Source organism: Amblyomma mixtum, chromosome 5 (genome assembly GCF_055824585.1).
Source record: "Amblyomma mixtum isolate Tamu chromosome 5, ASM5582458v1, whole genome shotgun sequence".
In the NCBI taxonomy this organism is placed as follows: Eukaryota; Metazoa; Arthropoda; class Arachnida; order Ixodida; family Ixodidae; genus Amblyomma; species Amblyomma mixtum.
This window is the reverse complement of record NC_143016.1, coordinates 149,702,020-149,774,108: the sequence shown is the minus strand read 5'-3', so window position 1 is coordinate 149,774,108 and position 72,089 is coordinate 149,702,020. Positions and strand designations below refer to the sequence as shown.

The 72,089-nt window shown below is 43.7% G+C and overlaps 1 protein-coding gene across 1 annotated transcript; it reads right to left on the bottom strand.

The window, feature by feature from the left end:
* Positions 1-13,797: 13,797 nt before the first annotated feature.
* LOC149344134 (male-specific histamine-binding salivary protein-like) lies at positions 13,798-36,326 on the bottom strand. Its single transcript, XM_089547155.1, has 5 exons — positions 36,228-36,326; positions 27,165-27,331; positions 22,884-22,966; positions 14,032-14,115; positions 13,798-13,937 (listed from the first exon to the last, which is right to left on the bottom strand). Exons 1-5 carry the CDS (start codon positions 36,324-36,326, stop codon positions 13,798-13,800), a joined length of 573 nt encoding a protein of 190 aa, XP_089403281.1.
* Between the last annotated feature and the right edge of the window lie 35,763 nt (positions 36,327-72,089).

The following is a 72,089-nucleotide window of genomic DNA, read 5'->3' as shown; positions in this document are numbered from 1 at the left end:
CAACTTGTCTATTTTCAGAATTTTGAGATTTGTAAAGCACGTAGATGTGTGTACATGATAGGGCAGCTTTGCGATCCCTCGTAGAGTAATTATTTGTTAGAACAAGCTTATCTTATATCTTTTATTAGCACTTCTTTCCCATACTAGACGCGAGTCGCGAAAATTCGATGCAAACAAGGTGGACCTGTTTTAGCTGACTGGCAGTGAAAGCATTTACTTCCTCAACATACCTATACCCTTCGAACGTTCTGTGTACAAGTACTAATTGTGTTTCCAGGTAGGCCTAAAAGAGAGAAAAGGTCTTCTGACTAGGTCCTGACAACGCAGGGCACAACAGCAGAGATGTACCAGTAAAAACGATGTATTACATCCGAAGAGAAGAATGAACAATCTTAAGAAGCATTCAGAAACACTCGCAATTCGCTCGCGGAAAACACTCGCAAGCACTCGTGGAAAATTATTGCCGGGATTTAGCTGCCTGAAAGATTTGAGGAAACAGTCATATAAGTGTATGACAGAACCGAGATTACGGAGGGATGCATACCTGATGTTCTCGGAATAAAATTTTGAATATTGTAAATTGCTAAGGTCATCGTTGATGGTACTAACGATGTGCATAATATATTACCTGATCTGCGTTACTTATTGGTTTCAGTGCGCTGCCGCTTAAGGCTTCCATTTCTTGCATATACTGTTATGAGAATGTATTTTGTGCATCTCTCTGCCTGTCTTTCTGTCTGCCTGCCTTTAGCCTGTTTTCTGGCAGGCTGCAACCTCCCAAGTGTGTGTGTGTATATATATATATATATATATGTGTGTGTGTGTGAGTGCTTTGGTTTGGTTTGGTTTGGTTTATGGGGTTTAACGTCCCAAAGCGACTAAGGCTATGAGAGACGCCGTAGTGGAGGGCTCCGGAAATTTCGACCACCTGGGGTTCTTTAACGTGCACTGACATCGCACAGTACACGGACCTCTAGAATTTCTCCTCCAAAGAAATTCTAGCCGCCGCGGCCGGGATCGAACCCACGTCTTTCGGGTCAGCAACCGAGCACCATAACCACTGAGCCACCGCGGCAGCATATATATATATATATATATATATATATATATACATATAGGTTGCGAAAGCGTGAGGTACTAGACTGCTTATAAGAATATATAGCGAAGTATACGCTTCGTTAAAGGAAACATATTTATTAAACTCGACGTTTCGATCGGAAGACCGATCTTCTTCAGGAGTGATTTTACATCGTGAATGCATCCCCTTTTATAGGGGCGGGCACAGAACAGGTAAGTGGGAAACACAAAGCACATAGCAGAAAAATACGCATAAAAAATTATTAGAGGCAGTGCGACCCACACACACATACACCAAAAAAAAAAAAAGAGTGCGAGGCACAGGTACTCAGTCAGAAAATACAACGTCCAGATGCGGCCTCTGCTTTGTTAAGCACCACAGGCTTGCTTATTGACAGTCGTGTCCAGCTGGGAGGTGCTCGACAGGTGCGTGGCCGTCCAAACAACTTTCGTAGAAAAATGCGAAAACTTGTTCCTTCTCCTGGCCGCGAGAGCAAAAAAATAAAATATGACCCTCCAACAGAGGGAGCAGACAACAGAAAAAAAGAAGAAAAAAAAGGGAAATGAACAGAGCAAGGAAGAAACCTCGAAAAAAAAGTGAAATAGGTAAAAGAAAACCTTTAAAGTAGTGCTTTTTCTTCGCACCCAGCTATAGTGCACCCACCCCTGGTTGAGGGGAAGTATTGGAAGGAATGTAAAAAAAGAAAAAATATAAGGAAAAAAATGTGAGCTTACATAGTAAAATTAAAAAGGAAAAAATAAAAAAATAAAAAGAAATTGTGCGGCATTCGCGTGACCACAAGGTGAGCACACCCGGGGGGGAAACGGCACACGTGTGGCACAGGTGTGGCATGCAGAAAGGGGTATGACCTCAGACGACTTAGTCAGTGTTGCTTTGTTTAATTTCGTAGGCCCCTGACCTCGGAAGAGAGGTGAGGGTGCCGTAAGTTTCATTAATGCCATTTTGCACTGTGTTACATTTAAAAATAAAATATGATTCTCGTTGCTCGCGCTCACGAGTGTTTTTGAAGCCACTCTGTAGTATTGTTACTTTAAGTTTGTCAAACTCGTAACTTTTCTCGCGGAGGTGTTTCGAAAGAGGGAGGTTGGGGAGGGATTGGGTATGTAAGCGGTGGTTATTAAATCTGAAACGGAAGGAATTGTTTGTTTGGCCTATGTATTGCATTCGACAGTCGCCACACTCGAGCATGTAAACCACGTTGCTGGAATCGCAATTCAGGTCTTCCCGGTTAGAATGCTTGAAATTTGAATGGGTGCTTTTAGCCAGTGCCGTGGTTTCCATGTGTTTGCAGACTTGACATCGGCTTTTTTTGCATTGTGTGCAACCTACAGCTCTCGGTCTATTGACTGCCGAATGGACAACATGGTTTTGCAGATTTTTTGGTCTCCTATATGTTACTTTGGGGACCGTTGTGAAAATATTTGAAAGGCGGTCACTCTGTTCTATGATATTAAAGTGTTTTTTTAGGATGTTGTTAATATTCGGGAGAAAGGCTAAGCGGGCGGCCGAGTCGCCCGAAGAAACACCGCCAACCTGCTGAACGACAACGACGGCGTGTCGCTACTGAAATGTCAGTGGACGAAACAGCTTTCGCTACGTATATCCTAGCCGAGCTGAGCTAAGCCACTACCAATATTTTGCTGTTCTTAACGGTAGTAGGAATAACAGTCGAATGAAATCACATATATGTTTAAAAGGTGAAATGTGAATTCAGGTGCGACTGATAATAATTTTGAATTCCACTGTGTTTCCATTCAGATTTCAATCATAAAAGTAGGAACTAGGCCGAGTAACGATGGTGTGAACAAAAGGGACATAATTATCACTGTAGTGCATTAATTATAAACTGCAGAGTTATTTGAAATGCTTCCTAGGGGTAATAGTAACTTAAATTCTAACCGCAGCTGTTTTCTTGCAGCTGTGACTGCCCGTATTATAGTCGTGGGGAGGAGAGAGCGGAAATGACTTACGCTCTTTCGAAAAAATCATGACGCTGGCCCTCACATTTCTTCATTGGTATCAAGCGTGTCAATGATCTTTACCATGCAGCATTAGTGTGCCAGACACTGTTAACTTAGGTTTTCTAGGTCAAGAAATCATGCCGAAAGATATCAGTTTTGGAAACGACGCCGACTACTTTTAACTCATTGCTGTTTATTCCCGCACCCTTCTGCCAGGAAGAATTTTGAAACCTGAGGAATAGTTTTTCCAAGCAAAGTTTCTTTTTCAAGTTTTGGACGACATATTGATCGCCACGGGAAGCAGCATTAATAGCTGGAACCTGCATTCGTGACAATATGCACTGTTCTAGGAGAGTGCAGTGGGGAGCATCAAATAACCGTTCACAACCTGAGTCTACCTATGAGAAAGCCGGCAAAAAGCCTCAACGGATCTCAAGAACAAACAAGAAGGTGTTACTGAGTGAGAACATATTGCAACAAAGGGCTTACTTTAATAAGCAAATACATTTTGTTCACTCTAGGTGCGGTTATATCCAACTTATTTAACAGGAAGGCATAACAGTTTCGAAGCACGGATAGGTGTTTTAAAATAAGGAATACTTAAGTCATGAAACCTCAGCAGTCAAGCAGTGTTAAAAGCATACTGTACGCACAAGAAAGAAGACCAAAAAATTTAGACATGCACTTTTGAAACATTAAAAAGAATGCACCGGTTCATAAAACACACATAACACCACTCGGCAGTCTACTCCATTAACTAATTGTCCCTTATGAAATCTTCAGGTACTAGCAACCTAGCGTGGAAATGAAATTCTTGTTTTCAAGAAGCCGCAGATGCATAACAAAAATAAAATATAAGGACCTTCATACCATGGTATCGACCACTTGTTCATTGAGAAAGCACCGCTAATCCTTACTATGGACGCCAGCAGAAAGAAGTGATACTTGCACAAAAATCTGTTCATCACTAAACTGTTTTACCTTAGTCCAAGCTTTGAAGCATGACAACGCATTGCGAGTATATTTTACCAGAAAGGTGATAAGCTGTGGTGCTTACCAGCTCAGGAAATCTTGCAAACATTGCACACATTTAATGGTTAACTAGGACTAAAGTTTCCTTCTTTCCGCCTTTTTTTCTTTCTTTGTCTGTTTTTCTTCTTTCTCTTTCTTTCCTCCTTTCTTTCTTTCTTTCTTTCTTTCTTTCTTCCTTTCTATTTCTTCCCTCCATTCTTTATTTCCCTTTCTTTTCTCCCTCCTTTACATCCTTCCTTCTTTCATTATTTCATTTTTTTCCTTCCTTCCTTCCTTCCTTCCTTCCTTCCTTCCTTCCTTCCTTCCTTCCTTCCTTCCTTTACTCGAGAAAGTTGCCTAGGATTGCCTCCAGACGCGCACCATAAGCCCTGAAAAGAGTCCGACGTGGCCGCGCCCCCCTCACTGCACTGGCCGCAAAACGCGATCTCTAAAATATGCTTTCACATTATTTAGGCAGAATACATGCATGAAACCCAATAAACCCAATGAAACCCAAATAAACCCAGCCACATCATCAGTGTCTATCTACAGTGTCCAGTTTTCAGGAGGGTAGGGCAGACTCCGATTCAGATGTTATTTGTTACTAGACACTTGATGGGTATTGGTGCATGGTGAGAAAGCTTCATTTCTGTTGAGAGTTGAAATGATTTTAGCAAGGTTTCATTTTATTTGTGGATCGGTTTGGTTACACTGACGGCGGCGCGTGGCTCAACCTCAACAAACTCTCAACAAAGAGGAGGGGGTAAAAGAATATTTAAAGGCATTAATGGCATTAATTAAGGTGTTAGTTATCGAGCGCTGGGTTCAATGCTTTGCAAGTTGTATGATGTCGAAAAAAGAGCTTTCTTTACTCCAAATTGATCCTGCAGCTTTTTTACCGCCTTTTTTGAAAGATTTGAACGTGATGTAGTTTAATAATGTCAGTTGCACTTGTATGACCATTGCAGAACAAATAGCGCATGGCTTTACGCGGTAATATTCCAACTATTTAAAAGTTACCTTTAGCTCATGAATTCTAGAAGTTGTATCAAAAACTAGTACTGATCTCATGACGAAAGAGTTAGCTAACTTTCGTTTAGTTCTCGCGGCTTGTTTTAGTTTTGCTTTTGAAGTTTAGGTGCCGGAATACTAACAAGCAAGTGCTATATAGTTGTTCGTTGTGGGTTAAGGTGTGTTTATAGCGACACCAAGGTATCGCGCTGAAGAAACAGCTTCAATATGTTCGAACATGAGCCTCTTTTCGCTTGTTTCAACACTGACAGTCCAGCCGGTCAATGGTCGCGCGATACTGTTAAATAAAGGGTGGGTGTATTTACATACGGTGAACGAACTGCGAACGATAACCTTGATATGGCGGCTGCATAAGGCCATAAAAGCTTTCGGTATCTCGTCAGGTCTATAAGACGTGTTACATTTAGACCTCAGTCTTAGAAATTACTTCTCGCAAGGGCTAGAGTACGCATTATTAAGTCGTGATGCTAACAATTCAACACGAAACCAGGTTGGAACACATCGGAGCAAATATGTTTCTTTTATTAATTCGGCTGTTTTTTTCTTAAATGACATCCTCTTAAGGGACAGTCCTGCTATGCTCGGGCAATTATGTCTTTTATTATTCTGAAACCGTATTACTTCACTTCTCTGGGAAATCTAGAAAAACATGTGTTTGCGTGAAGTGAAAAGAAAGTCGCTCAGCAAGATTAAGAGCGCCAGTAAGATTAACTTCTTTTTATTAAAGGATGTTCAGGAGCCCAAAGTCACAGAATTGTCTCCTGCCAGCCGCACCCGCATATAAATGAAAGCGAAAAATAAAAACGCCCCCGCGTTCCGCGATGTCTCTACTCTTTAGTGAAACCAAGATGGTTGAAATTATTCAGGAGCTGTTCTTTTCTGCGTCTTTTATAGCCCGGTGCATTAAATGATGTTTTCCCTGTCTCGCCAACAACTCAGTTGCCATGCCCAAAAGTTTGTCATGTTTCGCCATGTCTCGCCAGCCCGCCATTTCACGTACTACATGAAAAAAATGTTTACACTAAAACTGATCTAAATATAAATTTCTATAAAAAATGTCAGATTTGCAAAAAATACCATCCTGCTGCGTGTTTAGGTAAAAATATTGTGCTGAGGTGCTCACTGTAGAAATGCTAATACATACAACTGATAGCCCGAATTGTTCCAATTTTCCTCAGAATTTTTATGGCGCTCTTTTGAGTTTCCGTCAAGGAAAAAATTTTTGAACTTAAGCGTCGCAGCCCCGGTCATGGTTGCCCCCTACTGTCGCTTCAGTGCAGACCACAACCTTGGCGCTGTTCAGACTGCCATCTTTCAGTGTACTCACGTGCTCAGGAGTTGCAAGGCCGCTTTGAGCGATGCCGTCATCCCGTTTCTAGCGTGATGTGTTTAGAAAAGCCGCATTCTGCGACGTGCTAGGACAGAATCAAGTGACTCAAGGGGGCGTCTACAAAAGCGAATAAGGTCGCCTTGTAAGACCAGAGTCTCGCCTCCGCATCCCTCAGGTTTTTCTATTTTCAACTAAGCTCTGCACCGGACTCAACGCATTTTGCCGGGTTCCCGACATCTCTAATGTTAACAGAGCTTATCATAAATATAGAATAAGGCATTTTTCTCAAACACGGATGCATCCAGCACATTGAGGTGCGTTTTCCTTGTGAAAGTGCTACGCAACAATGTTAATCTTTTGATCAACTTGATCCGCAGGTTTGATTCCGTGGTGGCACCAGTAAATAGTGTGAACGATATAATGCGAAGAGTAACATGAGCCCAAATAATAGCTTCCCGAGCATTTACTGTGAGCATTCATTTACGTTTTACAAAACAATAATTCGAAATAACTGCAGCCGCGCCCTCTGTCGCTCTTGCTTAGTGCTTTATACAATATACTCTTCAAGGACTTCGAAACAGAAACTGTGCTTTTGATTTGACATGGCTCAAAGTGGGTGGTGCTGAATCCCTGGGTCGTGGAACGAAAGCTGATGTGCGTATAACTGCTTTCATGTTTGAAACTCCTCCGCTTCTGAGAAGGACGTGACTCCAGCGAGAACAGCACTGAGAGAGGCGGGTTTAAGACAGGAGTGTCCGTGTGCCTTTCACCGGAACAGCCATTCCAAACCTTTCATCAAGTAGGAACTTTCTTTTCTTGAACTGCGTTTTATGAGACCGAAGGGATCTAACTGTTTGTTAGCATATGCTCACTTCAAAAGTGGACGAGGTGCCATGATGTGGCTTTCGTAAAGTCTTTGTATTCTTGCACTTGATGCAAGCCTCTTTATCGTGCCGCCAACGCCACCGCAAGCGCTCTTGCGATGAGTAGTTGCGAAAAAGTTCTACTCAGCAAATATGCCAAAATCATCTTCGCGGTAACAAAGGTTAAGAAACTATTCTTTGCTCTTATATTGGGAGGTGGCCCAGTCCGCAAAATCATAAATGTTCCGCACTTGCGGAGTATTTTGACGGCCACAGCTTGAAACATTGCCAGAGCACACGTGTTGGGTTCGAGGGATTTTCAAAACTACAAAATCCTTCACAACAATTGCAGCTGCGGTTTCTGGCCGAACATATACTACACCTGGGTGCAACGTGGCCTGCGTGTTCGCCCAGTGGTAAGACTGCGGAGCAACTTGAACCGTGAAACAGTACTTCTTCTCAAAGTCCATAAGTACGATTGCTTCATCTTTTCCAAGGTTCCTCTTTACGTCCCTGAGATATTTTACTGTTTCATTTTTTTACTAACGAATGTTCTGCTGAAATGTTCTGCTCCTTGAACATTTAAGAAAAATTTTCGCGCAACTCTTCGGGCGTACAGATAGTTGTTTCGAGCCGATAGCATACTTTGAGAATCCACTGCTGAGCTTTATGATTCAACATTCTCATTGTCTAAAGCTGGTACGTCCCGCAGGATAGCCTCAGCGGTGTCTGTAGAAGGGCATGTGCCGCACCTGGTAGACATGGAGCGTTCATCGCCTAATTAACGTGCTATCGGCGGCACTAAATCCTCCATTGTTTCCTTAAGGGCAGCAGCATGGAGCATGAGTGTGAAGTATTCGTGCTGTAAGTATACGCAGGCTATATCACTGCCGCTTCCTGTAGCTAAGACGCAGCACGGAGGGCGTAGGCTTGCAAATTATGAAAATCCGCATTTCAAATCAGACGTTTTCTTCCACTCTTCATACAGTTCTTTTAAACTAAGCAATAAGAGACGCTTCTTCTGACCATGAAAGACGTCCTTCTTGCCTGGAAGGGAGTACGAAAACGCATCGTCTTCATATAATTTTTTCAGTGCACTTTGAACTTCTTGCCTGACATGGCGGCCCATCTTTCTTGAAGGTGTTTTAGGCACTCCCGTTGTTGATCTTATTGCCGTCGCAGCGCGCACCTGTCGTTGGGAGGCTCGACAAACTTCGTGAATTTTTCTCGTGACCATGACTTTGTCGCCAATGTGAATTTTTGTATTTTTGTTTCTGTTTGCTTTTCTTGCTCATACTTTTCTTTTAAATCTTTCATTAGTGATGCATAATCGCTCAAGGTGAGGCCATCACAAATATCAATCGCAGGTTCTGATGGACCTGAGAGCCCGGAGTACGATTACACCATTTTGTGGCGCTGTTCCGATCACTTCTAGTTTTCTTTTTTGTTGTAGGTCTCCCGAAGCCTTTGTGCGCTTTTCTCTTCAGAGGGCTTTCGCCGGCGGCTGCAAGATCCTTATTGACATTCTCAGCGATCACTTCAGGGTCACTACAATCTGCGTGTTCTCCACTCTCAAGGCCGAGGCTTCACCAGTTGTATTATCTTGTATTGTGTAGCACTGTCTGTGGCACGACTGGCGCAGTCGGTTTCGGGGAATAAGGCCGGGCGAAGGACAAATATTGGCAAGTACTGTTGTGATTAGCCTGCATCCGCGGCGCTTCGTGACAAGCTTGAAGAATGGGTCACAACACGACTTCGACGCCAGGAGCGTTGCGTACTTCTTCACATGCACTTGGTAGTGGTGACCGCACACAGTTGTAATACCCTCAGTTTTCTTAGACCTGCGCTTCAACAGAGGATGGTCTCCATCGGTTAGCTCTTCGAAATTAATTATCTATTTGCGCTTTGTCTGCGTGTTCTCGTGAAATTATCGTCGTCCAAGTAAGCAGGGACGTAGTTAACTCTCTTAAATGATGCACAAGTAGCAGTGAAAGATGTGAGCATGGTGCTTTTACACAACATAGAAAAATGGCGCTAACGGTTCAACGAAGTTCATCTGCATGCACAATATCTATTACCTATTGAGCACTAGCATATGTATTGTGCCGCGTAAGTTTATTTGAACTTAAGTCAACGACCACAGATGGGTTGGAATAAACAATTCTGCACGAACACATCGAAAGGGCTTATTAGCGCAATGACTTCCAAAGTATGCAAACTAAACTTTCTTGATGGTCTGAATTACGCCGTCGTATAAGTCAGGTAGGTGTGCTATCCTCCATGAGAGGAGAAAAAGGTTGCACGAGTACTTGGATGTGTTGTCGCCATCACCGTTGCCAAAGTAATGAAGGAGCTGGTTTCTTGCGTACTACACGCAATGTATCACAGCCGCTTTGCTTCCACTATCCGAGGGCTGCTCCTGAGCAGTAGCCGCGTGAGCCGTTGCCGGCCAGCTTCAGAGAGGAAGATGGGATGATACCATAACACAGGATGACTCTTACGTTGCACCGAAGCACCGAAATTGAAGGATCTGCCCTTCACTCTTGGGGAGTCAGCCAATTTCGCGAGAGGAACAATTACCGAAGCAGACATAGGCGTGCGTCACCAAATGAGAACGAAACAAGTCGCCGTTAAAGATTTTTGTCCAGATGGAGAATGGCACAAAACGTGATTTTATATTGTAAGCACAACATGCGACTTTCGGCTTCATCTCTGCATATTCATCATCATTGTTCATCTTCTTCGGAGGGTTGGTCGCCATATTTGCGGGTGGCATTAAAGCTCGCTCCATCCTGCGCTGTTTCCCGTCTCACAATATTACAAATACCTCGAATGAAATGTTTGTCCACAACTGATATTGATTCTCCTCGCTTGCTCCAGTCTTAGTGAACTAGCATAGGTTCATTGCGCTAAAGAAACTACTGGGCATGACCATAGGAACAAATACTGGAAAAAGAGTGGTGTTTCGCGTGTACAAAATATCAGAAAATTTTCGCGCTCAAAGCCTGGATTTATTGCGAAGCTACCCTTCCCTTGAGGTTTGGTTCTTTCCTTGCCTTGTTTTCCACATTTTCTGAGCCACTGAGCACAAGAGTAAGGCCGGGTACCCAGAACTGAGAAGCCTCTGCGCTTGGTTAAGGAAACTAGAATCGATACTGTGCTCGCAAGACTTGAGTAATTCCTTATTGAAGGTGGCCTGGAATATGTATCGTTTTACCAATTTCGAATGCGCTGACTCATACAGTAAAAGTGGCTTATAGGCCCTTGGCTCGAAGATCCAGCAGACGTGTTCGGGTGAGAAGTGCAGCTTAAGTTCAAGAAAGCGAAGACAGCCATTTTCCGGCACTTCATGCGTTAATACAAGGGGATTAAAAGACTCTCTAAAAATGGCTAGTACCTTGAAAATTTCGGCCATGAAAGCATTGTCTGGACAGTAGAGAAAAATTTGATAATCATCGACATATCTAAATATATTAAGCACTGGCGAATTTGCAATCTTTTTGCTTACTTCCCTGTTAGCCATGGCCAAGAAGAGGTCCCTCTGGATAGGGGCGATGGAAGATCCAATACATATGCCATATCCTATTGTATAAAAAAAGAAACATTCCACTCAGCATAAGTAGACCTGAGATAGACAATAATTCTAAAAAGCCACTAGCAGGAACGCTACAGGCATTTAGAGAGGCCACAACTCCGTGCTTGTCGATACAATCATTTACACAATGGAGCAGATCGTCATGCGGAATGGAATAATAGAGGTCTTTCACGTCAACGGAGAAACCTAGGTAGTCCCTGCTTCTATGTTCTTGCAAGAAGTGAATGGTTTCATTTGAGTTTTTTACTAGGAACGGGTCTTCTACTGCGAGGACGCTGTTTGGCTTGAAGAAAACTAAGAACCAATTTTTGCCATGTGTCATTCTCTGAAACGATTACACGGAGCGGGCACTGGGGATTACGTGTTTTTGAAGTAAAAAATTAGGCTGAGGGACATTTTACAGCTATCCGTTATCGAGAGGGAAAGTTTATCGAGGTTCAACCGTTGACACAACTTTCTTGCTGTGCTCTTAACTTTTGTCAAGGCTACGTTATTACATTTGTCAAAGCAGGAATTGAGTGCGGACGACGCTTTTTCACAATCTACATCTTTCGGCAGTTATAGAGAACACCCTTCCTTATAAGCGGTTTACAGGGACAAGTTGTTGTTTTTCATGTAAGCGACAGTCTTTCCAAGAGGGGCTCAATGCTGGTACGACTGCGGCGGTTAAACATGTCAACGCCTTCAGATACACAATGATCTATTTCAGCTGAAGAAGCTGACCTTGAGACTTGCCTGACCATTGTCAGTAATTCCGGGGCTGAGGGGCTTGGTTCGGTGGCGAACTTGGGCCCACATTGGAGCAACCGCTGGATTTCTTTGCGAATGTCGTTATCGCCTCCTAAAAGATGAACACGATTGCTGGCCGGTGCTTGCTTCTTTGGAACTTGCTTCTTTGGAAAAAGCTGTACAGACTAAAGCATAAAAGGTGTAGGATCGCCCTCACGTTTTTATTATTCATTGATTCTTTTTTAGGGATCTGTTGTCTGTTAAATTTCATTTTCGTGACCACCTTCCCTTCTTGTTTTCATTCTGACCGGCTTCTCAGGTTTCTGCCTTTATCAGTTTTAACGCTTTTCATTCCGCCATTTTTTAGCCGTGCCGATTTTTTACATCTTCCGCAGGCTTTCCTGCACCTTTTATGCTTCAGTCTGTTCAGCTTTTAGCGCCTTTATCCTTTTCACCTTTCATCGTCATTCGTTTAGCCATGTTGGTTGCTGGCTTCTTCGGGAGATTTTAGAATTTTTTTGGAATTCTCTTTTTACGCTCTCTGCCTTTCTTTCTCCCCTTTATTCACTTCATCCCCCCCCCCTCTTTCTTTTTTTCTCGCATGTTTGGGCTGCGTTATTGGTTATCAGTGACGATAAGAACTCGGGGACAAAGGAGAGACGAGGCACACAAAGATTTCCAGTCGTTGTGTGTGCCTGGTCTCTCCTTTGTCCCCGTCTTTTGGCTGGTTTTTCCATAAGTATGTACCAAATAACCCAGAGTTCAACTCTCCTACGATAAAAATAGTTGGCCTATCTGTTGGCTCTTTCCGTGCCTCTACTTTGCTGATCTTTGTGCGGGCGCATTACTCCCTCCAGTTCTGTATAAAAGGTGCGGATCGGCTGCCTTCCGAAATAAAGTTGTTAGCTGGCGCAGTTGGGCGTCCTTCTCGTTCTGGTCCTTTGTTTGCAAGCGCTGTTTTTCACAAGATGTACCTCAACCAACTCGCCTAGCAACACACCTTGCTCTTTCGATTAATTCGTTTTTGTCTCGTGTCGTCCGAGATGGTCACAGCTGCCTCCCACCCCTCCTGCGTTGGCTGGTTATTGACAGTGACCGCCTGATTTCGTTTGTAGGCCCATACCATACGGTACAGGTCCACCTTCTCCCCGAAGAATTTGAATTATGAGTCAAATGACCCCGGGTAGTCTTCATGGGTTGTGCTGACACCTTACCTGTTCTCGACTTATTCGTGCGGAGGGTCCACCCTTCTTTTCAACATTTCAGTTTCCGGTGAGCGTACCAGAAATGTGAAGAAATTTGTGCATTTGCTTGGATTTCAATGCGCTATTCAAATGACTATACAAATATGATACAAGAAACTACGTGACGGTTTACTAGTGCCTAGATGTAACTTTCTCCATAGACTGCCGTAGAAAAGTTGCGGAGTTGTATTGACTTTCACGAAACTGCGGCATACATATTCCAGCCCTTAAGGAAAACTACGCCTTTAAAAACTCGTCGAGTCATATGAACATCTACTATCATTCCTATACAAGATAAATTCAGATGCCTTTTTAAACTCTATTATAGCTGACTGTCTCCGTCAAGGACGAGCCTCTTATATCAAAATCCAAAAGCTGGCTGCGATTTCGCGCTCACGGCGGACTAGCAGAAGACGGTTACTGGGCAATGAGAGGGAAAGGCTTTGGTGGTGTGGCTAATGGGCGGTTGGGGGTTGCCCAAGAATTTCCATACCTTGAGCTACAGGGTAGGAGACCCTGCTCAAAAGCTACATGCTGAAGGAGTGTCGATGCTCCAAGTAGAAACTGTACGAACAAAACCATCGTTGTCGAAGTCCCAGATGCCAGCACGCACCGCTCATTGGGTATTTCGCCCAAGCTAAACAACTTGCCGGGCATCCCTCTGACACTTTCTATTACAAATATCATTGCTGAACTATAAAGACCTTTGCAGGATTGGTGCATGCATGCTTGGCATTCCAACCACAGCCTCAGAAAAAAACGAAAAAAGTCACGCTTTTCCCGCCTTTAGGGCAGGGCAAACCTGTGGCTTCAAAAGCGCTGAATATTGACGCTCTTTGCCTTTATGGGAGCTCCAATTGCAGAGAGCTCAAATTAACTGCTTCGTTGCCGAGCACCGGCAATGCACGAAGCGGGCTCAAGAAAAGTTTGTTTTTATTTGGTATAAAGTCTCAATTTCTTGTTGCATAACTTTCTGTCGTAAACGATGTACTTGTCTGGGCCGCAGAGGAGATCATATATGAAGAAACACAGCGATGTAATCTTTTCGACTTCTTTTACCCACAGTTCGCATCCTGGAAAGAAAAAGGCCTTGATCAAATCAAAGTTATGTACTCCAGAGGAATACAGCGCTGCTCAGCTCAGCATAGGAATCCACCAATTACTCACCATTTCTGCGATGCGGGACTCTCAATATTTCACAGTTATCGTAATCAACGAAAGCCATGGCGTATGTCACGGTGAAGTCTTTTTCTGCCAGAGAGAAAAGAGGGAAAGTTTATTTAGTGCTATTCAGACAAGAGTCTGTTTCAGTGCTGCCGCCACCGTATTTGTTTTATTCAAATTCATTTGGCCGCCGCGGTGGCTCAGTGGCTATGGTGCTCGGCTGCTGACCCAAAAGACGCGGGTTCGATCGCGGCCGCGGCGGCTAGAATTTCTTTGGAGGAGAAATTCTAGAGGCCCGTGTACTGTGCGATGTCAGTGCACGTTAAAGAACCCCAGGTGGTCGAAATTTGCGGAGCCCTCCACTACGGCGTCTCTCATAGCCTTAGTCGCTTTGGGACGTTAAACCCCATAAACCAAACCATAAACCAAATCAAATTCATTTGAAGCACCTTCTTAATAGTAACCACTGCCCATAGATCTTGAAAGGACTGGGACATATCAGAGCAAAATGAGCACACATCAGCACTGAGGCTCAACGGATTGGTGCGGCAGGTGACATTAACGGCTTAGAGATGCCAACTTCAAAGCTTGAGGGTCGTCTAGTTGATATAGCGTCCCCTGTGGACTCCAGGTCTACGGCAGCATCGAGGGGAGACAAGCACAACACGAGCAAGCGCTGACGCACAGCAGGTCTACATATAAATTGCCAAGCCCACAGTGTTGTTTAGTGATTGATTATGACTGTACCAGTGTCATCCATCAATTACTAATGTTGGCAGGTGACGTCGAGGAAATTCCCGGACCTAACACGCGCTCTACTGATGCATCAGATGAAATAATGGGCGCCTTGAACGAAATACGTACTCGGCAAGCAGCTTTGTTAGGCGAAATGAAAAGCATTCGTCCAAATTATCCCAGAATGATAAAACATTCGAAGAAATAAAAACAAGACTCGTCCAAATTGAAGAAGACTGTGCATCCTTTGCCGCCATGCGGGAAGATATTAGCGATGTGCGAACGCTTGCGGAGCAAAATTCAGGTGAAGTTGCCAATCCATCTCCCAAACTGGCTGATTTTGAAGATAGATCACGCAGATACTATTATTTTTCGGCTTGTCAGACGCTGACAACGAACCATGGGCCGAGTTTGAAAAGTTGGTTACTGAGTTATATAGGGAAAATCAGCCCCGTAGACGTTGAAAGCGCGCACAGGCTTGGAAAGTTTCAAAGTGACAAGAAACGGCCGATCATAGTTAAATTCGGTCACTTTAAAACTAGAGAGAAAGTTCTTTCTTGCGCTAAGAAACTAAAAAAAACAGTGTCTACAGAATCTCGGAAGACTACTCAAAACCTACCCTCTTTGTCGGGAAACAGTTATTACAGTTTCTGAAACTCCAACCAGAAACAAACTCCTTCATAATAAATTAATCATTGATACCACTGTCTATATTTTCGACCATTCCTCACAGAAAGTCGTTCCCCGCCACTCCTCGCCCCGTTCCGTCCGCACGCTCTATCCCGTCCGCACGCCATGGCTACTGCTTAAACCTCCCGTCAGTCCGAAGCTCTGCTCGTTGTCCTTCTTTTACACTAATATCCGAGGCCTCCTGCCCAAACTTGACGCCCTTGAACGTCTTACGCGCACAATAGATAGCAACATAATCATACTCACCAAAACTTGGCTAACATCACCCATACATGACTCTGAAATACTTTCCATTTTTCCTAACTACACTATGTTCCGTCGCGACAGATCTAATAGACGGGGAGGAGGCGTACTAATAGGAACCCATGATCCGCTTCGTTGTTCTGAAATTAAAACTTCATGTCCTCTAGAAATATTGTTCATTCAGTGCCACGCTCCATTTCCTCACGTAATCATTGATGTTTGCTATCGCCCATCTGACTTAACCGATTCTTTTGTTGCTAATTTTCACGAAGGACTTCGCGCGATAACCGCGGCTCACCAACATACTCCCATTGTTCATTTCGGCGACTTCAACTTTCCTGGAATAAACTGGTCCGACCTTTCCACCCCTACATGTAAAGATAATATCGAAAGCGATTTTGTCAACACGTGTCTAACCTTTGGTCTGTCCCAGCTCGTATCAAATCCGACAAGACAAAGCAGTCATTCCTCCAACATACTCGACCTCGTATTGACTTCTCACCCTGATAACATCCCGCCACTTCATTTACCAGGACTCAGTGATCATTCCGTAATACAATCCACGTACTCCTGCCAGTTGTCACGCACAAAAAAAAATATGAAAAACATTAACTCTATACGACAAAGGCCACTATGAAGCAATTAATTCTAAACTCGCTGATTTCTGCATGTGGTTTCTGCGAGATTTTTCAGAGCGATCAATCGAAGGTAACTGGTCCCTTTTCAGAAACAAGATGCATCAAGTTATAGACAAACACGACCCTACTCTCACCATCACCGAAAAACCATCGCCACCATGGTTCAACAAAGAGCTGAAACGCCTCAGAAGCAAGAAGAAAAGATTTCTTTGATCCGCAAAACGCTTTGACACCACATCTGCATGGGAAAGATATTATTGTGCTAAAAACAAAAAACATACTTATCTTTATCAGGCAAAACTAAACGTACATTTTTCTCGTCTGTCCTACCTTCCATGTTGCACACCAACCCCCGCAAGTTCTGGAAAACTATAAACCCATCACAATCTAAGCCTCTAACATTACATGACGACGACAACAACCTTATCCCGGAACACGAATCTACCCACGCTCTTAATAACTTTTATTCCAGTTTTTTACAAAAGAACCTGACGTTGACTTACCGGATTTCCCACCTCTCGGCCACCCAGCTGAGCCACAGATTACATTTGATGCTAACGGAATCATGAAACTCATTGAAGCATTGAAACTTACATCTTCACCTGGTGTTGACGGCATAAATTCTAAAATCCTAAAAATTCTCAAAAACACTCTAAGTGTAATATTGTGCCACCTCTTTCAGCAGTCCATATCAACAGGTGTCCCTCCACAAGATTGGAAACTTGGTAAGATCATTCCAGTCCCCAAAAAGGGCTCACCTGTTTCATGGAAAAATTACCGCCCCATTTCCCTTACAAGCGACTGTTCGAAACTAATGGAACATATTTATTCGCACATAACCAAATTCCTTGTTTCCGTAAAATTCTGCCATACTAACCAGCATGGATTTTTGAAAGGACGCTCATGTGACTCCCAATTGGCTCTCTTTATTAATGACGTAAGCTCCAACCCTGACCTAAACGTTCCTACTAACAGTCTCTTCCTTGATTTCGAAAAAAGCTTTCGATAAAGTACTGCAGAAAAGACTGCTACTAAAGATATCGCGTCTAAATCTTAATTCGTTAGTATTGGAATGACTTTGTAACTTTTTGACTAACAAAGAGCAATTTGTCTATGCTAACAATCATTCTTCTCCACGTAGCCCGGTCCTTTTAGGTGTTCCCCAAGGTACAGTCCTAGGACCTTTGCTTTTCCTCATATATATTAACGATCTTCCTTCCAGTATTTTCTCTACCATCCGCTTATTTGCTGACGATTGTGTAATTTACCACCCAATCACTAACAGTGCTGACGCTGGCATTCTTCAACAAGATCTTAACCGAATCCAAACTTGGTGCGAACGTTGATTAATGTCTCTCAATATTTCCAAAACGCGTTTAATTTCGTTCCATCGTCGGCAGATGCATACTCCTTCTAAAAACACTCTTTTCGGTTCAGAAGTGTCGTCCGCTTCTTCCTGTAAGTACTTGGGTATTACTGTAAAGCAAAACCTAACATGGTCATCTCATATCATGAACATCGCTAACGAGGCTAATCGTACCCTTTAATTCATACGGCGCAATCTACGATTTCCCACCCCATCCATCAAAACATTAGCATACATACCTTTTGTCCGTCCTAAACTAGAATATGCTTCAGCAATATGGGATCCTCAGCAGTCTAACCTCTCATTAACGTTAGGAAAAATACAAAATGGGGCTATCCGCTTCATTTATTCTGATTATTCACACTACAATAGTGTATCTCCTTTAAAATCTAGAGCTAACTTACGCAGCCTGAAATGCGACGAAAAATTTCTCGATTGTGCCTCTTTCGTATGTTTTCTAATTCATATTGAGGAGAATCGGTCATATCACCTGCCTATCGCCTCTCAAGCGTATTAACCACCAAAAGGCCGTCTACGCTCCAACCGCAAGAACTACAGCTCATTCACGATTTTTTTTGTCACGTCATTCCTGGACTGGAATGATCTACCACAGGACGCCGTGCGTCACATCAACGCTATCCATTTTAAGAACGCTATTAAGACCATTGTTGTTTAACTACCATGCCCATCCCTCATGTAACTCCCCATACCAAGGGCCTTTGAGGTATCAAATGAAAAAAATTAAAAAATTAGCTCTCCGAAAAATTTAAACCAGTCTGCATTTATGCGCAACGCCCCGTGTGCTTTAGCAGTTCATTCACACTTCTGCATTAAGAAGAAATGTTCTTTTTTTATTGCTCTTTTCTAGCTTTAATCTTTGAGAGGCAGCTCTTTAGAACATGCACTCACTCCGCAGCGACACGCCATTTCCGGAATTAGGTAATACTTGCTAAGCTTTTTGATACTTTTAATTTGGTGCCCTGTATCTACTCGTGCAGTTCTGGTGCTCTATTATCTATTCCTGCGCGCATGTTTCAAGACGGTGTAAATAACGATGCCAGTTTCGGGGAAGCAGATTTTACTAGCATTGCCCTCGGTAGTTTCCTTTTTAGGGATGTGTAGTGCACAGCGACGTCTCTCTTGAACAATTTGGTTTATATATTTTTATTAAGGCAGAGCGGAAGACAAACCTCAGTGAGCTGAAGTATTTATTTTGTGTTTTCGAGCAAGTACAATGCTAAGCGACCTTTCTTGTATAATTATGAATTTTCAAAGTTCCAATTCATTAAGAAGCCGAAAATCGTCCCATGCCCTTGGGTCCTAATAGACTTGACTGTTTGATAGGGTGAAGAAAAAAAAACAATCAAGCAACCCCACTATTAACGAGCCCTAGGACTCCAAAGCGGTTCTTGTGATCGACTCAAACATGTTTCAGTGTCCTTAACAATTTAAGACGGACTTTGACATACACAATGACTTTTCATCGCGTGGGCAATACTGGTCAGTTATCATACTGTGTAGTAGAATCGATAGTTGGGGTAGTCCTGACTAGTATGCACGTATGATATTATGCACGTTACAAGATAGCTCGTTGACTCCACAAACGAAACTTTAACCTTTTGCTTCTTTTTTTCAGGCACCATTAGGCGCTTACAGTGCGATTGTAATTATTTCGCTACAGGTATCGGCATTCCGTACTGTATTACACCATCATAAACAATAACCAAAGAAGTGATTAGAACAGTAAACCACATAAAATGTGAAAAGCTTCGTCAGTTTGCTCAGGAAGGCTCCTATTGATAATTTTTTTTATCATGGCATTACCAGCAGTGATTGTTTCTTGTTTGGCTGTCATAAATGGTCAAACACGTTTTTCTGTGCGAATAGCTGCCCTGGCGTTTCAGCCCTTCGATACCAGCGAGGACCGCCCAGAAGAATATATGCTTTGCAAAATACACAACACATACCGCCACCGGAAGGTGGTCCCTATGAGGCAATATAGAGAGTTCATCGCTGCTCGAAGCCTTCTCGACAGAAAAATGGGCTTTGAAATCGCATATAGGCTCCGAATACTGCCAACCGTACTCGCCAGCATTATGTCAGTGTAGCGACAATGAAGAAGACGACGCACCGAGCCACTCATTGCGATCTCCGATATTCTGTTAAGACTTCCCGCTATAAATGGTAATGAGCGACAGCTTCACTTATAAACAGCCTGTTGGAGCACAGCGGGATGACTTCTCTCCCTGTTTTCCAAATGTGAGGGCGTGAGGCGCGCACTGTTCAGTGGCTGACAACCGATTTCTGCTTGAGTGTACAGAAACGTAGAATAATGCTGCTGTCAACAATGGGTGTGATGAGAAAAGGACTGATACCGAACGTTGAGCTTGCCATTGAAATTCGCGGGCTTGTCTATCACGCTGTGTGCCCTTTATAGACCAAGACCAATTTGTACAAATGGAACTTGACAGTCGTGTTAGCATTCTTAAAAAAAAAAAAACTGAAGATACGGAGCCGTCTTAAACGCAAACTCTCCTATCTCTCTGCAACTCTTAGGACTACTTCGAAGGAAAAGTTGTTACACAATATTGTACTGTCCACCGAACTTTGAATTCACTCAGTTCGTACATGGGACTGTTCGCATATATAGTATGGACGTGAAGAGCACGAGGGCAGGCGCCGACGACGTACGGCCCACTTACAAAGTAGCGTGCACTCTTTAAGGACTTACACAATGGCTCTATAATGATGATATCTATTAAAAACTGTCTTCTTAATTTAAAGCAGCAGAAATTAGGACAAATTTTATGCCTTTCAAAGAGTCAACACCATTATCTGAAAACCACCAACCAACAAGAGAGAATAAGTTTTGATTTCAGCACGCTCCCCAAGCAGTTTTCTTCTACAGCTGAACATTGAAACCAGAAGCCTCAATGCTGAATGAAGGCTCTTAGCCAAGATTCGAGCTTCTACTCCTAACAAATCGTTTGACACCGAAATTGAAGAGTACGACATCGACTAGAAATCGTTGTCTCCTTTTAGGCCTTTTTTTTACTGCTAAGAGTGAAGATTTTTTTATTGCCGTAGAAATAAGAGCGACATTTCCCGAAAACAACGGCTCCGACAAGTTAAATCTCTGAGTGTAAAGTGCCGCCAGTACCAACGACCACCCGTTCAGCCATCTCCACCTACCACACACATCCACTCTCCAGAAGCGTCCCCCACGAGTAGGCTTCTACTCACCCATCCGCCTACCCCTCCAAAAGCCTCGACTCAGCTGAATACCCTTTGAAGATTTCACCACCATGCCGCCCACCACCACCCCTTTTACCACCAACCTCACCCACCACCGCCCCTTTTCACCCAGCACCCAGGCACCTGCAACCTTTATAAGCGCCACACACCAGATGCCCATGCAGCAGCGCCACCAAAAAGTGAAGGTGAAATTAGAACCAAACACGCATTGGGAAGGCGCTCACGTAGAAGAGACATGTAAAGCAATAATACTTGCTCAGATTTGTAGTATGTTATTGTATGATGGTATGATGTTTTTGCACTAAATATTGAGCGCTAAAGACAACATGAGCGCTGCAAATTTTGAATGGCATGAAAAAAACAATTTTTTTCGGGGTTTTTTTCATGAAAATTTGGAAATTTTGCAGAACGTGACAAAAACAGATTTATTTGCAACATCACAACGATCAATAATAACACTCCGAAGTTCAGTCGAATATGTAGTTATAGATGTCATATTGTGGAGCGAACTTCTTGTTCGATTGCACCGAGAAGATAATGATTTGCACTTCAGGCGAATATGGAGATATAAATATAATATTTGTGGAACGAACTTTTTGTTCTATTGCACAGAGAAAGGGAACATGAAAACTGATCTATAAGTCACTCCATATCGCACTCAGGGTCACTGCCGCTGGATGCGGCACTACGCGCAGCAATATGGATTGAAGCTGTGTCCACAGCTATGTTCGACTGCACACACAGAAGCTTTCGAACGCGTTCCCCTGAAAGCCTCTTGCGAATCCTTGTATGGACGTTTCCGAAACGTGACCAGTTTCGTTCGCAGCTGGCGGATGATGGTGGTATTTGCAGCAGTCGGCAAGCCAGACGAGTTAGCGGCTGGTTAGTGCAAAGGCCTTGCCACCAGGTAGATGGGGCCACGTGCTACGCTGAAGACGCCTGTCCTGGACCAAATTCCTGCGCATGTCCTGTACTCTGCTACGTTGGAAATCAAGGAGCTAGGCTTGTATTTGGCTAAAACCGCTTACGTGCGCAGCAGCCTATGTTGTTTATGCCGTGTGTGCAGCGCTGTAGAATTTGCAGCCATTTTGTTCTACTTCAGCCGTGAGTTCAAGTATTAGTGTGTTTTTAAGACAAGCCTGGATCTTATATGTGACCTGACCTTCAACCCGCGTACTCGCGGCACGAACGGTTTAAAAGCACTACCTAGCACCGGCGATGACGACTGCTCTGCAATCATTCAACGATGCACGCTGTAATGCATTTCAAAGCAGAAACAAAAACCTAAATTAAAAGCAAGCAATCATAAAACCTTGAAATTGCATAGTGAAATTTTCGATGTTTCCTTCCATTTTTTCTCGTCTGAAAAAAAAACGAAAAAAAAACGTTTTTTTTCCAAAATTGCAGTGTTTTTTTTCAGGCCTTCACATCTCTATGCCTGCGACAAAAGACGCTTCGAACAAACCAGTACAACATTGTCTTTGTGGTTAGTGGACGAAAGTAAAAGCTCGTGATGACTAACCCAAATTCCAAGAGCCGCTTTCGACGGTCGGATCATGAAATGTGAATGTTTGACATTTAGCCAACACTTATTTTAGAAAAGCTGCCTCATACCTAATTAGTTACATGAGAGTGGTTTTTAAGGTAGTCCTAAGGAAGTTTTCTAAGGGAGCACGTCTTACCCAGAATAAGATATATAGAGCAGATAACTTTGCGCAGGCATCTGCTTCTAAAAACAGTAGCACTTGCAATGTTACTGAACCTTTCTTTAAAGCAAAAAAATTTTTTTATTAGAAATAAACCACAGTCAGAATTCATGCGTTTTTTTTTTGCGCATTTCTTCACTGCTCATCACCAGAGTTTCATTATACCCGCAAATCATTATTCCGGTGGAAAAGCAAAGGCTACACCTGATACTACGGCCTTACCGAGTGACGTAGATGATTCGATCAGGTTTGGTATGGGATATCCTTCCGATGCTTGAGTCCAGGCATACGCAGTCAGGTTTTTACTGCAGGTAAAAAATGTGCGCACGTTGCACAACATAATCACAGACGTAGCCGCACATATGCAAATTCAGGCAAGGCAGAGGTTTCGTTTTCATTCGTTTTCATTGCATTACAGAGCAAAACCAGAAAATTTCAGCTTTTTTGATCCACTCTTTTGCGGCTGCCTGAAAGTACACGAAACATAAAAGAACTGCTTGGATCGGTTAAAAATTTGATGTCTTGATGATGCGAGAAGCTATATATTGAAGGCTCGAGTAAATAATAATAAGAAGAGCTCAAATAAACTTGCATCATATGATAATTGTTACATAATCAGCCCTGCTGCACACCGGATTCTCTATTTTGCATTTAGCAAAGGAAGGCAAAATTGTCCGAATGTCGATGACCTGACCTGCCACTGGGAAGAAATCAATTCTTGCAGAGTAACATTTGTAGGGGTTAGCCTCCATAGGCATCATTCTGCCGTCTGCAGACAGAGGCTTTCAGCACAAGGGTACACACGCTAGAAGTCCATAACGATTGTCAGTACGCTAATATACATATTAGATATTAGACTGTTTAATATATTATGCGAAAGTCTCTCTTGGCGAGTCATGTATGATTAAGGATCCAAATTCTCCACAGCTGTTCGCAAAAGAGAGAATTTGTTTTATTTTTGAAGAGCGTTCTTATCAGAACCTTGCAATTTTGCCCATGCATATCTATGTGCTCATATTCCCCTATTTGTCATGCATATCTAAATTTAACCCAGACGTTAAGCTCTAATTTGTATACTAGTCCTGGTTGGTCATACAGCGGCATGCAATTCACTCAAGGAAGTTGACCATGGTAGTTGCATGTCAGTAATTTTTAGAAGGGTTATCTCATTGTGATAGATGTTGGAAGACGCGTAGCCAGTCACACTGATTTTGTACGCTGCGTGTTGTCAGCTTGTCAGAAGCATTGTGCTGCTTTCTGTAGAGAGTGCAACCAAAGCTGAGGCCCCAAGCTCCACTTTGATAGGCAATTTCCAGGGAGATAACTTCAGGCTACAGCGGTGACGAACCAAGGACCACAGGAGCCTCCTTGGCTGGCATTGCAGCATATGTCGACAGGCTACCATCTACAGTTGACGGCAAGGAAGTCGCAAGCCCATTTTCCATGCCCGAGTTGCTTGCTGCAATAGATGAGACCCGTCGGAAGACTGCACCTGGTCCCGTCCCATTACTTACGAGGTGCACAAGAACTTGAGTTCTGCTCTACTCCCTCAACTCTTCGCCCCCATCAACAAGGTATGGATAGAAGGCGTCGTACAAGAAACTTGTAAATCGGCTATTGTGATACCCATCCCAAAGCCCGGAAAGCCGCCGACAGACCTTGGTAATTTCCGGCCTATTTCGCTTATGCCCACTTTGTGCAAGCTTACCGAAAAAACGCTTACAACACGACTATCGCGGTGGCTTGGGCACCACGGTTTCTATAACCCTGCTCAAATTGGCTTTCGGACGTTCATAGGTACAGAAGATGGATTGGATGTCTTGGCGGTATCAGTTCTAGCATCAACTTGCAGCCACAATGTACGTACCATACTGGCCATGGACGTTGAAAAGGCGTAGGACAATATCAGTCATGCTGCTATCCTGGAATCGCTTGGCATGCTGAACTTCCAAGTTAAAGTGCGCAATTTTGTAAAATCCTATTTAGAAGGCCGACGCTGTGCCATACGCCTCAGTGGTGAGACCGTCGGATCCTTTGTACCTTTTCGCGGGGTACCCCAAGGATCGGTATTATCGCCCACATTATTTAATACTACTTTTATCCCCCTTGCTTGGCGCTTACATGACGTGTCTGATATTAAGTTTTTATTGTACGCTGATGATATCACTGTGTGGAGAACCACCACGACCTGTTGACTCAAGCCTCCGCCCTAAAAATCAGCCTTAGATATTACGTCAACTTATGCTTCTTCAATTGGTCTTCAGCTTTCAGTGAGCAAAACTACGTATGTGTCAGTTGCCAACCACTGGGGACGCCGTAAACTTGCTGCGACACCAATTCGTCTCCATTCACGCGGAACTCCACTCCAAGAAAGTTCGACAGTCAAAATATTGGACTTTACAGTACAAGAGTCAGGAACAGAGACTGCTTGGCTTTCTCAAGATAAAAAGCAAGCGATTCAGGCGTTAGGCCTGATTAGACGCATTGCTCCTAAAACAGGCGGCGCCGGCTATCATGTTGCAAGGCACTTGGTGCGGGCGGTTGTGCAAACGCGCCTCGCTTACCAAGCCCAATTCCATAATTTGACGAGCCCTCAGTGGGATCACCTTGAAGCCGTTAATCGAGAGGTAACGCGGGTCATCACTTCCTTTCTCGCATCACCCCGATCGTGGCGCTCCAAGAACATGCGCAGCTGAATACTCTAGATGAGCTGGTGCAGCAAAGACGTGAAGCTCGCCGGCTCAAGTCTAACCTTACACACGCAACGTGTGCTCTCAGGGCATATGCTTCTTCACACTCCATTCTACAGCCGCCTCCGCCAGCTCTCCCTCCCTGGCTTTTTGTGCAGCTAAGCGATAACAAATCAATTGATCTACGTCGGCCATCATGTACCCTCGCGGCGGCGTCGTTTCGCGAACAAATTACACAACAAGACGCCCATCTGCCGCATGGCTCCATCATTTTATACGTTGACGCAGGCATCCAGGCTTGCGAAACCACTACTGCAATTTACTGTCCTAGCAAGCCCGCCCTGAACAGAACGTCCAGGTTTCGCTTCCCAGAACCTCCTTCTGTGTGGAGATGCTTGCCATTCAAGAGGCACTTTGCTCTGTGGCCGTCATTCCCCTACTACCTACGGATCGCATTGTCATCCGCACCGACGCCCTTCACGTCATACGCCTACTACATCGCATTAGTCGCATCCCAGGCATTTGCCAGGACATCCATCGTCTCGCGGCAAGTATCCGGCAAGTATCCTCACTCTGGATGACACCACCCTCCTTTTAACAAAAAGGAACACCTCCGGCGCCGCACACGGGCTCTTATCCCCCCGTGTGCGGTAACCCTTCCCCGTGGTCTAACCCGTGCAGAGGAGGTTGCGCTTCGCAGGATCCGGGTCGGGGTTGCACTAACTCTAGCTGTTACACGAAAGTGGCCTGCAATTCGAAGGCGTATATCCCCGCCCCGGGTGTCCAGTCTCCAAGAACCGAAATCTTGAGGCCGACATTCACCACCTGCTGTGGGTTTGCCCGGCGTTGAAGCCGACAAGAACTCGGCACCTAAGGGCAGCGGGTCTTTCGCCCGACAGTAGTGCTTCATACACCACTTGGACACATGGACCTCATCATCGTTTACTGCTCGATTTTATAAGATCAGAGAACCTTTTCTAATTTATTTAGGCATCATCATCTATCATTACATACAGTTTTATGCCCTGAGGCAATCAACATCGCATTTAAAAAAACAGGAGCAGACGAAACCAAGCAACAACAACGCGCATGCATTTGTGCGACGAATTTTTACTTCTTTCTTCGCAGAGAGTCGTTTTTAAGACATACATTTAAGGAATTGTTGGCCAGATTTCCCTACACATAGATTAGTGTCTTCACTTCGCCGACCCACTTTTGCATGCGCATGGCGTCGCTTGAAAAGCAGTACCCATCTAAGAATATAGTTGTAGCGGACACTGCAACGTAGGTTGGAGAATAAATTATCTTTGCGCCTCAGGTGATCTTAAAATACGGAGAGAAAGTACAAGATGAATAATGCAATCTTTATGGAACATATAGGCATCTCAGCGTAGTCGATGAGTACGCATTTCTGCAGTAGTTTCTGCCGGCACTTCACGTGTGTTTCTACATCCCTTTGTTCATCCAATTGCAGTATTTCTGCCTGTTGATCCGATCTCACTTAAGAAATCGAAAACGTTAGATCGTACAGGTACCCGTTTCTAAGCGTTTTAGGTACTTAAGACAACGCTATGTGCTACGCATGCGCGAGGTAAACGCAACGCTATAGAACACGTATTACGAGACACTTCAGAAACACTGGAAATTTTTTAACATCTTGCGAATAACAGCAGCGCAGAAACATTAGGTACGATCAGTGTACCGCAGTGCTTAGCAATTTTCTTCTCTATCTACTCAAACTCTCTCTAATCTAATCTTGCTAGACGAAAGAAAGAAATAAATGCTTGAGCAGCCATTGCTCCAGTGTACTTGCCTAGATCCGTCTTTTGGGTCAACAGATCCGAAAACATTCACAGTGTAGTTTTCTTTTTCGTTTATGGAAACGAGTTCGAGGAAGACACACTTCCTGTTAAAACCATAAAGCGGCTCGTCTTCATATGCCCTCATGTACAGGTAGTACCTCCCTGGAAGTGTAAGTGACTGCAAGAGAGAAAGCACAATTTAAGAACAAAAAAAATATGTACAACAATTGCAGCAAACTCTGCTCAATAAACTGCACTCAGGAAGGCTGAGAAATATTCATGCAGCGGTAGTACTAAACGTACACCAGCAGTAAAACGATTATGGATTGTTATAATCATAATAATAGAGTAGGGTGTAACGCGACAGGACAAAAGGGTGAACACAGAAATACACGAGCGCTAACTGTCAACTGTTTATGTCTTGCCATTGTCCCATATAAACACAGGGATCGCAGTATGAAATGGGAAAGAGAGATCAAGTTAGCTCATACAAGGAATACAACTGGTCGTTTCGCTGGTTGTCATCGATTTAGAAAAGCGTGGTCTTTTGCCGATAGTGCCCGTGAAGCGGCGCCCACACACTAGTTCCCTGCACATGAAATACTCAGAGCCTCATTAATCTCTCTAACAGGCTTATCATTGTGGTCGTTGATAATTTTACTCCTTCCAAACAGGGGCATGCACAGCTCTGGCCGGACAGGTTCCTTAGAATTGATCTTGCAGTGGTGACAGTGCTGGCTTAGGTGGCCCAGTTTAGTCCCTATAACATTGTAGTCATGCATGTCGACGTGACTACATGACTGCATGACTACAGTCGCGACGCACCATTTCCACACCGTATATCGTTTCTACAAAGCTTGTATTACCAAAAGTTTCGTGTGAGTAGGTTTTGAGACTATAAAGAGCGCTCTCTAGTATGTGCAACTGGCGTCCCTCTGAGCAAGTTATGCGAAGATATAGGAAGCGCGAATGTTTGACTTCCAGCAGTTGTCCAGCAGTTTCTCGTCTCTTATTTTGTCCCAAGTGGTGCAGCAAAAACAGAAGCATTTTTTACGATAAAAATTGTTTGCTCTCTCTGGGTCTTCAATGTGGTGGAAGGCCTGCGAATTGGTCGTTCAGTCAACTTGGGCTAGTTCTCCAAAATTTAGCAAATTTTAATGGATGCTGGCTGCCGACGTACAGGTTTTTCAAATTTTAGCGCCATTAAAAACATCTGTTCAGTGGTCACTCATATCTATATCCAGATGCTATCTACAGGCACCTTGCTCATATGAATGCAGGCCATTCGTCTAATACTTACATTTCAACACGGCGATCAAGGCAGATTCAGTATTTATGGTCCAATTACCATATTACCAGTTTTCTCGAAAGGAATCGAAAAATATTACACATACAGATTTATTCATTTTTTTAGACAACGCCCTTTATTTTTTTGCTTTTAGCATGGTTCAGGACATCACAGATCAACAGAGACGGCGCTTATAACGCAAATAGAAATCGTTTTAGAACCTTTTCACAAAAAGGAAATTATAACAAGCTTATATATTCGACTTTACAAATGCATTTGACCTCGTAAATCATTCATTTTTTTTTTCACAAGTTAACCACATTGGAGTTAGCACAGTCACATGGGATTCACACACTGGTTAAATCCTATCTCGTAAATGCAACGCAGTATGTTTTCATAAATGGCAATGAATCTTCTATGCTGGCTGTCGCAACTGCGGTTCCCAAAGGAAGCATTCTTGGACCGCTGCCATTTTTCATTTACGTGAATGACATCGCTCTGTGCACTGACTGTTTTCTGTTTGTGTGGTAGGCAGATGATACGGCCCTTTTTGTTGCGGGCAAGACAGAACCTGACATCAGTGGTGGTAAAATAAACCGCTTCCTCATTTACACTAAAGGATTGGCGCAAATTGTTTGAAGATAAGCTGGTTATTACTCAAACCATTTTATATTCACCAAAAAGGAAATATCAGCTGACGTCATTCAATCTATAGGTAGATACAGATCATATCCATATAGTCAAATAAGTGAAAATACTTAGCTTTGAATTCTGAAAACAATTAACAGCAAGCATGCTTGGGACCTCTAGTCGGAAGTATCCAGAGCCGTCTGCGTTACTACAAGGCTGTGAGAAATTTTACCAGCGAAAGTTAAAATTATACTATAATTCCAGATTCAAGAATTGCACTTAAAAAAAGGTTGTCGGTACATTGCTGGTGTGTCTTTTTTGCGTCCCTCAGATGCCCTTTTCGAGAAATATAATTCTCTCGGTGTTGTGCCCTCATCAATATAAATAACTCGTAATCTAGACATGTTGCGTGAAAGAAAAAGTAGGTTTAGAAAAAAACACGAGCTCTCGACTAGCGCGGCACAAGAAAAAGTGAGTTGTGCCTACACCTCGCTCATCATACAATACGCAGCCCTTGCTATATACTTTCCGACATTACTAAATTGTTTACAATCTACCAATTTCGACCCAGCATACGAACCTAAACATTCTATCAGTCTGTTCTGTCTGGAGAAATTAGTATACATTCCTTAAATCTTGTAATGTGAGATTTTTCTTGCGGCGTAAGTGCTGCAGATGTCTCTCTTCCAGGAAATTTTAGTGCTCATTTATTTATTTATACATACTGCAGCGCAATTATATGCGCTATGGCAGGAGTGGAAGAGACACAAAATGCAAAATACGCAACATGGTAACAAAATACAGCAAAATGTACAAAGTGAGCGCTACAATAAATTTAAAATCACAAAAGAAATATCAAACAAGAAGGGAACTGTTAACGATAGGGTAGGAATATTCAGCTATTATGCATCTTCGATGGCAGTTACAAAAGTTTGAAATGCACATGAACGAATGAACCCAGGTAGAGAATTCCAGGCTTCTATTGAACGGGGAAAGAAACTTCATTTAGCTCGTGATGAATTCGTGTGGATGACAATGGTGCAAAGTTAATGTAGTGGTTATCTTAGAGCCTTACCGAGGAATTGACGATACACTGTAAGAATTTTATTGATACAGTGTGGCGACGGGCGGAGGGCGTGATTAAATTCAATGAAAGAAGTGTAGAAGAGGGTGAGAAATCTCGACCATGGCGATGACATATAAAATACACAGCTTTTTTCTGGACTCCGTCTAACATGTTGATTTCAAACTGCTTGTACGGGATCCACACTAGAACTGCGTAATCTAGGACAGGGCGGATTAGAGTTTTATGCAACAGTAGCTTTGTGTATTTTCGTAAATTGGGTAGCATGTGCCGTAGACAACCTAGTCTTTTCGTGTTTTATTACGTAATCAATGTGATTAGACTATGACATGTAATGCGTGAATATGACGCCAAGATATTTATACTGAGAATCCTTATCTACCAAACGGCCATTGAAAGAATAACTAAAAAGATAAACGGAAGACTCGTTACAAAAAGTCATCAGGACAGTTTTGTCGAAATTAATTCTCATTTGCTTCATTTTGTTACGGGAAAGTTGTAGATGTTGTCTAGCCCTTTATGAGACATAACGCTGTGAGCAATACACGCCGGCTATTCGCGCTGAACTCTCCTTTTTATCAGCTTCTTATGAAACGTGCAAAATTTGAGTTCTCTAGAGTGAATGGTTTTTGAGATAAAAGTGGGACATAGGAGTCCCACCGCTCCATGAGTGCCTTTGAGAAAGCGGGACATATGTGTCCCGCTGACTACTGAAGCACAGCCGCTAAGAAAAAAAAAGTAGTTTTTTTGTGATGTGAAATTGCAGTGGGCATACAAGCAACAAAGGACAGAAAATACAAAAGCCTACTTTCTAAGACGAAAAACTTTGATAATGTCGTTCTATATCCATGTACTCGCTGTCACATTCACATGCGTGGCCTTGTGGTAGAGCATCCGCCTCGCATTCGGGAGGTGCTGGGTTCGATCCCCAGTGCCGCCGGGTACCCACCGGTTTTCTTTAATGGGTACAAGATTTCCCCTGGCCTGGTGCTCGGCTCTTCTAGGGTGAAATGCTTGGGAAAAGGGTCTTAGACCAAACAGTTGCCTTGACGGATGAGTGATAAGTTCCCCCGCCAAGCAACCATAAGTCCGCCTCGTGCGGCATAAGCCCAATTTGTGGCCCTGGGCGCCAGGTACCCACCGGTTTTCTCAAAATGGGTACAAGCTATCGCCCGGCCTGGTGCTCGGCTTACTAGGGCTACATTGCTTGGGAAAGGAGCCTGCGCCTTCAAATCCCGTCACTGTGGGCAGAGAGTCGTGTAGACAAAGCGAACATGGGCGCACCTTCCGCTGTCTACTTTCTGTCGTGGAAAGGCAAGAAACAAGTTGCACAAAAAGGCACGTCACAGACTTTGAAGGTTAACCGTGTTCTAAAACAACATGCAGCGCGCCAAGGGGATCGGTTCGCTTGAGACACAGGTACAGTCATGGACAAAAGTTTGCTGGATGCTGTCCATGACTCTACGGGCTGCCGCCGCTCGGCTACCTTCTAAACAGCCATCAAGGCAGCTTCATTTAACACCCACAAGGGGTTAGTAGAAGTTAAAATGAAATTTATTCACATGGTTTTCATCTCAAAAGTTAGTGTAACTACGAAAAAGTGGGACATATGAGTCGCTAACAATGGATTTGTATCGTGCTCATTCTGCGCACTGTCCGAATAGATTTCACGATCACATAAGTCGTCCAGGAGTCTGAACAACACCTCAACTACTTCCTGCATGAACGGTGACTTCCCTGCATGAAGCAGAAAGAAACTCCCATGCACCGATGAGGGGCACATAACATTCGAATTTTATGCTTCTCTTAATATAGTGTTGAGAAATGGTTAATTTGAATTTGCAATTTTTGTTTGCAACCAGTACACACAGGACAAAAGAAAATGATGTATAAAGCACATTCAAAAATTAGTCCGTAAAAAGAAAATTTTTGAAACTTATCGTTAATAATGAACCTGCTGGACAAAGCGCCAAAATTTACTGAAACGAGCAGGCAGCGCCCGCAGTGGAACGGTCTCGTTTGACACACAAGTCTTTGCTATGAGCGCGCCGGTACATTCAACATACTATTAAAACAACTTATGTGGACACCAAAGAGGTTGCAGTGGAAATTTAAGTGAAATTAATTCAGCGGTTTTCAGCTCAATAAGCAAAACATGACCACGAAAAAGGTGGGACTTATGAGTCCCGTGGTCCCACAATGGGCTAGAATGTTCTACACGCAGTACCTGCTGTTTTTGAGAAAGGATACGTCTGAAGCATTTCGAACCATTGATTTCTTGCGCTGTTTAACATGTCTATTTAAATTTCGCGCTTATTTATATGACCTCTGCAATATTGTGTCTGTATAACTGGATTTATTTTGTATTTCTTATGGTGGCATTGCCTCCGACACGCTTTTCTGCTTTTATGGTGGGGGCTGGGACAATTTTCAAACTGTTTTTGCATATTGTTACCGAACGGCGGGCCCGCGCAGAGAAAGCCACACAGGAACGCAGGAGACAATATATTAGACCCCCCGTAACAATACCCCGTAAGAATGTACAATACCCGGCTCCTATTTTTTCCAATGGAAAGGAAATAGAGATGAAATAAAATTTACGATGTTAGCTTTTCACGTATGGCTCATTAGCTAGCATAACGTGGAGATAATATTTTTTTCCTGAATTACTTGAGAAAGTATGCATTAAAGAATAACTGTAGACAAAGTAAAGACGATCTGCCGCCTTTTTACGAGCTAACGCCACAAAGCGCGCGCACTCGAGGCAGTTGTGCTCCGAACCCTTCAATTATGATAATAAAGTTTTTATGGCAGCAATAATGGCTTCCAGGTGTACTAAAGGCAGCGCGGCTGGTTGCGTCTTATTGTTCCGCAACAGTAAGGTGGGCCACGACATCTGTGCCCGTAATGGCAGTCTTCTTAGTTTGCTTAGAAAAGGTTACAGGCGATTTGGCGGGTAAGAAACATTTTCCTAAATGCAAGACAAGACCATATAAACGTAAATAAAAATACGTAAGGTTTATCGTTCGCCTATACTTAATTTTTTTCACCTGCTTTCCCTCAGCTGGCGATTTGCGGAGTGTCCGAGCTCACAAAGGCCGTGTCCGGCGACCTTGCCATCACCAGCCCCGGTCATGCCACACTCTTGAATGAGGTGGCGGCAAGCGTAAAAAACTGCACAAAGTCACCTGTGCGGCAGGAGCGGGTGATCATCGAATTTGCGCATTATGCCATAAAAACGATTAGAAAAAGCCCCCCTTTTCACTTGCGGCATGCTCGAAATTGAGGACCGAAAATACAAGCTGCCAAACTGCATCACCATGTCACGATTGACATGAAGTGCCAGTGTTTTCCTGCAGCGCAGCACAGGTTCAATGATGCCCACATTAGCATGCCTGAAGGTTTTTGTTGCCGAAATCTGAGTGCCGGTAGAGCAGCTTATTGCCAATAAAATTCATTACTACCAATAAAGTGATCATAAAAGGAGCAAGCGAGTAATTGTGAAAATCGAGCTAGTCGCTCGTCAAGACGCGTTTACACGTGAAGCGAATTGTTAGCGAATAAAGCATTAGTTTTTCTTTTCATCTAGCAGATACAGCTCCGCAGCACGCACGCATTTCTGGGCATCGAGACAGAAGTTATTAATGCACTTAAATCCTGGTGATATGCGCTCAGGCGACACGAATTTTGGATCACGAGGTTTATTTATTCAGCTGCCGTAAAGAATGGCCCGTTTACAGTGCATTAAAGTTTAATGACGAAAATGCCTCGTAGCTGAATACTACATGATGCAAAGAGGCGAGTGGCTGGTTGAGAACCTAGAGGCATTTAGGCCAAGCCAAATTGTTCAGTCTCGGTGTCTCAGGTACGATATCGTGCGTACACTCGACGAGTTCATTAACAATGTCCACTACCGTCGACCGGCTGGCATATTAGGGCCTCACCACGGACTGGATGAGTTAAAGCAGCAAGAATCCTAGGCTCTCTCAAGGAGAAAATTTCGACCCCTGTTATTTCTACAAATGGGTACCATGCCATGATAGGCACGCCATGAAAGTGCCATGATAGGAACCAAATTATTACCAGCACTGGCATAATATTACGATGCCTGTTTACTTACGTTATATTATTATTAACTTCCTCACTAAGAGGTCGCCCGGGCAGGAACAGCAGAGTTTCAACCCTGTAGCCAATGGCGAAAGACGACAAAGAACGATTAAAATATAACTGTTAGTTGATTATTGTTATACTAATGACGAGTGAACACAGACACAGTCTATAGTTGGGAACAGAACGTAATCTGATAGAATTGTTTGAGCTGATTTCTGAGGGCCTGAGGGAAGCTTAAGATCGGCGTAGGTGAACCAAACTTGTGGCCTAGGTTTTCGTAGCAAGCATGAGCGTCAGGATACGGAACGTGCTGCCTCCAACTCAGTAAGGAGAATACTAATGAAGGCTCCTATTAAACCTCTGCTGCCTTCCTTTCATCCTGAGGCAGCAGATTTTTTTTTTTCAGCGTATTTTGGCACACCGCATTAGTGACGCACCTCAGGCAACGCCGACTTTTAGCATGTTCGTGGTGGACAATTAAGTTTTCTTTTTCCGCTTGTTGCTATATTTACAGCCCTAGGAGATTGGGCATCATATTCTGACTGTGTAGCTATCCTTGAGAGTGAAACACTGGTACCCGAGAGTGCAGTCAGTAAGAGTAGGTGGGCTTCAGTTGGCTGCCAGACTTTTTTTTATCACAGTCCGTGCTCGGGTGCATAGGAAATTTCCTTTTGACTTCGAAACAGTTGTCTAAAGCCGTCTTGGGATTTGGCTACATTCTTTCCCGAAAATGTCATTCAATGTGTTTCCTTCACCTATTTTCCATTTGTACATTATAAATGCCTGCAGATGCAACTGTCGTGTCCTCCTTCGTGTATCTCTAAGACGTATGTACAAGTGAGCAGTACTGATAAAAATTTATTTTCTGTATACTTTTCCTTTTCACGTTACCACTCTTTTTGGAGAAATGACCACAACAGCAAGAAATGTTTGGACAAAAACACCGGAGGCTATGCAGGAATTATGCTTGCCCAATGCTCAGCCCAGATGGATGCGCCCTTCGCGGGAAGTGCACACTTAATTTGCGCCGTACACAACTATGAAAATGAAAAACTCTGTAGGAATGTTTACCTTTCGACTTTAGTCAGCACAACTTTACGAATGGCAACCTTAAAGATCTTGCGAGCACGTAATCTTTTATTCATGCTTAAAATAAAACGACAAGATTAGCTTTTATGGCTGTGCTAAAGCACGAGCTGCGAGTTTCTCTTTTTCGACGAATATTATCACATGAGCTTGCTACATATAAAGACAAACACTTTCGGATACGACGTCCAAGCTGATAAAATTGTATGGAGCGAAGAAATGGGTGTTATTAGCAGTATGCTACCGAGAAGATGAGCAATGGCAATGTGCGAATTTGTGCAAATAACTTGTTTGGTTTATGGTTTATTGGGGTTTAACGTCCCAAAGCGACTGGGGCTATGAGAGACGCCGTAGTGAAGGGCTCCGGAAATTTCGACCACCTGGGGTTCTTTAACGTGCACTGACATCGCACAGCACACGGGCCTCTAAATTTCGCCTTCAAGAAATTCAGCCGCCGCGGCCGGGATCGAACCCGCGTCTTTCGGGTCAGCAGCCGAGCACCATAACCACTGAGCCACCGCGGCGGGTAAATAACTTGTAAGAGGGTCAAAATTTTCTTTTCCCCTTACATACTAAAGCAACTTAATCTAGACTTAATGATTACTTTTTTAGTACACATACGCGACATACCAGAAATAGATCATTACGGCACATAATAATAATGTAGAGATACCTACGAAAAAAATACGCCCAAAAGACCTACGAAAGAAATATGAAAGAAACGCATAGGATGTTTTCTTTCCTAAACTGCCTTCATGTAGAGTTTCCTGTGCCATTCACGCTGTCATGTCATAACACTGGAATGACTGAACGACGAAACGTTTTAGATCTTGCAGAGGATATATGTTGCAAAGTCACGTCCTTACAGAAACTTACCTTCCATGCATCCTGATACTTCGCTAAATCTGGCCTCCGTTCGAGAACCTCTGATTGGGTGGCCACGAGGGCCACGAGAAGAACGCAGGCGTATCGCATTGATTCACCGGTGATTGCCATCAGTGTCTAACGATGAGAACACCGACACTTTTTTTGAAAGGACACAAAACAAATATTTTTTTTATTTTGAAAAAGGAAAAACACAGCAAGTAACCAACGCTACATATGGGCAAGCTTCGAGCGTAAGAGCACCAGCAGGACGCAGGCGGCACCTGTTTTTGCCAGATTTGGCTGCATAGAAATACGACACTGTTCTAAGTGACGGTGGTTTTGGCGGCTTTGCTGCAGGTAAAACAACATCGTTTTGCGTGTTTTGCGCAAAACTATACGCGTGTTCGCATATGCAACAATGCCCTTTCATACATATTTTGTATGTGCGAAGCGGGCGAATTCAATCACTCGGAAAAATTTAACTGTATTGTCCTAGTCATTTCACGTCTTACAAGACTTAGGTCAGAGCTGCTGAGCAAAATTCATAATGAATCTACAGACGCCACTCTGTATACAGGAAGGGTCGACAATATAGGAGGATGGACAATATAAACATGGGAAATAAGCTTAAAGCATAATTAATCGCACTTTCGCACTCAGTAAATGCTCTTGGCTTCTGCCACCCATTCTCTACGACCCCTTATTCTGATATGCCGTTTACTATCCTGTCCTTTACTTCTCTTGCATGTAATTTACTTCTAGCTGAAGTAACGAAATATAACTATCATGGACTCTGGACCATTAATGCCCTCACTCTGAATTAGCATGCTGCTTATGCTGTCACGACCGCTAAAGGTAACATGTACTTTTTAGGACGCCGTTGAGACATTGTATTTTCTGTCCGCCTACTCACATAGAAACTAATTTCGCCGATTCTAGAATATTAAGCATGAAATGTTTTTAGGTCCCGTTGTCGGCAGTGTGGTGACGTCACACCGAGACCGAGAGCCAACATCCGGGCACTGAATTCCACTCATACAGGCAGTGAAACGAGAGCATCCGGGCACCGCTCGAGATTTAACGAGACTCTCTAAGAGAGAGGGCCGCTTAGAGCAAGAGGGGAGCTCCAGGGCAAAAAGGGCTTTGGGCAGAAAAACTGCTTCCGCGCCGTCCCCAAGGATGGAGCTGACGTCCCACACTCACGCATGTAAAAGACCGGCAGCTGGGCCGTCAGCTCATGACGTTTCCCCCTTTTGCAGGCAGATGTATACACGCTCGCGGAGCATTCGAACGCGCTGAATATACATTCTTGTCAGGCCTGCGTCTCATCGTGTCCGCGTACGCTTCCGCATCGTCCTGCATTCCAATTCCACCATCGTCACAGCTGCTTGCTTAAGCCGAGCAATGGAGCCTGATGAAAGCAGAGGTAGGAAACGTCTTGCGGAAAGCGATCGCTTTGCGAGTGGTACGCCACAGCAGAAGACTGCTCGCCCCTGACGACAACGCCATGATTATGCGGCCGCTCCCAAAAGCAACAAGGCCGCCGCTGTTCGCTGCTGCCTACCTCAGCCCACGCTATTGCAGGCGATCGCTGCGACGCAACAAGAAGAAAAGTCTGCGAAAGACGCTGAGCGCGCACATTTCATGCTTACTCTACTCTCGGTTACGGGAGAGGCAGAGATTTTTTCACAAAAAAAAAGTATCGAAAAAATTGAGAAATTACAAAAAAGGGCACTTCGTTTTGCTTACAGTAGTTATTTAGGTAAATACATAAGAGACTAACTTGTTGCATATGGCTGGTTTGATATCATTGACGCCCTGCCGCGGCGGCTCAGTGGTTACGGCTCTCGGCTGCTGACCCGAAAGACGCGGGTTCGATCCAGGCCGCGGCGGCCAAATTTCGATGAAGGTGAAATTCTAGAGGCCCGTGCATTGTGCGTTGAGAGTGCACGTTAAAGAACCCCAGGTCGTCGAAATTTCCGGAGCCCTTATTACGGCGTCCCTCAAAGCCTGAGTTGCTTTGGGATGGTAAACCCCAATAAACCAAACCAAACCTGATACCATTAACCCAAATGAATCGCGTCTTTGCTCTCATTATTTTCTATCAACTTGTAAACGGTCATTTCAAGAATAACCTTGGTGAAATAATATTTTCCTCTTTAAGTTATAGCACTCGGCAGCGACACAATGTGACAATTACCACTTTTAGCCCTCGTAACATTTGCTTCAAATATTCTTTTTTCCCAAGAACAGTAGCAGACTGGAATCTGCTTACATAATACGAAATTTTGCTCCAATCTGTGGCATCATTCACTTGAAGTGTAAGTTCTCCCTAATTTATGCTTTGTTGTTGCATTGCGTTGTACTTGCTCATCAGGTTTAAATATTTTTTGTTACTGACTGGTTGTAATAGTTGCACTACGTATTGTTTTTGCTGCTTACAGCTTATGAGCGGTTGTCTATTACTGTTACTTTGATGTCTCAGGTTTTTTCTTGAACTTTTCACACCTGTGCTACTATTGCTTTTTCTTTTTTTGCCGATGAGAGGTTGTTCGTTATTGTGACGTTTATATATCAGCTTTTTGCCTGCGCTTTTGACACTTGTACTCTAGTTTTCCTTTTTTTTGTATTCATGTACCCTTCCTGCTAAAATCGCTCTTGGGATTGCAGTATTCATAAACAACTTAATAAATAAAAATAAATTAAAATTTCTGTGTTATTTGGAAACCATTCACTAAAACGTGCATTGAAAAGATGGAAATGGCGCAACAAAAAGCAGTTCGATTCATTTATAACAGCTTTAGACGAACTTCAGTCACAGAACAGTTCAGAACTAAAACTAAATCGTCGCTACTACCGCTAAGAAACCCTCTATCGCGACTAAACCTCCACTTCCCATTTCATAACGGTCACTACGTGATGGACCTTAAGAGTAATGATATTTTTGCATCTTATTATGCCACTAGGCAAATACATTGCCTCACCGATGTAGCACATGCAATAATTCTTTTAAACGTTCTGTTTTTTTTTTTACAAATAGTAATTGAATGAAATCTCCTAGCTAATGACCAGGTTTCAAGACCGTCACTGTCGACGTTTAAGTATCGTTTCTAAATGCGTTCTGTGCTCAATATCTCCTGCCGTTAATTCACTAAAAAAAGAACAAATATGGCGTACCGGCGTCTCGAGATTTAATAATGCAAAATTGGTGTTTCATGTGGCAGGCCTTGACGCTTTGAGTTCTGATAATGAAGAGAGACATGAAGCTCTCAGCTTTATTGTTCATTCATCTGTCCTGCCTGACTCAAGGGTTGATCACTGTCCTGACGTACAGCGTTTAGAGATTGAAGATTGTCTCACCATAACGGATGGTACCTAAGAATCCAGAAATAAGATACCGCTTATAACGAACCTAGTAGTCGTGGCAGCCCACGCGTTGTATCCAAGGTTCGTTGTTATTGATTACAGCACAGCATGCAAAGTCAGGCAACAGTGGCATTTATTTCTTCAAAATGTTTTTATGTATGTATCCTGCAACATGCTACAGAGCGGTCATATGATGTGTCTACCATTAACAGTTCTGAGATTGCTAAGATCGCTGCTAGAGGCTGATCAGCGAACGCGTGCAGTAGTTTCACTTCCAAATCTGCCCCTGTCACACGCACACCAAGCTTTTGCTTCGATTCAAGACCATCTGGTACATGTGCACGCACCGAATGACAATGTAGCCCGTCGATACGTGCCAGCGTTTTTATATAGGGTGAGTTTGAAAAGATCGGAGGCGCGCATAAGAGCGGAGGGAGCCCAGACGGTGACGCTGTGGCCGCTTTCAGATGTCGCCCGCTTCGTCTGTTGCTCTGTGCATGAGTGTGAGCAGACGACGGCTCGGGTGTGTACAAAAAGCGGATTTAAGTAAATCAAACGCAGTTCTTGCTTTGACCTCTTTTGGATTACTGAAACAAGACGGTTTAGTAGCACGTATAACCACAATCTCACCCGCGCACGTTAAAGACGCATTAGTAAACGGCTGCTGACATGCATATGAGATGCGCATTGAATAGAACTGACTGTTTTCAAACTCTATCGCTTTGCACGAACAAGCTGGTACAGCTGACATTGCATTCTAGCTAGCTGGGAATTTCTAGCTGGGAATGTTAAAGGGGCGATAGCTACTGAACTAAAGGTAGCATTCACCACGAAATAAAAAAAAAAAGATGACAAGAACAATGAGACTTCATTCTCCCAAGTGTCAGGTGGAGGAATTCGATTTACAGCGAACCGGTCATGATGAGCCGGCTCCATATATTTATGAATACACATGTATGATCCATTACAAGAAATGTAACGTACTCTGATCGAAATTTGTTCTAAGAGCTTTTAGTGCTGTCTTGCTTTATCCAATTCACCACGCGCGAGAAGATGGGCGAAGGAAGAACAAAGGGAGGAGAGGCTTGTTCGAAAGCTAGCACCTTATTAACTAAGCTCTCTTTTTAAACTTTTTATCAGAAACCTTTCCCATGTGCGCTTTTATTATCTGGCTCGTAACAATCGCAGTTTCTTTTTTCTTACAAGACTGGCATACCAAGCAACCTAAGATTTCGAGGCAGCCTTTGAGTTTAAAACACCGAAAAAAAGCTCGTCCTGACTTCCTAACCGTGCAAGTTTCAGAGGGCCGGTATAATGAGGGAATGTCATGCAGGGTCACTGAAGATTGAAAACTCGTTGTTCTGGCTTCATTAACCGCAGCTGCATGCATGCCTGGGCAAGAAGGTTTCATTAGTAGACGCCAAAAGCGATTTATAAGTGTCAATTTATCATTTAACGAGGTGACTTTAAGATGTAATTATATAGTGTATTGAGGGCCCGGATTAGTTTGTCTTGTTGTGTACTTGTAAGGGGGCAGTAAGGAATATTGTATAAAAATTTGTTCAGGGCCAGCAGTTGAGCAAAACGGCTGGCATGTGTCTCGGAGAGGCCGGCATGTTTTAAGACTACGCGGCGGAGTAAGTGTGTGATTGAGTGGCATGTGCATATGGACTGATTGATGGCAGAGGTGAAAGTGTTGTAGGTTAGTGGCATACCCAGGATGCGAGAAGAGTCGACACGGGGGATGTAATTGGGAGTTTGCACCCAGGACAAAAATGTGGAATTCAGTAGGTGTTCTGAATTAGTTGTGAGAGTCTCAATCAGTCGATTACCCACAACCATTGAGGGAAGCGAACGAAAAACCTTAATACAGCGGCTTTCTGCTGCAGTCGGTGCTTGGAGGGGAGGGATAAGGGGCGGTCACTTCGCGAAATATAGTGCTGCTACTGCGACTTAAGCCACAGTTTAAAAAGTGTTCAACATCACGTGCAATGGTTTTTGCGCATCACATCGCCAGTAAGACAAGGGCGGTCAGCATTACTGGTGAAGAGGGGTGTGGCCTGCACACGGTTGACGAAGCGGACCTGCAAATCTACTTTGCACAGCCGAATATTACTCACGTGAGAAGACTTATCAGCTGAGCCGCCGCAGTGGCTCAATGGTTATCGTTATGGTACGATGTCGGAGCCTGTTAAAGAACCCCTGGTGGTCGAAATTATCCGCAGCCTCCCACTACTGCGTCTCTCATATCTAAGTCACTTTGGGTCGTTAAACCTCACAAAATCAAGACAAAACCAAAACACTTATATCAAGTCAAACTATGAGGGTTCAAGCGGCACGTCGTGTTTCTCAGATTTCACGTTGTCGAACCACGGAAAGCAGGGTTTTAAGTTTAGGCCGAGATCTGTACCGAAAAGCTCTACCCCGAACATCATGCCCTAGTGCACGCCTAGATTGGAACACGTTTTGAAATCCACCGCACGGCAGGCAGCAACCGCGACCAGCGCAGATGATGCGAAGCGCGGGCCGGCGTCGGCAATTTCAAAGTGACCACGGGACCAAGGGCAGCCAAAACTCTTCACGGCGGCTAAAAGAAAACTGAGAGAACTAATAAAGTACTGTCGCCGCCCGAGAGGTGGCACTCGCGTCTCTTTGCGATTAAAGCGGCGACAGAATGGTACAGAACGGGCCCGCCTACCCGGTGCCAGTTATCTAACTGGCCCCATCTAAAAACGTTGCTGCGTGCTTAGCCAGCAGTTTTATCTGCGCCTTCTTTTTTGCTTTTTTAGGGTCTTCATTGTTTTGGCAAGGGGTGTGGGGATGATAAGGAATGTGGTTAACACTTTTAGGTCGCGGCACTGGTGCGAAGGGCGCCTTTTATTTTGCAAGGCGAAGTTTGCGGCGTCCCCTTGTTCGCTCTAACCTAGTTGTTCGGTTACGGTCCCTCGTTGCATCTGTGACGCAGTGCCAAATTTCTAATGCATAATTTAAGAGTAGCGCCACCTTTCGTTGCAATTGTGGCCGTTATAAGCAGTCTCGACTGTAAAACAGTCGGGAATAATTACTTACCTCATGAAACAATTATCAAGCAAACAGATAAGAGGCGTAAATGTTTCGGATAACTGGCCCCATGTCCTTCAACAACCACATGCTTCTTCTAAGATGCTTTAAAATTATTAAACATGAGCTTTTTATCTAGGATAGCGATTTTTTCGAGATAGAACTGACCGTGGTGTAGCACATCATACTACAGCTAAGGCGTGCTAACTAGTAGGCTGGTTAAGTAATACTGATTACTTATCTTTTAACAATTACTGTTTGTCTACTTACTTACTGACAAGCATGTAGCCCTTCATAGGTAGTACGGATTTCAGTTTTTAGAATTTCGAAAACGCAAACACACTCGGCGCTGTGACCGAACAAATTTTCATTATTTCGGCAACTTACGTGCACTGGAGGAATTGTTTCGTCTGCAACCTTTTCGGTCGGTCATGTACTGTATTTTGGCGCGATGTAGGCAAAATTTGTTGGGTCATAGCGCCGAAGGTACTGCTTCCGAAATTGTGAAAACTGGTGTGCAGATTTCTAGCGTCGGGCTACATGCCTCTAAATAAATAAGGCGACTAAGACAAATAGTTAAAAAGTTACCTTTTAGTATTAGTTAACCAGCCTACTAGTTAGCATGTCCTGGATGTATTCTGATGCCCTACACCGCTAACAGCGCAATGACGAAAAACAGCTGTCGCAACCCGAAAGCGTATTTTTTTTTAAATTGTAGAGGGCCTTAGTTGAAACACGGGATATAAAGAAAGCACCCTTAGAACCACACAGAAATGAGAAGAAGCATTTCAAGTCATTTTTTTATGGCCTGAAGATGGATCAAAAGCGCTGTAGAGAGCCCTGCTACCGAGAAACATTTACTATAGGACAGGGCTCAAAAGGCGAGGGTCGGGCTTGCTATTCGACGTCTGTAGTCTACGATCCGAGAACTGATAAGGACAAGGTTCAAACACTGAAAACAAACAAAAAACTGAACCAAAGGGCAAGTCTTCCCCTTTCTAATGCGGTTCAACGTTCTGACGCTTCCACCGAGGGGCCTCCTCGGCGGTTTTAAACCATTCCTGCGTGGCTGCTGTAAACTTTTAAAGGCGTGTCACATGTTCTTCTGCACGAAGATGGTGCTCTTTGGCATCCAAGGGCTGTTATTTGTTATTCCAAGATTCACATAGCGATATAGTGGCGCCTAAAGATGACATAATTAGTCCGTTGCGCTCGATGTGTGTGGAATCGCGGTACTGTAGTATAAGCACCACCTTACGGACGTGAATAGGAGCAGCATGAAGAGCGTAGTATATGAAGGTAATAAAAACAAATCAAATATGCCCTTCTGAACGAAGAATAATAAGGAAGGAAAATTCATGCATATAAACATGCAATAGTTTTGTTGTGTTTGTACGTCACTGCGCGGCACAACTTGTTCTCATTTCTTTAATTTAAAATGACCCTTTTCTCAGCGTTTAGCTGCCAGACATAGTAGCGATTTCATTTCCTCATACTTTACATTGCTCACTTTGGAAGAAAATTGCTACTCTGTATGTCAGGGTTGATGCGGCGCTGATATTGTACCCGCAGTGGCCCACTTTATTGAGCTCATTGCAAGTTGCGCAAAACCGTGACGACTGTATTTACGCCTTTATCTACCAAGCCAAAAGAGTTTCTTGCTTTTAGACATAGAGGTCAGCAGAGTATGATTAGTGGGGTGGTTTACGTGCTGCATAAATTACTTTAATTAAAAAGCGAACAACTAAGCACGACGATTCTTAAGTAGTTAGTGCTGTAGAAACGAGGGAAAAACCGTGGACTAATTTTACATTATGTTTTCGTTCCTCCGAATGCTCATAAATATTCGATCACCACCAAGCGGTAGGTCGCTAGCCGTCACTCATATTTTATTCATTATCGGCGTGAAATTGCTGTGTGTGTTAGGCATTTGCGGCTTTGTACTTGGGCACAAGATCGAATTCGGGCCATGGTGTCGGTATTTCAGTGGAGAAGGAGCGCAGCAATTCATCTTTCGTGGACAGTGCCTGCGCTGGATAGAGATCGAAATTAATCCGCGCTAGGGCGTATTTCATAGCCCACGAGGAGCTTCGAGAAGCTAAACGCGACACACGACAATTTGAACGCAATGCACGTCCGTTTAAACATACACCGCGATTCAGTAAAGGGTGTACGTTTCGGCATTGCAGATGTCGAGAACGGAACTCAGTGCGTTAACCTACTCGCTAGTTTACCTATGTTTACCTATTACCGTCAAAACTTAGGACGAAGTGGTCGAAGGAATAAGGAAAGCACAAGAAGTGGCCAACCGTGGACTTGTCATGCAGCTTACAGCATATATCTGGGCTGGCGCTTATTTCACGACAGATTTGGCCGCAGTATATTAAGTAAGTCCAAAGTACAAGCATATAATGGACAGGAAGGAAGGCACTAGAGCAACAAAATGCGCACAAACAAGCTTAGAACTTAAATAAAGAGCAGTAAAGAGCAATATCAAGCTATGTATATTACTTGCCCTGCAGCACAAACCAACCAGCGCTTGTCGGCTATTATTTCAAGTAGTTTTTGTCATATTATCTGGGATTTTTGTAGTAGTAGTTTTTTATGAACTGCAACGCATTGCTGCACCACAGCAGTAACTTGCTTCGTTTGTTATTGCCTTCTCTTTCCTCTTTTCTTTAAGAAACCTGCTCACGCGGTGCACAAAGTACAGGGTGTAAATCTCTTTGGATGGTGTTCCATTGCCGACAGTACTTTACACGGCCAGCAATGCATTCATACTATAACTCAGTCGCTCCCTGAACGCTGTAGGGAGCTCAGCTTGTTTCTGTGGAGTGCTATGTTCCTGCAATGTGACATGAACAAAGCTAACGATATGTTGCTTTAGTCTTTTCCATCCTGAATTTTATAAATGTGCTGGGGCAGATCTCCGCTTCAATGTACGGCAACAAACATATTTCTTAAGCTCGTGGCACACTGAGAAAACGCAACACTGTCAACAACCGAACTCGTTTTCCAGACAGCCAGCGTTTGCTAGCGAGCGGCAACAAGCTGCCGAACCAGCTCGTTGCCCAGCATCTTGTCAGACTGCAGAGACGCCAGGGTGACAAGAGAGGTTGCTGTGGTGTTGTCTCAGTATGAAAGCTTTCTGGAACAGGAACAAGAAACAGCGTTCGTCGACACGGTTTGGCATGTTCGCCGGCTGAACGAATTACGTGGCAACAACACGCAAACAAAAGCACGCACTTTCCGTTGACTGAGAGCTTTCGTGACTTTCCTGACTGCGAACATCGTTTTTAAAAAGTTTTCTTTCGTCGCATTGTTGCCTGCCGCGGTGCAGCGTCTTGCAGGTGGGCGAATGCGACCTTACAGGCTACTGTCGTCGACACCACCGGCTGGCTTGTGGCTGCCGTACCTCGATCCCACCCATGCATCCGCTGAATCCGCCAAGGAGGTGCACCGTACGGACTCAGTTCCATTCTTGAGAGCAAATTAACGCGCACTCCTGACAATTGCGGTTTTAGAAAAATACATCTTCTGCTTTGGCGCGGCTCCCCTCTGCCTGTAGCGAGAGTTCCGTCTTCTGCGATTTCAACGGCGCCGGCCTGGCTATTCGCGGAGCTGAGAGCGACAGCTAGCAGCGACTCGGCGCGGGTGCCGTCATACGAATCTGCGAGGTGCTCTTGAAAGCATGCCATGGTCGTTTTCGCCCAAGAAAATGAGCTATCGCGATGGAACACACCAGGCAATTATTGTGAGACGTAACGAAGGCGGTACGATTGGCGTGAGCTCAAGGATAGATCATTAGAAGAGATCGCTACGGAGTTGTAATCGGAACTCACAGGTGAGCACGAGTTATTTGCCCAAGTGTCTTGAAAACCGAGACTAACAAATGAGTATTGTAGCGTAATTTGTTTGAAATTCTTTAATGGGGAACATTCAGCGTAGTTCTTTCAGTTTGTACCACACTCGTTTCAGAAGCGAGACGTTGTAATCTGTAGACGCATTTTGTGTGATAAGTATGCGTCGTCCCGGCCTGAATCGACGGCGCAAAACATCAGCAAATATACTGCTGGAGCAGCCGCATACGACCGTTATTCACCTACATACTTACTGCCAAACGCACAAACTGCTCGGCAGAGCAAGGTGTCTCCAAGTTTCCGTGGCTGAGAAGGGAAAGGAGGTCGCCAAAATTTGTCGTAGAAGCTTCCGATACATGTTGCTGGACCAAGCGGACGTATTTGCAGTGAGTTCGTGTTGATGCGGTATTACAGGGCTGGCAACACTACAGACATGTTGTGTTGGCGAACGGAGTTAGAAGACTGTTTCTGCAGTGTCACTCGGCCTTTAGAAAACATTTTAGCCAACAATAAACCGCATGAAGTTATGGTAAAAAGCTCTAGAATCTTTTCTAGTGAAACTGAATAAATTTCCAAATCGCAAGGAATCGATTCAAAACGCAAAAAAAAGACAGTCCATTTCTTGCCCTCTTATCGTTTTCGCTTTCCGCTAGTGACACAGCACTACCATTCTTGCCACTTACCTTCCTTCGCAGACGCCAACGATCCTGCTTCAAGCTCGTCGTCTGCGCAATGTTAACTTTTGTGCACCGAACAACACTTAAAGATCGTCCCAGAGAGCTACAGGGAACTCCAATAAGCTAAAAAAAACAAGAGAGATAGAAATATTGCGCAATAGAAACCGGTCGCATAACCAGCGATCCGTGGGAACATTTCCTTTCTCTCCACGTGCGTTGCCCTTGCCACTACGTGAAATGACTGTCTCTTGCCTCTAGCCACGCTCACGACAAAAACACCGTATTTCTCCTTTGGCGGAAAACTATTTCTCTACGTTTACTTAGCTGCAGAGAAGCTATTGCCTCCTCTGTTCGGGGCACTCAAATTCTAATCGCTTAATCAGTAGCCTGGTCTCTGTGGCGGTTGAATTCTTCTCAAAATTTATTTTAGGGTTTTTATCAGAGTTCTACAGTGATGTATGACTGACTCGGTGTATCGTGCGAAGGCAATCAATTTATATTAAGGATGACTTATTTTACCACAAACTGGATATGGTTCGGAATGTGAAGAAAACCCACAAATTTGTAGCTTAACTGGCCTCACCTTGGGAGACACTTTGGGAGAGGTAAGGATTACATACACACATGTAGATATCAAAAATCCGATGCTCCTTTGTGAAACAACGTACAGGACGTGTCACGTACTATCAGCGTCAAATGAAATGCGAACAAAACAACTGAAACGCGAGCACAAAAAAATCAAGCATATTAGAGGCTGGAGATGAAATACAGGCGTGGGCGATTAACATTTCAGAAGAGCGGTCTTTTCGGCTTCGATGGGAAAATCAAATGCTCATGTATTTTGCCTCCCTAGTATAATATCTGCGAGTTGTGCTGTTCGCGTTTCAATTGGCTTGTTCGCGTTTCAGTTGACGCTGACAGTACATTCAACGAAGGATCTGAAAAAGTGGCGCACGGGAGCTGCGGAAACTGGCGACATACTGTTTCCCGTCGTATGGAGCTCCTGAGAACACATTTACAATTCCGCTTAATAAATTAAGGTTAATTCGCAAAATTTCTAATATTCACTTTACTGTCACGTGCGTTTCGTTAAGTTTTTCAGGCGGTTACAAAACTACCGATCCATTTTTTCAGCAACGTATCTTCTACCTGGCCCTTCTTTCCGGCATTGAAAGAAAGGCCGCGAAATATATATGAAGAAAACACGCGACTGCGCTCAAGCGCTAATAGACCCCAACGCTGCCAACTGTGTTTTGAACAAACGAAGCATGCGCGCTGGCCGCATGCACAGTGAACGGCCTCCGCTCAGTTCGAAGGAGGGCGAAGCGATAAAAATAAAAAAAAAAAAGAAATCAGAGGCTGCCTTGAGAATACGCGAATTCACTGTCCCCATTCATTTTTGTTTGATCTGTGTGATGGCTCAATAAAAACCCCGTTTTAACTGGCTGCCGTTGGCCTGCCTACCACTTATCGCAGATCACGGTGCGCGTATTTCATACTCAGGAAGAATGTGCTCACGCACTTTCAAGGCTACGCTGAGAGCCGCGTCGGCCGCTCACCCCTAAGCGGTGGAAGCACACGATTCGTTCATTCAGGACGCCCTTGGCAGCGCTACATTACATTATCACAAGCGCGCAGTAGCATGGTTGTTTTGTCGTGTTTCACAGGCTTCCTTTAACATCTAGAAAAAAGGACGACTTTGAAGTTACGTTGCTACAATAAACTTGATCGATTGTTTCGTTAACCCAGCAGCTTCACGAAGCGCACGTGACCCTAATATGAACATTAAATTTTTGCTCAATTAATAAAAGCCAATTAACTAAATAATTGGAGTTTAAAAATACTCTGAGGAGTGCCACACGGCGGGCAATACGTTAGTGTTTTCACCCAGCTCCGGTGTGCCACTTTTCTTTATTCCTTGGTACGCGTTACGTGAAATGCGCTTCATTCAAGATGTACACATACCGCATCATGTAACAAAATGAAGAAAAAAAAGAATGTTCAAAGGCATTGTGAACAAAGCGGATATAAATAATTTTTAGAAAGCATACCCAAAATACCCTTTTCTGAGGCGGAATTAGTTTAAAACCTCAGGGGCGCATCACTGCCTCATCTGAAATCCTTAGTGCGCAATTATATGACATGCCCCAATTTTGTGCGCCTCATGCAGCGTGGAGAAGTGTTGTTTTGGAAGACTGAGAATGGTTTGAAAGCGTGTGTGTCCTTGTTTCACATTGAACTTTAGATTGCAGCTCGAACTCACACAACTTGCCTAATTTCAGAATTTTCAGTCTCGCGAACAACGCAGATGTAAGTATACATCATAGGGCAGTTTTGCGATAGCTCGTAGAGCATTTTCTTTTTCATTAGAACAAGCTTAACGCATGGCTTTTTAGTGCTGCTTTCCCATCCTAGACGACAGTAGATCAAATTCTATACAAGCAAGGAAGTGTAGATCAAACTGTTTCGGTGGACTGGCAGTAAAAGCCTATAGTTCCTCAGCATACCTAAAGCCTTCGAAAGTTCTGCGTACAGGCAGTCATTGTGGTGGTCCCATAGCATAAATTCGTGAAAAATTACTTCCAGGGATTTAGCAACAGGACGGACTTCAGGAAACGCCCATTTAAGTGTATGACGTCACCCAGATTACGGACGGATGCGTGTCCAGCATTCTCGGACAACAATTTTGAAAATTGGAAAATTGTAAGGTCATCATTGATGGTACTGACGATGTGCATGGTAGGTTGCGTTACCTTCGTTATTCATTGGTTTTAGTGCGGTAACACTTATAGCGTACATTCCCCGCAATTAGCGGTTGCGTGTTTGTCTGCTTGTGTGTCTGTCTGTCTGTCTAAAGCTGGTTATGTAGCAGCCGGGTCACCTGCCCACAGGGGGGGCAACTTGCCCAAGTGTTTGTATATATACAGTGGTGAGCAGCCTTGTATAGAGCGCTCGGGTGGTGCACTTGCAAACAAATCCAGATTTTGTGGCAGCCTCTAGGGTCCAGCTGCAACGCTTGCACGGAAGTAGCGCCAGATAGCCTCGTAAACAAAGCAGGCATGAAAACTTTGCCCTGTAATGAGGGGCTGCTCTCTAATTTCGGTTTTTGTTACCAAGTGCGCACTGCTCAAGCGCTCTAGACAAGGCTGCTCACCACTATACGGGTTGTTCCACATAGCTTGAGACAAGGTATGAAAAAAATTCGGGGGGCACTTTGGCTCTCTAAAGTGCTGCAAGGCGAAAGCGTTTCCTGCGCACTGTTTGTTTTTATTTTTTATTTTTCATATATTTTTTTAATTTTTATATGAGCAATTTTTCTTTTTTTATTGTTTTCTTATTTTGTTTTTACTTTTGTTTATATTCTTTTTCCTTTCCTTCACTTTATTCCTTTTATTTTATTTATGAAACCCATGCATTCACTAGATGCGCCTTTATTCATGCTCGAACCTTGAGCCTTCGTGGCGCAGCGTTAGCGTCTCCGCTTCAAATACCAAAGGCTCTGGTTCGATTCCCACCCTCGGCGCAATTTCTTTTTAAGCAGTGACGCCGACAGGCGGAGAAATCTGCCGACGCGTCTGTCGATCGACACCGCTGTCGACACGGCTGCCGACGCGTCTGTCGACACGGCTGCAGAGAGCGTTTGCTAACGACAGTAGAGGCATTAAAAGCTTTCGCCTTAAAAGGAAAGGCACTCCGGACGCGAACGTAACCACAGGCATAATGTTGGCACTAGCCTACACATAGGTTATATTTAATTTTCTTTTTAACTAACTAATCAGTTAAGTTTAAATAATTAACTTCATAAGTATGGGCTACGGACGCCAAGCGTGATTAGCAAAGTTGTAGAGCTGCTTCATAAACCTATCAATAAATTGTTCCCTACAAGATATACCGGGTTTCCCAGCCAAAAGTAACCAAACTTTTAAAAAAGGCGGAGTGTCCTAGTCCAGTGAAGGTTGTTCATAGTCGCGTGGCCTAGTCTTGAGTATTTTTTCGCTCTTCAAAGTTAATTAATTAGTTATGTTTAATTAGCTAAAGTTTTAGTTATTGGTTTCAGGAAGAAAGTGTCAAATCAAAGGTTTTAGATCACCTCTAGAAACCGCTAGCAGTGCTGTTTCCATCAAGTTACGATTTACGTAGCTTCATTTATTGGCCTTAAAAGAAAGTTGTCCCGTGATCAGCTGCTCGCTCACTTCTCTGCCCCAATGTGCACCCAAAGTCTAATGGAGGAGAGGAGTTCAGAAAAAACAGATTTTATGCTTTAAGGCGCGTCTTGGGACGTTGAAGTGGCACAGTTGTCATGTGGAAGCTTTTTCTTATTGTGCGGGTTATGGTTAAACGCCGGTGAAAAAACTACTTTACGTAAATATTACTTTGCTGCAAATGTCTCAGTAAGCTGTTTCTCAAAGCGATCTACAACTTTTCCATTGACACTTTGTTCCTCAAGTCAATAATTAAAAAGTTAGTTATTCAAGCTTGACTAATTAGTCCACCTTAAAGAACGAAAAAAAATACTGCAGACTAGGTCACGCGACTCTAAACAACCCCCATTTGGTTTCAGACGGCTAGGACACCCCCTGTTTTTTAAAAGCTTGGTTACATTTAGCTGGGATACCCGGTATATCACGTAGTTTTCCACGTTCCACGCGGCAGGACGCTTGCGCTCCGTTATTTTGTTGCTCTCAAGCGTGCGGTGGATGAACGAAGTCGGCTGCAGCGAGACAGTGGCTGCATTTGTTTTTCAGCCCCGGACTGTCCGGGACTACTTGCGGACTAAAGTCCGGTATTTCTTTTTCTCGGGCAGCCCGAAAGCTCCACCCACCTGCCTGCATCGCCATAGCAACGCGTTCGTTTTTAGCCTATGGCAGTCCGGGGGCTGCTTGGGGCTGCTGAGAAGGCAGCAGATGATAGCTGCGCGCCGCGCTGGCAGCCATATTAAGTTAGACTCCGTGTGCATTTTGAGAGCTTTTCGTGTTCCTGGAGGTCGATATCATGCGTTAAACCTTCACATGAGCTCCGTAGCTCCTCTCTGAGCCATCGCAAGACTTTTTTTTCTTGCATCTTCGTTTATTTTCTTGAAATCCACCGCACACGGACGCGCATTCGGAGCTGCGAGCGCGTATTGTTTGATCGTGTCGTCAAGAGGTTCTTGTTTGCTTGTTTGGCCACATGCTGTCTGTACGCTTACCTGAAAGCATCGCATGTGAACCACGCGTATACTGGAGCAGATATAGAGCTCGTTGTCAACATTTTTGCGAAGGCTTTCGTCTATCTGCCTATCCGCAACGAGTTGGGCTACTTTGTGCGAACTTCGCCGCAAGCAGTAGCGGCGAGCATACCTCCGAAGCTGAGTTCTGTAATGCACCTACGCTAAGCTGAAAGTACAGTCTTTAAATCGACTCAGTATCATCTAACGCACGGCGTTGCTTCGGTGTCGTAGTGGCCGTGGCTTGCGTCGTCTCCTAGCAGATGACAGCTTCCTGGTACGGGAACCGAGGGGGAGCCTGGCTCTGGCGGCGAGTTCGCAAGCAGCCTATGGCAAGTAGGGGATGTGACCATGACGCTGTTTCCTGTCAGAGCGGAAGCCGAGACCTGTCAGCCAGTAGTCCGGGACTGAAAAAACAAATGCGGCCAGTGGCCCGCGACAGGACGTTATGCCTGATGTTGGTATCAGAGCATACGGTTCTTATCGCGTGCCGGCGCAAATGCATGCTGCTGGCCGAGCGTTGCCAAAGCGTTAAAGCGCCCAAGACTACGAAAAAGAAAAATAAAACAGCATTTTGAATTGCTTGGAAGAAGGAAAGGGTGAAACGCGTGAGAACGATAGAATGCGATGACGGCTGCCACAATTTTTCCTTTCTTTACAAATGACCTTGTAGTAGTTTTCAAATTGAGCAGTCATGCTACAACTTTAAATCTTGGGGCTCCAATAACAGCGGATAAATCACACGAGGACAAAACTGAGCAATGGTGAAAAATTCTTTGACTATATTCATGCAAGATTACGCACGTCTAATGCAGACGACAACTCTTTTCGCTTTGGCCCCGTCCGCTGTTCTGCTCATTCTTACTGTCTACCAGATGTTCATTTTTGATCGCGCGCCACTCACGTGCGCATCCCTTTGCGGTCACTTGTATTATCGGCTGGCCCCGTCTCACTCCACACTTGTGCACCGTGACTGGCGCTTCTGAGTGCGCCCGCAGGCTGTTCCGGCTTTACCCGATGTAGATCAGAGGTTGGCCACGCCGCTTTCGATGCGTGACTCAGAACCTACGAACGCTTGGCATGCATTCGTAGTTCAGCTATTTCAGTGCTGGCATCTTGGTACGCGTCGGAGGTCAATGACTGTTGTGCGTGCGTATGAGATGCTGAGACAGACAGGGTCTTTTACGAAGAAACGTCATAAATCGTCTATCCTTGGCGTGCATGGGGACACAAATATTCTGTAAAAATTTTATTCAAATCTACATGCAAGTTTTTTCTTTTTAATGCGATGGTTATTATTGCGATGGTGTTGAAGCTGGAGTATCAGAGTCTTCAGTGTGGAGAATACTGAAAAACAGTCAGCTTCACCCATACCACTCTTAGCTGCACCAAATATTGGAGCCCCGCGATTTCCAAAATACAAAGGACATTGCAAACTGAATTTCTGATCAAGACGGAGGAGGGCCCAGGCTTTAGCAACAAAATACCATGAACCGATGAGGATACCTTCTCACGTGATGCCAAAATGAACATCCAAAACGCTCACTATCGCTGTGACGAAAACCTTCACTGTGTTTTCATCATGTGGCATTTTTTCTTCTTTCGCGGATGAAAACAATCACGTTAAATATGTCGTAAAGGAAACAGTGTATTCAGAGAGTTCTGAAGGTGCTCTACAACTTTCCCAATCACACTTGGGTTCGGCCCACCAATACTTCTAAAGTTGGTTATTTAAAATTATTCATTAGTTAAGCAGAAAATAAAAAAGTCCTGAGTAAGTATAGGATACTGCCAACATTATGCATGTGGTTCCGTTCGCGTCCGGAGTGCCTTTCATTTTTCAAACCTTGGCTGTAGTTATGTGGAACAGCCGACATATATATTGTAGCGGATGAAATGCTTTTAATACAGGCGAGAGCTTGATGGATCAAAGCTAGCGGCTCAGAACCCAGATCAGCCTGCGCGTCCATCCCTGCTCTTCTTTTCTCGGCATAGCATTTTCAGCAGTGTAGTACACCGAAATACGGTTAAGACGTGCTATCTTGCAGGCTGGTTAACTAATATTGAATAGTTAACTTCTTAACTATTACTGTTCGGCTCACTAATTCCTGAGGGGCGTGTAGCGCACAGTAAATAACATCTATATCAGTTTTTGGAATTTCGAAAGAGCGGTTACCCTCGATGCTGTGGCGCAAGAAATTTGGGCTGAATCGCGCCAAAATACATGCACTTTCGCGAAGCTTGCACACAAAACAACCTCTTCAGTGCACATACCTCGTCAAAGTAGCCAAAATTCATTGTGCCCCAGCGCCGAGGGTAACCGCATTTTAGAAAATCCAAAAACCGGTATGGGTATTGCTTACGGTCGGCACCGCACCTTTGAATAATTAAGTAGCCTAACAGTAATACTTAAAAACTTAACTGCTCAATGTTAGTTAACCAGCCTGCTAGTCAGCACATCTTAGCTGTATTCTGATATTTATTTATTTAAAAATAAATATCAGAATACAGCTAAGATGTGCTGACTAGCAGGCTGGTTAACTAATATTGAACAGTTAAGTTTTTAGAAAATCTAAAACCGGTATGGGTATTGCTTACGGTCGGCACCGCACCTTTGAATAATTAAGTAGCCTAACAGTAATACTTAAAAACTTAACTGTTCAATATTAGTTAACCAGCCTGCTAGTCAGCACATCTTAGCTCTATTCTGATATACTACACCGCTGACAATGCTATACCGAAAAAGTCCCTGTTCTAACCAAAAAGCCCATTTAAAAAAAATGTTTAAAGTCTATAAGTCTTAAATTCAGGTAAAGACAAATTCCGCATATATGGACATTAACCTATTATCGCTATCTTAAAAACTGCGATCGCTGAACATTGGAACTGAACAGCGGAACCGAAAGGAAAACCGAACTGCTAGCGCAATTCACATTTGGCCTTACTACGCAAATCGACCAGCAGATCTTTTGTTTTCTTCTCCCCCCGCTCTAATACCCGCGGGCACTTTGTGATAAATAAATCATCATCATCAGCCTGACTACGCCCAACGCAGGACAAAGGCATCACCCATATATGTCCATAAACCCTGCGCTATGCTATCTGCGGCCACCCTATCCCCGCAAACTTCATCTCATCCGCCCATCTACTTTCTGCCGCCCTCTGCTTCACTTGCCTCCTTTTGGAATCCAGTCCGTTACTATTATGGACAATGGGTTATCCTGCCTTCGCATTATATGCCCTGCCCAAGCCCAATTCTTTCTTTGGATTTCGACTAGAATGTCTTAAGTCGTGTTTGATGAAATCAAATCAAGGACTTTATTTTCTTTCTAATGAAGAGTGAGCTGTAGCAAAAGGCGTGCGACGTCTGACGATACCTCATTTGCCTCGTACATTTTCGAGCGAAGTACACTTCAAAAAGGCAACTCTTTGCGCGCATACTGCTTGAAAAATTGTCACAGCACAGGAACAAGGCACGACCTGATATCACATTTCATTTGTAGAAAGGACGAAATAGATAAAAGTACAAGACTGTGTTACTGTCACCGTGGTTACAGAATAGTCACACCAATAAAGAAGAAAAGTGCAGTGCACGTCAAATATGCCGTGAGCATGTCAGAACATCATAACACGAGAGTTTAAGGATCGTGCATGTCAGGTAGCGTTTGTTTATTTCATTAAATATTTAAGATAAATACTGAATTCAAGATCACTCGAAAAATTATTTAGAGCAGTAAGTGCTTGATAGTTCATTTTGTGTTTGCCGCAGTTGGTCGAGTGCTAGGCATCAGTTCTCTGTGTGTTCGAAGGTGGTACTGTAATAAAGGCTTCTCTGGAATGGTGGTGTACAGCACGGTTTTGTATATATGTTAGAACAAATGGTACAACTATTCTTGACCTGCCTTAATAAGCACACTGTGTTTTGGGAAGAGATGTACTTTCGACATATATTGAGGATTATGTGTTATAATTGCTTTTAATCGTGCTGCCTCATACAAGAACACAATCAGACAATTTTGAACAAAAAGATCCGCGACATACTCTGCGCCCTTCCTATTTGTAGACGTTACACCTATGATTTTTCTTTTCATAGCTCGCTGCGCTGTGCTTTTACTGTCATGAAAATATTGAAGGTAATGGTCCATTCTTCCGAACTCTAGCTAAATCGTTTGTTTCAAAGTTTTTCCATTGTAGCAGTTTAGACTGCCGTAGAAAACATATGGGGAGCCCTTCTGGCGATCGCGCAAACGTTTACAACAAAAACAAAATGCCAGCCTGTCGACGGGGGATCTGAGGATATATTAATTGTTACGATGAAATCTTACGATATATAAAAAATTGTGTTTATAAACTTTTTCCCGTTCCCGAATGCTTTTGTCATAAGAAGTTGGGGGTTCTTTAATGTCCACTGACATCGCACAGTACACGACTTTCTAGACTTTGGAAAATAGTGGTCAGGGATATCTTCTTTACAATATTAATTCATTCATGGTATTCAAAGAGGGATCTCAAAAGATGAAGATTTTAATTCTAGGTGCTTTTCACAGCCAGCCGGATACAAAAAAAATCACGGGCGGTTTAGCTGGGGTTAATCACGAATTATTGTGCGATAGCCCAGTTAGCCTCGGTTTTGCATAGTTCATCTAGGCTTTCTATGCATTGGCTTGATTTTAATTGGCTTAGTTTTGCAGATATATAAAACGATATAAGTTTGGGCAATATTGCATAATTTAGACATGTACTGCAGTAGAATTTGCTATTCTCTGCTTTCATAGATCCCTGGAGTGCTCATACGACTGCTGGCGCAGTGGTGCGGCTGTTCAGTGACCCGACACTTCCCTGCAATGGCGGTGGCGCGGAAGGAAACGGTCGCGGAGGGACACGGGACAGGGGTGGGAAGGTTGCCACGTGTCCGCTGTGGTAGGTGGGCCACCTGCCAGAAGCAGGCTTCAGGAAGACAGACCGCCACTTTTCAGTGTACTTGAAGCCCAAATTCTGGCGTACCAAACACGTTGCAGGCTATGGGAAACCAAGATATTTTGTTAGCATCCTTTGGAGTCTCCGTAATCCTCTACATCGTTACATATTTCCCTGAGCACAGATTTAGAAAACTACACGCCAAGCCTTTTGGTTAATTCATTGCTAGGAATAGCCAGTACTTAAAGAGGTATTTTCGCTGCTCTTAACGGTAGTAGGAATAGCAGCTGAATGAAATCATATATATATTTACGGGCTGAAATGCGAGTTCAGGGGCGACTTATAATAATTTCGAATTGCACTGTTTCCATCCGGATTTTAAACACAGAAGCAGCAGCTAGGCTGAGTACCGTTGCTGTGAACTAAAGGACATAATAATCGCTGTAGTTCCATAATAATAAACTGTGGAGTCCTTCCGAAATACTTCCTAGTAGTAAAAGTAACTGAAATTGTAACTGTAGCTGTTTTCTTGCAGGGGTAACTGTCGATATTGCAGTCGTTAGGTGGAGAGAGCGGAAATGACTTGCTTCCTTTCGCAAAAACCCTGACGGTGGCCCCCACATTGCATCAGTGGTGTTTATCGTGTCGTTGCGACGTACCATGCAACGTTAGTGGACCACTCACTGTTATTTCAGGCCTTCTAAGTCAGGAAATAAAGACGAAAGGCAACATTCTGGGAAACCATGCCGACTACCTCTAACTTTTTTTTTTATATTCCCGCACCCTTCTGCCGGCCAAAATTTTGAAATTTTAGTCGTAGCAGTTTATGGAGCAAATTTTTTTCCAGTTTAGAGCTCCCCCTCTTTTATTCGCCACGTCAAGTGGCATCAGTAGTGCAGTGCGGAAACCTTTATTCGTGACGACAACATGCACCAGTGCCCATTTCCGCTCAAGGAGTGTGCAGAGAGGAGTATAAAGAACAGTTCGCAACCCGAGTTTGCCGAACCCTCCAAGGAAAATAGAGAACCCCGGGAACTAGCGTTAATGGAACTCAAGAAGAAACTCAAGAAGAAAGAGCTTACTTTAATACAGCGAGCACATTTTCCTCAGTCTAGCTGTGGGTATAATAAACTTATTTAACAAGAAGGCATCACAGTTTCAAGGAGGGGGGGGTGGGGGATGATTTAATGCAAGTAATACATAAGTCATGACACCTCAGCCATCAACCAGAGTCAAAAGCATGCAGCGCTCACAAGAAACAAAGTAAACAAAAAAAATTACAAGTGCATTTCACAACATTAAAAAGAAAGCACAATTCTATAAAACACACATAACACCATTCGGAAGTCTATTCCATTCCCTAGTGGCCCTCTATGACCTCATATTTAGGAACTAGCCACCTATCATGGAAATTAAATTCTTGCTTTCAAGAGACTGCAGATCCATAACAAAATAAAATGTAGGAACCTAGAAACTAGTATATCTTTGATTTGTTCTTTAAGAAAGCACCGCTAATCCTTACTCTGGACGAAAGCAGGAAGTGCAGAAAGAAAGGATACTTCCACATAAATATGTGCATCACGAAACTGTTTATAAGCTAAGTTGGTCCAACCTTTGAAGTATGACAACACGTTGTTAGTAGATTTTACCAGTGTACCTTTGTAGGCAGTCTTCCTTACCGGCTCAGCACAATCTTTAATGACCCCTTTTCTCTAATTAGAGAAGCTGAATTAGGAAACATTTTATGGTTGCCTAGAAGAAAAGTTTCAAACTTCAAGCTCTTTCTTTCTTTCTTTCTTTCTTTCCTTCTTTCTTCCTTTCTTTCTTGCTTTCTTCCTTTCTTCCTTTCTTTCTCTCTTTCTTTCTTTCTTTCTTTCTTTCTTTCTTTCTTTCTTTCTTTCTTCCTTTCTTTCTTCCTTTCTTCCTTTCTTTCTTTCGTTCTTTCTGCCTTTATTCCTTTCTTTCTTTCGTTCTTTCTGTCTTTTTTCTTTCTTTCTTTCTTTCTTTCTTTCTTTCTTTATTTATTTATTTCCGTATTTATTTATTTCCTTGTTTCTTCCTTTATTTCTTTTTCTTCCTTTCTTTCTTTCTTGCTTTCTTCTTTTCCTTCTTTCTTTCTTCCTCTTTTCTTTCCTTCTTTCCTTACCTTTCTTTCATCATTTCTTTCTTTCTCTTTCCTCCTTTGTTTCTTTCATTTTCTTTCTTCCCTCCTTTATATCTGTCCTTCCTTCCTTCCTTCCTTCCTTCCTTCCTTCCTTTATTTCTTTCTATCATTTTCTTTCTTTATTCGAGACAGTCGAGCACAATTGTCTCAAGAGACACAACGTAAGTCCTGAAAATCAAAAGAGCCTGACATGGATGGCCATGCCACCCTGACAGCACTGGCAGCAAAACGCGTGCTCTGAAATAGGCTTTCACATTAATCACCCACGATACATACATGAAAGTAAAGCCAGCCACATGAATCGATGCCTGTCTACAGTGTCCACTTTTCAGGAAGGTAGAGCAGACCGCGATTCAGATAAAGTTTTCCGCTAGACATTGGATAGATGTTGGTGCAAGTTGAGAAAGGTCCATTTCTGCTGCAGAGTTCGACTGATTTTAGTTATGTTTGTTATATCTGTGGCTTCGAACTTCGAACGGGGGCTTAAGAACTGCGGTTTAAAAAGGCGAGAGCAAATACAGGGGCTAGTCGGTGGCTCTTCGTGAGGGAACTGTGCTGTACGTAGTCAAGAGAGACTTCAAGGACGAATACAGACGAGCGCTTCGTATGTCGTCGTGCTTGCCTAAGTCCTGCGCGGTTCCCACATGTTAAAAGAGGAAATTTCGTAAAGTGACATTGAAGAAAGCGTCTCTAATGAGAAATTCTAAGCATTGTTTACAAATTTTACGCTGAAAAGTTTTCGCTGAAGAAAACAATAAAAGGTAGGCGAACATATATATTTTCTAATTAGCGAATCAGGCATTTTGAAGTATACTGCACTTTTGATGACGAATGCTTGCAGCTGTGCACTAGCCGAATGTAAGCCCAGCAGATCAACGTTTTTTGAAGCTTGGCATAACCTAGCTCAAACACCCTGTTTTATGCAATATAGAATCATCACAATTATAACATGCTCAGGTGAATATGCACTCTCAGCATAGTATTATTTGAAATTAATCATTGCCGCTTTGTGTGTTCGGAGCTAACTTTTAATTTGCTTTAGTAGCGGGGAGGGGTAAAACAAATATTTAAAGGCGTTAATTTAAGCTGTGTTGATGTTAGTTACTGAATGCGTTGGTTCATTGCCTGATGAGTTGTAAGATGATGAGAAAAAAAAAGGATTTGTTTCGCCCAAAATGATCGTGTATCTCAGTTTTACTGCTTTTTTTGGAAGGCCTGAATGTGATGCAGTTTCGCAATGTTAGTTGCAGTTGCACTTGTATGACCATATCAGAAAATAAAACGGACAGCTTTTGGCTGTAATATTTTAACTGTTTAAAAGTTGTTTAAATCGTGGGTTCTAGACCTTGCATGGAAATCTAATACTGGTTATATCATGGAAGAGTTAGCTAATTTTTGTTTAGGTGTTGCTGCTTATTTTGTTTTGCTCTGGAAGCGTAGGTGACGGAATACTGAAGAACAAGTGCTACATAATTGTTTAATGTTGGTTAAGGTATTTTTATACCGACACCAAGGTACTTCGCCCGGAAGAAATTGTTTTAGTATGCGCTAATGAGCGCATGTGTAACACATGCGCTGTTCTCGCTTCTTTCAACGCTGACGAGCAGGCAGGTTGATGGCTGCCCAATAGAAATAAAGAAATGGCCGGTTGTATGTACTATCATCAATAAAAGAAACGCGAACAATAAAACTGAGGTGACATCAGAAAACCGCTATCACATTATCTCGCGTAGAGGAAATGCAAGCGAGGTTGACTAACACTTCGGGAGAAGAATTTGGGCGCCCTTGAAGTTAAAAGAACCTGAGCAAGTATTGAGCTTCCCCTGGTTAAAATATTCTTAGATTTCGCTGCATGGCTCAGTCTTCTTGTTCGTGTTTTATTCCTTGCTGGTGGTGCATGCCATCATCGAACTTCCAGCGAAAACCTTGATATGGAGTCTGCATAAGATAATAAAAGCTTTCGTTATCCGGTCAGGACCATGAACGCTGTGTAATTACAGTTCAGTTTAAAAAATTACTTCTGGAAACAGCCACAGTACCCAACATTATTAAGTCGTGATAACGCTCACACACGAAACCCGGTTGAAATACATCGGACCAAATATCTTTTTTTCTTTATACGTTCGACTGCATTTTTCAACTGTCATCCGCTGAGGGTAGAGTCCTGCAATGCTCGAACAGTTCTGTTTTTTTTTTAGTTATGGAACAGTATTACTGAGCTTTTAGCGCCCATCTAGAAAAACAAGTTTGCGTGTAGTGAAAATCGATCAGCAAGCTTAACTGCGTGAGTGGGTTTAACCTGTTTATATAAAAGGATGTTCCTGAGCCCAACGTCATGGAAGTGAATCCTGCCAGCCGCACCCGCATACAAATGGAAGCGGAAAATAAAAATGCCCTCGCGTTGCGCGATGTCTCTACTCTTTAATGAAACCCACGTGGTTTAAATCATTTAGTACACGCGGCCAAATCTTTAACTGGCTAGGGTGTTGCATCGTTATGTACACCTTGTAAAAGGCTCTTTTCGGCTACACCGCTGGCATTTCTTGGATCTTTTTGTTCATATAATGCTTGAGCGTAGTACTTTTGTGTTTAGATCAATGTTATCAGAAATATTCATCGTATGCCATTATGGAGAGCCGAAACAAGCGGAATACGCAGCAATGGTTCTGGTGGCGCATTCGCGCTCACTCTGGGTGAACGACTTGTCCGCCATGAAAGGAGTGGTAGTCTACCCAGTGGAGGAGGCCGTATGGGCCAGAGCCATTGCTGCGTATGCTATTTGTTTCGGCTCTTCGTAGATGGGGACGTTTCGGATTTCTAATAATTTTATTCAAGCAGGCAAGTACTACTCCAATTTCACGTGAAAAAAAAAACCTGCAAATGCCACCTCAGGCTTCAAATTAATGCATGAATATGCTAGCGGTTTAGCCAAAACCAGCCTTTTACAAGCTGCATTTACCAATGCAACACCCTAGCCAGTTAAAGATTTGTACGGGTTTACCTGTTCCTTTCTGCGGTTCTCATTTGCCATGTGCAGCTTCGGTGCGTTAAATACTATTTTCCATGTCATAGCATGTTCTTTTTTGTTGCGTCAGTTCTGCGTCAAAGTGCAATAACCATCATCGAACTCAAATGTTTGTCGTGAATTCTCCTTTTTTTGAAAGGAATATATAAGAGACTCAGTATTATTTTCCAGAAAATTAGTTTCAAATGAAATAGGAAACTCAGAAAGATTTCGTATTAGGCATCCGATAAGTCTGAATAGAAGAAGCTTTTGCCCGATTAAAGTCGGTCGGATAGGCGTGGTAAAACCAGAGCGAAAGAACCTCTGATCGATGGCCGGCGTAGTGCAAGGCTAAGGGCGGGCGCAGAATTGTTTTCTCGGCACCTTAGATATCTAACTTACCTGTTGCATATGAAGTTCGAGCGGCATGTTGCTTGCGCAGAAAATATTAATTTCTCAACTCATATGAGGGTGATTCCATGCCACACGCACCAATTTTAGCGCTGGGCGCTGTTGGATTTCATTAAAAAAATTTCTTTCTTTTTACTGAACCGCCAAATGCAATTTTCCCCTAACATCTAGCAGGGAAACTTTCTTGTCATGTGACAGCCCTTTGAATTTCCCAGGCTGGTGCAAGATAAGGCCCGTGTAAAAAATGATAGTAATTATTTATTTCCTTTTGCCCTCCAAATTTTTGTGGACAATGTATATAAGCTGTTTTTTTTATCATGTATAGAGACATTGCCTGCACAAGGCTTTTGTTTTTTGTAGTTCGGTTTTTTAAGTGAAAGCGCTGCTTTGTAGACCTTTTTATAAAAAGTGCGCGCGGCATTCCTGAATAATATTAGACTTTTCATTGGCTCTTCATAACTCGTACGGTGTGTAGAAAACGTTTCAACTAAAATTAGACTAAGTAACGTTCGCAAAAATATTGCCAAAGTTGCAAAAAATTTCATTCTGCTGCGTATCCAGAAGAAAATACTATACTGAGGTACTCGCGGCAAAAATGCGAAATACAGTTGCACTAACTGAGAGTGTTATTACAGTTTTTGTCAGGAATTTTCATCGAGGTCATCGTGTTTTAGTCCACAAAAAAATGAGCGTCGCAGCGCCGGCCTTGCTTGCCCCCTATGTCGCTTCACTGCAGAACACAACCTCTTCGCTATTCAAACTGCACTCTTTCCGCGCACTCACGCGCTCAGGAGTTGAAAATCCGCTTTGAGCGAAGCCGGCATCACGCTGCTAGCGTGCTTTGGTTACAAAATTCGTGCTCTGCGAGGTGCGAGGACGGAATAAAGTGACTCGAGGTGGCATGCACAAAAGCGAATATGATCGCCTTGTAAGACTGGAGTCTCGCCTCCGCGTCCCTCTAGTTTCTATATTTTTTACTGATCTCTGTACAAGACTCAAAACAATTACCGGGCTCCCAATCTCTGTAATGTCAACAGTCCGTATTAAAATATGGAATAAAGCATTCTTCTCAAAAAAGGATGCATCCAGCACCTTAAGGTGTGTTGTTCTTGTGAAGGTGCTAAACAAAAATGTTTATCTTTTGATCAACTTCATGCGCAGCTTTGATTCCGAGCTGGCAACAGTAAATAGTGTGAAGGATATAATGCGAAGAATAACATCAGCCGAAATAATATATTCCCATAAATTTTTTGTGACTCTTCATCTATATTTTACAACAAAAAAAAAATAAACTACTGTAGCCGCGGCTTTCGCTGTTTTTTGCATCGTCCCATATGCAAAGGACGCTTTACGAACTTCGAAATAGAAACTAAGGTTTTGCTTTCACGTGGCTCAAAGTGGACGGTGCAGAATTCCTGTATGGTGGGACGAAAAGAGATGTGCGCATACATTCTTTGATATTTGAAACTCCTCTGCTTCTGAAAAGGATGTGATTCTAGCAAGAACAATACTGAGAGCATCTGCTCACGTGAAAAGTGGATGAGCTGTCCTGATGTAACCTTCATAATGTCTTTTGTAGGCTTGCCTTTGATGGTAGCCGCTGCTAAAAGTTGTACTCAGCCAATTTGCCGAAATAATTTTCGTTGTAGAAAAGGTTAAGAAGCATCTCTTTGTTCTTATATTGGGAGGTGGCCCCATCTGGGAAGAAATGAATTTTTAGCACTTGCGGAAGATTCTTTTCAATATTTTCAAGACCACAGCGTGAAAAGTTGCCACAGCAGTACTGTTGCGCTCGAGAGAGTCTGAAATAACCCCAAACGACTTCACAGAAATCGCTGCTGCGGTTTCTGGGGGGACATATGCTACAACTGGGTGCAACGTGGCCTACGTGTTGGCCCAGCGGTATGACTGCGGAGCATCTTGAAGAGTGTAACTAGTTTTCCGCAGAGTTCATGAGTATGATTGCTTCAACCTCTTCTATGTTTCTCTTTAATTTCCTCAGATATTTCGCTAGTTGTTTACTAAGGAAGTGGTGCATCTTCAGCTGTTTGAACATTTCTAAAAAATTTTCGCGGAATTCTTCAGGCGTACAGATAGTTGTTTCAAGAGACAGAGTGTACGTTGCTCATTCACTGCTGAACTTTTATAGAGTGAACATTTTCAGTGTCCTAAGCTGGTGCGTCCAGCAGAATAGCCTCAGGGGTGTGCGCAGCAGTTTCCGGTGGCCGCATCTGCTAGACATTCGTCAAATGTTAAGGGGAATCCTCCAAGGTGGAGCAGATTTGTAATAAGGCAGTGATTACTCCTTGACATCCACCCAAGCGCTGCCATACGGCTACAAAAGGAAGCTGTACAGCTTCATAGCCTTCGTAGAGCAAAAAAACTCATCCCGGTCCGGGGCTCGAACCCGGGATCACCGCTTCACCGGAGCAGTCGCTCTAGCAATTGAGCAAACAGGGACGGCAAGCTTATGGCAGGGCTTCTTTCACTACGAAGTTTCTGAGAAAACTGTATAGCTTTCCTCTGTAGCCGTATGACTGCGCTCGGGTGGATGTCAGTAAGTAATTACTCCCTTATTACAAATCTACTCCACCTTGAGGGATTACCCCAAACATTTGACCAACACAGTTTCCACTTCGAGTTATTCATCAATTCGCTCTCGCCCTACCATAAGCTTGCCGTCCCGGTTAGCTTATGGTAGGGCGAGAGTGAATTGATGAATAACTAGAAGTGGAAGCTGTGTTGGTCAAATATTTAGGGGAATCCCTCAAAGTGGAGTAGATTGGAGTAGATTGAGTAGATTGGAGTAGATTGTAGTAAGCTTGCCGTCCCGGTTAGCTCGGAGAAAGAAGACGTTGTTCGAAGCGGACGCATTCCTCAATGCTCTCCGCACAAAAGGTTATATCGGCCTCTGCCCGAGGTACTGCTCAGGCTTTTGCCGGCAGTAATGACTACCGTATCGTTCTGCCCCGACACCCAACAGGTAACCTGGTGACCGACTCCGTTTTCGTGCATGCAGACCTTGCCGGGCGCCCTTACAGGGCACAGGATTTCATAGACTCGCTGCGAAACGTCGTGAACCTCAAAGAAATTAGCTCTATGGGACAATTCCAGATCTCTCACGCCTGGATGGTTACTTGCCAATCGGCGCAATAAAAAGAAAAGCTCGTGTCGTTCTGCGGCCTCTTGGTGAAGAGCCGCCGCTGTGTTGTTGTTGACCCGGAACCGAAGGACGTGAAGCTGAAACTTCTGTGGCCTCCCGAGCGCTTGGAAGATTGCTTCATTCGTGCGGCACTCCAGGCGTACAGGAAGGTGACATATATCTCGGCGGAAAATTGGAAAGTTTCAGACATCAAATGAGAACTCTAAGCCGTGATGTCGACATGTCTCTCGCTGAAGGAGTCGGTGTTATTGACGTTCCACATCAGCTGACTGTGTGCGGCATTCAAAGCCTTGTCCTGATTCCGTGCAGACAACCTCTGTGTTTACGTTGTAACCGCGTTGGGTACATTCGTCGGCATTGTCGTACGCCGCGGTGTGACGACTGCCGACGTTTCGGCCGTAAAAAGGAAGAGTGCGTCGTCACGTATGCCGACAAGCTTGCATTTAAGTGCGTTTTCGCTTGGCTTGCACCGTCCACCAGATTTCACCTTGCGAATCGGAATTTTCCACCACTGATGCCACAATTTCCCTTGGATACCCAGCCTTATACAACAGCCTTAGTTGGGCATGGACGCTGTCACGCACTTGATGCTCGCACGACTTGGCAAGGGCAGACCGGAAGCAATTTTTTGCTATAGCTCTTTTCACGAGCTTGGAATGGGCCGAATCATTGGATAAGGATGGGTATCCAAGAGAAATTGTGGCATCAGTGGTGGAAACCCCGATTCGCGAGGTGAAATCTGGTGGGCGGTGCAAGCCAAGCGAAAACGCACGTACCAAACAGCGACCTGTCGTTGTGCTCTACTGGCATCAGGTCTCACACCGCCTCAAGAAGGTCGGCGACAAGTGTGGCGTGCGTGTTGTATTTTCGGCCCCGGTAAAGCTGGGACGCATGTGCCGCCTGGTGAATGATGCCAAAAAGAGGCCTATGTGCAAAATTAAGCACATCAAACCTCTTGTTGAATGTGAACTTGGTGTGGTATACAGCATCCCCCTCACCTGTGGCAGACGGTACATCGGAAAGACGGGACGCTGCCTCAACGAAAGCTTGCTAGAGCATCGCCGGACAGCTCACTCGTTATCTGGCGGAGGTCACCTAGCTGACCACGTTCGCCGTTGCTCACACAAACCAGCATGCAAGGCGTTTTTAGAAAGAACAAGTGTGATGCATAAGTTTAAGACTCAGAAGAGAGAGAAGAAATTTTTGAAGCGTTCAGCATTATCAATGATAGAGAAAACTGCGTCAGCAGCCCTTCTGTGGCGCTACGCAAAAAAAAAGAAATAGATTACCTGAAGGCAAACGGATTGATTAAGCCAGGTAGGCGATAAATAGAAGGTGCGCCGATGTGGCAAACATGAGCCGCATGGCATAGGCGCCTTCTGCTTTTTTTAGATTATGGGTTTATCTTGTCACGGATTACTTTTCTTTGCGCCCCTTTTGTATATTATAGCTGTTTGTGAAATAAACCTCAGTTGAAGTCCGGCGTTCGTCCTGTCTCGTCTACCTTCGTCTCTGTCTTTTTAGCCGCTGGAATGTCTCACAATAGTACTAGCATCCAACTAGCACAGCTTTCTACGCTTAATGAACAGGGAGGTAGCTATCTTTCTTAAATAATGCACAAGTAGCAGTGAACAGGGTGCATGTGCACGAAGAAAAAAAATTCAGGGGGCACTTTGGCGCTCTAAAGTGCTGCCAGGCGAAAGCGTTTCCTGGCCACTGTTTCTTAATTTTCTTAATTTCTTAATTTTCTTAATTTTATTGTTTTTTATTTATATTTTCACATCTTATTTTTATTTTGGATTTTATTTTTGTTTATTTTCTTATTTTCCTTTTTTATTTTCCTTTTCTTGCCTTTACTCCTTTTATTTTATTTATGAAGTCCATGCATTCACTAGATGCGCCTTTATTGATGCTGGAACCTTGAGCTTTTTTAAGTAGTGACGCCGAAAGGCAGACGAATCTGCCGACGCGTCTGTCGACACGGCTGCCGACGCGCCTGTCGACACTCCTGCCGACGCGTCCGTCGACACGGCTGCCGACGCGTCTGCTAACGACAGTATGAGGCATTAAAGGCTTTCGCCTTAATATGGAGTAAACGATTCAACGAAGTTCATCTGCACGACAAATATATAATCGCAATTGAGTACTAGCATGTGTACTGTCCCGAGTAAGTTTATTTGAACTTAAGTAGACGCCCAGAGATGGGCGAGGAATATACAATTGTGGACGAATACATCGAAAGGGTTGATTAGCGCCATGACTTCCAAAGTGTGCAAATTGAGCTTTTTGACGGTCTGAATTACGCCGTCGTAAAAGTGAGGTAGGTGTACTGACCTGCATGAGAGGACACAAAAGTTGCAGAAGTCATGTCCAACAGTCTAGAGCACAAATTTTGAAAATTCGAAAATTGTACGATACTGTTATGGAAACGTTGAAGGTAATGGTCAGTAGTTCTAATATGTATAAAAACTTTCTGCTACAGTGTTTCCATCGATCGCATTGAACCCTTAAGACTGGCATAGAAAGCCAATGGGGAACGCTTTTTACGATAGCTTTTATAAGCTTTTGAAAGTTTATGAAAACATACGATAGCTTTTGAAAGTTTTTGAAAGTTTTTGTAACCGCAGTACACTAGCAGCATGATGCCCGCTTCACTCAAAGTGGATTTGCAACGCCTGAGCACCTGAGTACACGCGAAAGGAAACAGCGTGAACAGCGCTGAGGTTGTGTCCTGCAGTGAAGTGAAAGTAGGGAGCAACCATGACCGGCGCTGCGGCGCTGAACTTCAAATAAAATTTTTTTCTTGACTAAAACAAAAAATAACTCGATAAAAATTACTAACAAACTCCCAATAACACGAGCTATGAGAGAAATGGTATTCTGCATTTTTGCTGTGAGTACCTCAGTACCATATTTTTGCTTGAATACGCAGCAGGCTACAATATTTTGCGTCTTTAGCAATTTTGTTCTGAACGTTATTCAGAATAATTTTAGTGTAAACAAATTTTTCATGCAGTACGATTTATGGGGAGCTGGTTAAAAGTTATCTATTTCTCTTGAGTGTAGCACGGACTTTGAAAAAAAAAGTTCAAAAATGGAGGGGTTTGAGCTTAAAAAACGAACTACAAGAAGCATGAAAGCATTGTGTAAGTAAATTAAAAAACGCACAACTCATAAACATTTCTCAAAAAGCAATTCGGAGGACAAAAAGAAATAAACACTTTAGTACAAATTTTTTGCGGAGATGTAGTATTGCAGTAATCTGAGAAGTCGAAAAGTCTGCCGCATGACGGATAAATTTGTTTCCCGCTAGAGATTAAGGGAACTTGCTTTCGACAGTTGAATTAATGGCCACAAATTTTTGAAAAAAAGCGAAGAGGGTCAATCGCAAACATTGGTGCGTTTGGCATGTATGATCCATGGTAGATAGGCACGCAACGATAAATCCCAATGGATATTTAAATAGCTGCATTTGATCTAATATTGACTGTTTTCCGATATTGCAGGCACTGCTGAGTTTTTGTCGATATTGCAAAGGATAATCTCCGTAAAGACGGTGAGGAGGAAGTGTCCGGTATGTGCGCGCATTCCGTTCGGTGTTCGCTGTGATCTGTGCCCTGTGCTCCGGTCGTCCTTGTGCCTGCCTAGACTTCGGGCCACGTAACAATATGCATACTTTTTTTCTTGTGTACCTTTCTGTTGTTTATTCTTAACAAAGTAATGATGTGGCTGACACTGCTTCTCATCTGTTCTGTTTTTCTTATATCCAACAGTAGTGCCTGCTGGCGCTGTGGGTAAATAAATAAGGAACGATATAAGGCAGTGGAATAGGCCAGTGCCATAGAATGTGACACAGGGGACAAGGCGACTACAAGGTCAAGCTCCAGTGAAATCTGACAGGATGTCAGCAATGACACCTTAGTGCAGCGGTTTAACCTGTGCTTATCTTCTCCCCTTCCTGGATATCAGCAGGTGGACATTGCCCGCGATGGTCCAGTGCAGAACGGTCGACAGACGTGTTTTGGTGGAAACGCAGGACACCGCTGGTCGTGCATTTCCAGCTGGCTAGCGCGCGTCTCGACGACGAGGCAGCGCTCCTTCTCACCGCCTGAAGGTCGGTAGAAGCCTGCGGAACTCTGGACTGAGGTCCCACCCGCATGCGCTTCAGCCACCATCCTCTTCAATAAACGTTTACTCACTCATTCACTCTGCTTTTCATCTAAGTTGTATGTATCATCAACTCGCCCGTTTAGCCACATTGTTTGGTTAAATTGGTTGGTGAGTGCTTGGATCGTGTGGTCACTCTTTTCTCGTTTTGTAACCACTGCCTTCTCAGTAACATTGCGAAATTAATTAGAGACCGCGCTTTTCAAACGCTGCTGGCGTAGTGGTCCTTGCAGGATCGCTTGGGAATTCGCTGTTTTTCTTCGAACTCAATTGAAGGCGCAATCTCTGATATCCCGGCTGACATCACCGGGATGATGACCTTAGCCGCCAAGGCGTAACGGCGCAAAGGGACTGCACGGAACTGAAATTATCTCTCAGCAAAGATTGTCGCTTCGAGCACACACGTGACACGCTTCCTTTACCTACGTTACAAGTTGGAATGTGTCCAACCATGTATGTAAAGCATTGTGCAGCCACCTCAACCAAATTTCACTATTCTTCCGGCCTCGGAACGGCACTCACTCCCAGAGCGCGTGGTCTGTCGGCGCGCAACGGGAGAGGTTTTTATCGCTTGGTGCCACCTCCACTGCTCCCTGCACATGTGCAGCAGTACCATAGTGACGTAAGTGCGTTTGGGTGCGTCGTCTGCTTCCCACGGCAACGAGGCCCCATAAACTACAACGGCGCGATGGCGAAACCCCCGAGGAAAACTGAGCGAGGGTCGGTAAGATGCGTGAAGTTTGGCGTCGTCATGATCAAGAGCAACCATTTAGTAGCGGGACCAAAGCATCTTTTGAGAAGCCCTTCAGGCAAGGTGACTTCAGAGTGTACTGCAGCGTGAACAATAGAAATTGCCCCCTGAAGGGTGCATTTCCATGGCTCTAGCTCGCACCCTTGTACCCTCCCAAAGGGGCGAAGAGTATGCATACACAATCATAGTAACGGTGTGGCCATTACAGTGGCACCCTTGTTCCGACCGCTTTACAGTTTCATTTTTTTTTTTGGGGGGGGGGGGGGGGGTGGGGGCACTTTTGGAGATAAGTTAAATATTTCTTACGAAATGCTGCCGACGATACGGCACCCCCGACTTTAATAATAATACCCAGTTATATCTTTCACGGTGTGTCTGAACCTGTTTTCTGTGGAGCCGCATTTGTGATGTCTGCATGATGTTCACTTCGTGATATTTCTGAATATATTCAAAAAAGAAAAAAAGAGTTTCTAAAAGAGGCCAATCTTTCGCAAACTCACTCGCAGAGTAGCACGATGCTATAACATGCCACATATTTTTCCAAAGGAACATAAACAAGTATAAGCGTAACTGGAATCTGTCATACAAGGCTAGTGAGATGACAGAGTTCAGCACAGAAGACCCCAATGCTGCGCACATTACATACTTGCCAAGACGAACATACCTCCTCCAAGTTTATATATGCCATTGCAGCGAGCCCCCGCTTGAGTTCAGCCATACTTAGCACTTCAGCTAAAAAAATTCAGGTATTCAGTTGTCTAAAAAATTCAGGTTCACCTTATGGGGGCGCAAATCGCAGTCGTAGCTGCTAGCATCAAGGTTGCAGCTGTCGCTTAATAGAAAGCTCGAATTGCTCACATTATTTTAAAAGCATGCTTGATTCAACTACTGCAATGTTCTTCAACAAGTGAAAGAACACCCGTACAACCTACGCACCCTTGCATGCCCGAAGGAGTTGCAGCACATTGTACACAAGCACCATTGAAGGGTGCAATAAAGGTGCTAACGTGCTCAGCGTACCGATTTAACTAAAGAAACCAGAAAAAATAAGGGTGTGGAAAGGTTGGCGTGATTAACGTTACACGTTTAAGGGCGCAAATTGTATTTACTCCGTCGTTTACGTCG

Bases quoted from the DNA above. Each gene is read 5' to 3' on its own strand.
- LOC149344134 (XM_089547155.1), bottom strand. From the start codon at position 36,326: ATGCGATACGCCTGCGTTCTTCTCGTGGCCCTCGTGGCCACCCAATCA. The intron at 27,332-36,227 runs GTAAGTTTCTGT...TCTCTCTTGCAG, and splicing joins AGTATCAGGATGCATGGAAG to TCACTTACACTTCCAGGGAG. The intron at 22,967-27,164 runs GCAAGTACACTG...TTTTACCTGCAG, and splicing joins GACCCAAAAGACGGATCTAG to TAAAAACCTGACTGCGTATG.